Genomic DNA, 71,040 nt, shown 5'->3' with positions numbered 1-71,040 from the left:
AAGTCGAAGAATTGTTGAGTGCATCTGTGATTCTATAATTTGAGTGCATATGTGGTTCTGTATTAGAATTGTTGAGTAGTTAGATCGTTATGATCTATATGGATGTTTTTATCGCATGTCACGGGATAAACAACAAAATACACATAGCAAGCTAAGCACTCTTCCTCTTTTGTGATCACACACAACCCTCCATCCTCTCATCTATATTATACCTCTGTTGCTTATCTTTAATAATACCATTGTGTAAATCTTGAAAAAATGTTCAATGCAGCGGATATATGGTACATCCCTCCAAATAAAGGAAACTTTTTAGAACTTAAAAGCTGGATTTAAACGGGAATTTTTTTTTCCATTTTTATAAAAAAGGAGTATCCAAGTGGGCATTCCTGCTGTCCTGAAATTTTTTTGGTAAATATTGGACTTAATTGAGGATTCGGGAAGGGGTGCACGATGGATGAAGTCAGTGCAATCGTCGACAGTGGATGAGATCGGAATTGAAGGAGTCAAGGAGACGAGTGAGTATATACTCCTCACTCATTCTCGATCTTTGAGTAAATGAAAAAGTATTCCAATGGTCCAGGTTAATAGCAGGGCGAAAAGAGTTTGTCTATAATAATGAAATATAAATCCACGATTAAACTTGCAATTCAACGAAATTCAAGTTTCGGCATTGTCGAATTCGACGTTTATTTTAAAATGACATTAACAATGTTACATGGATAGCAATGATTTTAAAGTAGTTTCAGTTGTGTGACTTTTAATTAATCGGTACATATTATTCAATTCCTGCCAAGTTTGCAACAATAAATATTGCAGAACAAACGAGAGGTGATATTCATTGTTTAAACACACATCATTGAATAAGTCTATGAACGTGGGGCTTTCAACATTCTGCAAACCAAACTTAGGGTTTATTGTAGTAGCATAATAAATATGAATTAATTGAGTAACGAAACACACAAAGAAAATGAAAGGCAACCGAACTACATAGACATTTAAGTACATCTCATTACAATAATTTTATTGTCTATTTTTTCTTAGAAAAAGGAAAAGAAGAAGATAGAAAGACGGTTCCGTGGAAAGCAATTCCTCACCTCAATTTTTGGAATTCTTGTTAGCTTGTCGTCTAGCTCGCCTCTCTCGGGAGCTAAAGGATGGCTTATAACCTCCATTTTGGGATTCAGATTCGGATTCATCCAAATCTCTAAATGTTTTCTGTGCCAATATTGCAAATTAAATTTTAGATTTTTAAAGGAAATTGATAAAAGGGCATGGACATAATTGATGGTTGATGTTGCTCACCTCTCTAATCTCAGAAAAACTTACTGCATAAAAGGTCACAGCTGCAGCTGCAACAATTCCAAGAATAGGCAGAGCTATTTGTATCCCATCCATTCTCTATTTCTATTTCTATTTCTTTCTCAACTCTCAAGTTTCCTCACTCAAGTTATTATTATTATTATGTGATTGTAAATAAAGAGAAGATACTGACAGCGATATTGATAAGATAAGTGTAACTTTACAGTCCCAAAACTATTGGGTCTTTCTTCCGATGATTGAACCGTCCACCGGCAACCTGGTATTACCTATTGACTGATTTTATTATTATTCACAAAAGAACCGTCGTTCTTGTGTACAATATCACAATTCACAAACATTAAATCACACTTGAGAAATTTTTAGGTGAATATTACATGCTAAGGTTGTGTGGGTCTAATTACAAAGAGTAATATCATTTTTATGGAATATTTTTTTGATATTTAATAAAAAAAGGTATAAATTTAAAAAGTAAACGGATTGAATATTTTAAGAATATAAAAATATTTAATTATTTTTCACTATTTATTTGAAAGATCGTTAAGAAAATTAGTTAGGAAGATAAAAAATTATTTTACTAGTTATACTTTTATTTTAAAAATAATAATATTATATCATATTCTATTTGTTTTGAAATGTTTGTCCTTTTAGATAATGAATATGTTTTCGTATTATACTATTACTGTTGTTTTTTGAAATTCATAATATATTATTTTTAAATTTTATTACTGTCTTTCGATATTTTTATAATAAAATAAGAGAAAATATTCATAAATTTATAATAGAGAAATGTTATACTTACAACTTTTTTTTTACAACCTCTTACAACCATATATCATAACCGTTGATTTCTACCAATCAACGGTTGTCATTTATGATGAATTAATAATTAATTAATGAGTTTAATTTGCGAAAATCATAACCGTTGATTGACGGAAATCAACGGTTATGATATATGGTTGTAAAAAAAAGGTTGTAACTATAACCTCTCCCTTTATAATATTTTAAATAGTTTATTATAAAAAATAGTCAAATATAATGTTTATAAGATAAAATCATGTCCTGCTGCTCAAAATGACATCATTTTTGTGTATGAGAAAAAGAATACAATGAGTTTTGAAAATTTTCATATTGTAATAGAAATAAAAAATTTTAAATACTTTATATTTTTTTTAAAAAAAAATCATTTTTGGGTTGCAGGAAAACGTTTTCTTTAGACATATACCTTAACAATTTTTTTTTTTATATATATACATTGCGAAACGTAGGCCTTCAGTGTGACAAAGGTTAAATATCTCCCCAATAATCACTTTATTTTCCATTTGTCTCATAGGAAAAGAATTTTTCCTTATAAGTATTTAACAACTTTCTAAACTTGTGAAAATTCTTAAATGGCGTATTTTGAAAGGGAGTCCTTGTTGAAAAATTCTCTTATATCCGCATAGTTACTTAAAATAATAAATATTAAATTAAAAAGTAAAAACATAACGTTCGGGAAACTTAAAAAGAATTCACTGTTTTATTCTTTAAGTAATTAAGGATTCTTAGAATAATTAAATAGCAGGAGTTATTATTATTCTTTCTAGAAATATGTTAATATATGTAAATTATTAATTATAATATTCACTTAAAAAAAAGCTAATAAAGATTGACGCATTTATTTAATCTCTCGTTCATGAATACTGAATAATATGAATTTGAATCTACAAATCCTTCCTTAATATGTATTATAAAATTTCAAAATAAAATTACTAATGGGTTCGCTTTTTCTGCAGTAAGTTTATTACGACGTCGTTTTGAGCAGAAATCATGATATTTTTGTAATTTTAATTTATTTCAGGGTTAAAATAGTCTTTATATTTATAATTTTTTAAGATTTCAATATCAAAACGACGTCGTTTTAAGAAAAAATGCAGATAACTTATCTGCGACAGAAATATTTTCCCGATTATTAATTTACATAAACTTTACAACAATGATAACTTCCCTTCATTGTAAACTTTACAACAAACGTAAGAACTTTTCATTAAACCTTGTGTATAAACATTCATCTTCAGATAATTAGTACTGATATTCATTTAATGGCTTGTATAATTGGGCGAAAATATAATGCCTTCCATCTCGCACTGCTTCGAGTTTTTCCTAAACTCTAGATTTTCATCTTTTAATATGATTTGCATTAGAAAGATCAAATAGGTATTTGTCATATTTTTTTTCTAAAAGTAATGAAAAGATAATTTTTTTTTTTTAAAATGTACACTGGCTTGCTGAAAAAACTAAAAAGATAAATCAAAAGAGGCTGCTCCCTGGTCCCTAAAGTATCAAGTTGTGGTTCTTGGTATCTCTAAAATTTGTCAAAAGATGTGCGCTATGGCATCCTTTTTAATGAGTGTCATAGTTGCAAACTCATTCATTTTTTATATATTCAATTCTCAGATGAGTTGTCAAAATAAACTTTAATTTTATTTTATTTTTTTCTAACCAGTCCATATTATATTGGGTTATATTACTCTTATGTAATAGGAGATATATTATCTTATTTTGTAGATACAATCATGTTGTGGGCCCCATTATTTATTAAAAAAAAAGAAAAAAAAAGCACGGAAATCGATGGATGTGTAAAAAGTTGTATTATCTCATGCAACATGAGAGTAATATAACCCTATTATATTACATGTCTTACATAATTTATGTTTAAAGTATCATTTTCCTTTATAAAACACCTCCGGCCAATTACAGCGGATGAAGTTGATATATCTGCAACAATTGTTCCATAAATGTAGGTATTTATGTCCTTAGACTATATGTACATGAGAGCTAAGTCTCTATCTCTTTAGGGATGTAGTATCTTTAATGCATGGGCGTCTAAAGAGGTAATAATATATAACAAAGCTCTTAGAATGTTAGGGTGGGGGGGGGGGGGGGGGGGGGGGGGGGGTGGTTGTGATGGGTGGTTTGTATAGATTATAATAGCTCTAAAATTTGGCAGAATAACATCTCATAAAAGTGTGTGATATGATACATCTTCAATTAGAGAAAAAAGATTTCTATATACGGGAGAATATTCTCTAATAATGAAATGAAAAAAAATAAGCCAAGAGAGATTTGTGAATTCACTCAGAGAGTGTCAATTGGTTGGACTTTTTTTTTTAAGAGTTATCTGATTCTAATTATCTTTTGAGGCGAGTTGGCTTTTCTTAGTATTCTCATGAGCTTCGGCTATTTTATCCGTTGTTCGGTTGTGGGACTAATTCAAAATATAGAGTGAGTCAGGGATGAAGATATTTAAACCATTTTTAAAAGTGACATATGAGAATCGAACCGAGACTCCTTTCCACTACTCAACACCCTTACTACCAAATGAGCTAACACCATTTAATAATTGGTTCGACCTTTAATGAGCCTTACACGGCCGGCCATCATAATGGGCAAATATCGACCGGTAAAACAGTACCATTTCTACAACTTCGAGAGAATCAATGAACAAGTCAACGTCCATTTGAGTACATAGATGAAAGATTCCTTTCCTAAGGCCGACAAAAGCATAAGGGAAAAAAATTGTAGATGCAAGAACTAGGAAATTAAATAATCACTTATAGAAAAGAATGAAGTGAATAATTAACATATGACCGCAACTTTGTCTAAATTGTAAAGCAGAAAGCTGAGTTGAAATTGTTCATTTCATAGCAGAAAAGTCAACTTAAAACTCCCTTTTCCATACTATTCTCAATTTGGCATTCAACTCCATTGTTGACAGATTCCGTATCATGCGTTTCAACGAAGAAATGCTGACACTTTTTCCAAACTTAGAGAGAGATTTACTTAGGTTTCATGTTGTTGAAGCATTTATCTTTCCTGTAGTAATTTAAAACACATGAATGTCAAATATAGAAACTTATTCTCTACCTTGAGCAAACATAATGAGTTTTATAATTCTGATGTTGAAGGAGAATTGAAATCTCATGTTGTAGAGATAAAAAGCATGTGAGACCCATGTGTTAGAAAGAATTATATGTAGGACCCATGTCAGCACGAAAATCAAAGGGTGTGTAGAAAAATTGTAATTCTTATGTTAAATGAGAATTATAAAACCCTACTTTAATAGAGCCATTTGATGGCCTTAGGAAAAGTTTGAAAAGGTGGTATTCCAATAAATAATAAATAATAAAAAGGGTGAAGATATAGGTGTTTTGGAATGGCCTCACCAGCCCTATTTTGTGGTCCGATCTTAAAGGCTAATGTAAGGGGTCATCACTTCCCTATTTTCATGAAGTGAGATTTTTAAACCCTCGTTATAAAGGATTACTAACTCCATGCACAACTTATACAATTTTGGAGGTGTGCCGCCTTACGAACAAGAGTGGGGTCCATTAGGCAAAATGTTATAGCTCTCTCCCTTTTATTATTAGGAAATATTTTTTCATGTATATATATCATTATGACAATTATTCCACCATTGAAGGGATATCTTGCATCCTTTATTTTTACGAGCTATTAGTCTGCCAAAATATAAAATCACATCACACCATCCCCACTCTCAACCTTCGCCTAAGATATATACGGGGACTCTCTTAGAGAGCTTTGGTCTATACCACTATCTCTAAAAACATTATTACAACAAGATACTTCATCCTATTAAGAGAAACATTGCTAAACTCCTCAGTTCAAAAAGGTAAAGCAACCATTATATATCTTATTCTGGTCTGACCAGATGGCCCTACCTCACTAGCACAAAGAATTGCTCGGCATGACCATCATCACTTGGCACGTGGAGCACATGACTCCCCTATACATATGTCCCTTCATATTCTGCACGCATGCATGACCCTTTACATCTCATGGGTCGTGCAGCCTCATGCCTTGTAGGGCATACAAGGTTGAAAACAGTTATGACTTTACACTTTACGCACTTTAAGGGAATCTCCAACCTCCTATATAAAGGAATCCTAGCTCCCTCATTATTCATCTTCTCCATTCGCTCTCTATTGTTGTTACTCTACAATATTTCCACCTCAGCCATAATCGTAGCCTTTAAACATCTCCCCTCTTAGCATTCTCAGCTGGTCTGAGGCTAGTACGGTGACACCTCAAAGTTCTGGTCTATATCACTACATATTTTATCTTCGTTAGATCAACATATTTCATCCTTTAGGGAAAGAGATCCAAATATTCATACTCTAATTCAATTCATACCTTTAGCCTATATCCTTAATTTTTTTTTTCAAAAATTTCTATTAATACAAAAAAGATAAAGCAACGATTATATAAAAGATGATATATATTTTATTTTATTTGGTATCCATAAAAGATGATATTTTATTATGTCTACAATTACTAAAGCTAGCCCGTGAAATAATTCTTTTTTCATTCTAATTAAATATTTGTATTTGTATATTAATATTGTATTAATTTTACATAATTATACCAAATGCTTTTAAATTGAACGAAATTGTCCGACTCAACTGAAAATCCGTGAATCAACGCTGTCATCGGTCAGACAATCTAAAATGAGAAATGTATCTCTCCATCTGTGGCAGATAAATCTATTTGCGGTACACATATAAATTAGGATCCGATGGCAGATCCTGATTTATATGTGTCTGTTACCACATATGCAGAAAAATGGAATCCATTTAAAATATCATAAAATTAGAGAATTGATTTAAAAACAGGTGAAAAATTATAAAAATCGGTTTGAACCAGATTTTTCTTTTTGATATGTTCTTTATCTTATCAAAATCATTTTTGGAAGCAAATAAATCCACATTTGAGTTGTTGTTATTTATTTTTTTTCATTAATTTTTTTATTTTACAAGACAATTGATATGATGATTTTTCCTAACTTGAAAACACTTATAAGAAATCATGGATACATGTTGATTTACTTATTTAACAAGTTATTTTATTTTTTATCCTTTACATACATTGCAATGTTATTTTAAGTTTTTCACATTAATTTAAGTTTTGAATTTGATAAATAAATTTTGAAAACATGCAAGTTTGAATTAGCTTTTTTGGCAAAAAAATTCATTTATTATTATTAAAATAAAAAATTGTGAAAACATAGTTGTTTTGAACCAATTTACAAATCTATTACACTTAATTTCACTCCATATAGGCGAAACTAGTCTCACCCCATGCAAATAAAACACCTATAGGAGTTTCGCTCCACTCAGGCGAAAAACTAGTCTCGCCCTATGCAAAAACAGATGTAAGAGTTTCGCTCCACCCAAACAAAACTAATCTCACCCCACCTGGACTAGACTCTGTTCACCAAAGTCTGAGCTCCCTTTTACCACTGGCAATGATCTGATTACACTTTTGGTACGCGGAATTCTCTCGCATTTCTGAGAAATTAAATTTTTCTAAATTTTATATTTTCGAATATTATCATGAACTGAATGTAAAAATCATATTTTTAAAAATCGAGATTCTCGGACAAAACTACCAAACGCTTAGGATTCCCATTTCATCGTCAGTCTTCAAAAGCCATTTGAAAGTGATTAAGCCCATCTCGTCTTTCAACTTAGTGCTTACTGCTTTGATTGGACGCAAAAATGAAAACACCAGAGCATTGCTGATTGTGTTTGTCTTTTTGGTTTCTAGTTTTGTCTTCAATCAACTCTTCAACCAAAAAAAAAACCCAAAGAAAAAACGAAAAACGAAAACATTTTGATTGTCTGTCCTTTTGTTAGAGTTTTCCAATTTGTCTTTGAGATTCCTTGTTTTGAATTCCAGTCTAGTTTCTTGTTTTTGAGATTTGAAAACACAGAAAGTCCCAAACCAAAAAATCTAAAAGGAAAAAGAAGAAAAACTAACATATTTTTGATTTTGATTATAGGTTGCGTATTGTTTCGTTTGATTTTCTTTGCTTTTTAGATTTTTGCTGTTTTCCAGCTCATAAGCACCAAAAATCCAAAAAAGGAAACAGATAGAAGTTGTTTCATAATATTGTTTTCCTTTTGGTTACTTATAACTTTTGGCCACTAGTCAGATTTAGGGTCCGTTTGGATGAGCTTTTTTTTTTTTTCAAAAGTTACTTTTTTTCAAGAAAAAAAGCACTTTCTTATTTTTAGTTCACTTGGATGTCTGCTTTTAAAAAAAGCAGAAGTTACAAAAAAAATCAAAAACTTACTTTTTCCAGAAGCTAAAAATTTTAACTTCCCAGAAAAGCAGAAGTCAAAAGTCAAATATTTTTTTGAAAAACTAAATATTTTTATAAAAATATAAATAGCTCTAACTTTTATAAAAAGCACTTCTAAAATAAGGAAGAGATAAAAGCTACTTTTTTTTTAAATTCTAAACAAACGGGCTCTTAGATATGTTTTGGTGTATACAGTCTCGTCTCGTCCAAGTGGAGCAAGATTAGTTTCGTCTAAGTGGGATGAAACTCTTATAGGTGTTTCGCTTGCTTAGAGTGAGACTAGTTTTGTCTGGCTGGGGCAAAACTGAATATAACATATTTATAAATTGGTTCAAAATAACTATTTTTTCATAATTTTTTATTTAAATAATAATAAATGAATTTTTTTGCCTAACTTTTTTATTTCAAAAGAAATAGTAAAGATATTTTAAAGAATACTTTAACAAACCTTTTAAATACAAAATAAATAAATGCAAATAAACTTATGATATTTTAAAGTACAATACATAAGTTTATTTAACCTTTTAATAATTATATGAGTTAATTATTTTCCTTTTTCCAAATATTTGTATGCACTTTTAATTTAAATTTATATACATAATTTAATACTTTCATATAAGTTGTGTGGACAGAATAGAAAAATGTCATTTATATTTATTTTATCATATTATGATAGCATTTTTTGTAAGAAAAATTTAAGTGATTTCTAGTCTTTGTCTGCATTATTTTATATTTTTATTTAATCTTAACTGTATTTAATAACATTCAAATAAAAAAAATAATTTTTTGATACAATTAGAACATGCATGAACCATGTTATAGTAATTAGTATCTTAAAATTTTGACGATCAACTGTCTAGAACTATTGTATTATTCATTTTAATTATATGTAATAAATTATAATAGCTGATACTTAATATTCATCAATATGTGATGTAGTTTAATTATTCTCAAAGTAATTTTTTTTCAAGTTATATTTAATAATCATCATTGTTATTACTTATTAGTACTTGTGAATTCAGATTTAAGGCATAGGGTTAAATGCTCGTTTAACACTACATAAGAGTATTCATCAACTGATATAAACCGATTTAAACCATGGAGACCGAACCGAAAAATCGATAACCGAATAAACCAAAAATCGAAAATCGAAAAAAAAAACCCGCAAATTTTAATTGGATTTAATCGATTTTTAGATTAGTTGATGAAAATCGATCTAATCCAAACCTATACAATATATTAATTCCCCTCTATCTACTTGGCTTTTCCCCAATTATAATCCAAAAATTTCTAAACCCATCAATTAAACCCAAGAAAAAATCTAGTCACATCTCATTAATAAAATTTTATCTGTGTAGAGCTTCATATCTTATTGCCAAAAAAAAAAACTATATTATCGTTTACTGATACTTTTGTATTTCAAATTTTTTTTTTACAAAGCCAATATATATAAAAGATGTTATTTGCACAATAATCTTTAAACAAATTTTAGGATTTTAAAAAAATTAAAAATCGATCCAATGCAAACTGAAAAAATTGAATTGAATCGGATCGAATTTGAAAAAAATTTCAAACCGAATAGATAATTGCACGATCAAACTGAAGGAATTGGATCAAATGATTTTTACTTTCAAAACTACTCCAATCCAGACCACAAACAACCCTAACACTATATTAGGGGTGTTCGCGGTCTGGATTGGATCAATTTTGGAAGCAAAAATTATCTGATCCAATTCCTTCGGTTTGATCATATAATCATCCATTCGATTTGGATTGTTTTTCAAATCCGATTCAATCCAATCGGTTTGGATTGGATCGGTTTTCGGTTTTTTAAAATCCTAAAATTTGTTTCATGATTATTGTGCAAATAACATCTTTTGTATATATTGGCTTTGTAAAAAAAGATTGAAATACAAAAGCATCATTAAACGATAATATAGTTTTTTTTTTGACAATGAGATATAAAGCTCTACATAAATGAAATTTTGTTGATAAGATGTGACTAGATTTTTTCTTAGGTTTAGTTGATGGGTTAATGAGTATTGAGTTTAGAAATTTTTGGACTATGATTGAGAAAAGAATTAAGTAGGTAGAACGGAATTAATATATTGGATCAGTTTTTATAAACCAATCTGAAAACTGATCCAATCCAATTAAAATTTACAATTTTTTTTTCAATTTTTAATTTATTCAATTATTTATTTTTCAATTCGATTACCGCAGTTTGAATTGATTTGTATCGATTCATAAACACATCTACGCTAGATAGCAACAGAACAGAGCAGAACTTGTGGTATTGAATTATTGATTAGTTCAAAGAAAAGACAACAGTCGTCATGTTTGCATAGATGGAAGGGCGGTTTGGTCGGTTGTCTGTGGCCGTCACTTTGAGACCAAAAAGTCATTACTTTTCTCATCTTATTTTTGAATCAGCAATAAACCCTCACTTATGTATATATCTTAAATTTTATAACAGTATTTCTAGAAGACAATAAATGATTTTTTTAAAAAAAATATTTCAAAAAGGTAATCATATATTTTTCTTTTATGGTTTACAAAAATATTCTTTCTATTTCATAATATAAGTTATTTAAATTTTTTTTTTTTTAATTTATCACTTAAAAAGTTAAAACTTTAATTATTTTTTAATAATATTTTATTCTTATATCTTAATATTTTTAAAAAAGATTAAAAATTAATAAAATATAAATAATTTACTGAAATGCAATCATACTTTTTAGTTCAAAAGTATTTAATGCCCTTTTTTAAATGACTTTCGTAAGTTAACATATAGTTTAAAAAAGAAGTACCAAGGTACTAGATTTGATTTAGTAGTGAACAGTTTTGATAAGTTGTATTATATTGTGTATTTAATTCTTACTTATATTAAAAAAAAAAATACCAGCTTTTAGAAGGTTCATGAAATATATTGCTTTGTACAGTTAAGCTAATAAATTTTTAATCAAATATGAAATTTCTAAAAGTTAAAACTCAAGTATTTGTTTTTTATTAACTTGAAAAAAGTATTCGTTATATATCCGTTAATCAAATACCCATCAACTCATACTTAAAAAAATACCCGTTAAATATCAATACAATAAATATCATTTGGACGAAACATTAAGCAGTTAATTTTACATTTTACTTAAAACTTTTTTTATTTATAATATGGGTTCGCTTTTTATGGAGTCACTGTATATAAGTTATCTGCAGTAAGTTCAATACGATGTCATTTTGGGACGAAAATTATGGTGTTTTTGTAATTTTAATTTATTTCAGGGTTATTACAGTATTTATAATTATAATTTTTAATCTTTCAATTCCAAAACGACGTCATTTTGAGAGTAAATGCAGATAACTTATCTGCAGTAACTGTAGAAATATTTTTCTGTTATAATATAGACCTAGTTTATATGAGTCATTGATACACGTGGATCAAAGATTAAAGTTAGGTGTAAGATTATTCATTCTTACACTAATATAAGTTAATCAAGTCAGAGTATGTCCCTTCTTTAATGTATAGTAGCTGAGCATTCATCACATTTATTGATGTATCAATCGTGAACAATCACCTCAATAAATCCTCATACTCATTATTATAGAAGAAGGTTAAGGGTTTATCACCCTACTTATATCGAGAAGAAAACTCTTGTAAAAGGGTCAACTTAGCTTGTGAAAAAACCTTCAAAGAGAAGACATCCAGAGAATAATGCTGTAATCTCCAACAAGAAGAAGAGAATAACGTTGTAATCACCGTAGCTGGTGAAGTTTTAGTGTATATCTAATGTAAATAGGGAAGTTTAAATAATTTGTAATCCTACTATTTATAAAGGGAGATTTTTTTAACTAGGTCATGTAATTTTTACTTCTCTGCATTAGAGAAGATTTTTCACATTAAAATTTGATGTATTTTACTCTTCATATCTCGTTTTTGCACTTTTCTTTACTTCTGCAATTTGGTTGACCTAGTCATTTTAGGCCGACCTCCTAGTGCCGAGTTGCAAGTTCAACTTGCTGACCTACGAATTACTTCTACACTGATTAAAGGACCATGTCTCAACAAATTATGCCCCGAATAAAATTAGTATAAACTCCTTGATATTTTACAAATTATCGTGCAGTTTATATATATATATATATATATATATATATATATATATATATATATCATTCGGTATCCGATCGCCAATTGATACTAACTAATATGGATTTGAGTCGAGTAGGATTACGATAAAAAAAAAAAAAAATTCTTTCAAGTTTTATCATAATTGCATACCGTGAATTCGAAGTCAAATTGTTATCTTTTTTTCTCTTGAATATTAATGCTCTACCCTGACATTTATTAGATAAGCCAAGATAAAGTTACTGAAAAATATTAATATTTATTTGATTTTTAATATCTAAATGACATATTTTAAAACAGACGAAGTATTTAAAAAACTAATCAAAACTTTGGAAAAGAAAATATAATGCTAAAACACATAAAGAGAGGTTCTTAGGTCTCATTTTTTCAAAAATGGTTTTGATACTGCATTTAGGTATTATTTGACTTAGGATGTGCATATTTAGATTAATTATTTTTTTAAAGAAAAAATGTGTATCATTTCAAAGGACATAAAGTTGTGTCATTTTAAATGAGAAAAAGAGATAAATCATGGAAGAAAGAGTGAGGGAAAAAGTTTTAAAGATGTAGATCTCATCTCTTTGTGAGAGTGAAAGGATGTAAGGTGTGTCATTTAAAATGACACATCTTTTCCTTTTTTTTTTAATTCCATAAAAGGTGGGTTGTCTATATTGTTCGAATTGAGGAACTCAAAAAAATAATTTCTAAATTTATTTATATACAAAAATTAGTTCCTAAATTCATAAAACTATTATCAAGTTTATTTTTCTTTTATCTCCTTAAACTACTAATTTTTTAAAATTCATAAAATGATTGTCCACCATTTTTTATATATTTACATTTATTTTACTCTAAGGATAAAAATGTTTAGTCAGAGACTAGAAAATTGATTTTGGAGCTATGCGCTCTCTTATATATTTATGAAGGAGATATTTTTAACATAAGCAGATCACCGTTCACAAGAATAATGACGTAGCCAAGGAGATAATGATATATGTGCACAATGACAGCAAGTAATGAGAAAGTAAGTACCGTATATATATATAAACTTTACTTTTTATTTATAGAAGTTATATCTGGTTAATAAAATTTCAAACTTTTAGTACTTTTTTGGGACCTAATACTTGGTTCATTTCAGTAGCACTAGGATTAGTATCTATTAAAAATTCTTTCCTCTATTTTATTAGTTTCCTTTCTACTATTATCCTTCTTAGTCTTTCTAGAATATGAGCACATAACAAGATTTATCTGGTAACAGTTGAAACTCTCGTTCAAAGAAAGGAAACGCGACCTTGAAAAAAACTAATGTTCGGTTATTTTCAGTCAAAATTGCTTATATTTCTAAAATCATGTTAGATCATAAGCAATTTTTTTTAACTTTTATGTTAAATTAATTTTTTTTAATAAATTTACCTTTTTAAAAAAAAATCAAAAAGTTTACAAACCTTTTCATTATAAATTCACTTATGGTTATTTTCGGATCTACTTGTTACGGTTGTTGTAGCCTTAGCCTATTAGTGGTGACTCATCACCACGAGCTTCCCCCTGGACCCGTATGACATAAATAAACTTGTAAAATGAAATTATCTAGAAATAATTTTACAAACTTTGACCCAAATATACTTCCTTACTGAATCAAATGTTTTCCTTTATTAAAAAACCTAAAATTGATTAATTTACCCTTTGTTTCCAAAAAATATTGATGAATTTATTTTGTATCAACAATTATGAAATCACTTTCAAACAAATCATTTTATCATAGAGATAAGTTATATTTATCTTCTCTTTTTGGACATTACAGGGAATCGAACCGCACACCTAATACATCCTAAACACACCCAACACCACTAGGCTATCCTTAGTGGTGCATATTTATCTTCTCTTACTATCAACTTTGTTATCGTTGGATCAAAATTAATTCAAATGTTATAAAATAACATTAAGTGAGAGTTATTGATTTATTTTGATCCAACAATAATATGATTGATTGTAAGAGGTGATAAGAAAAAAAGTTGGTAATTATATATAGCCTCCCCTTTATCATAAACTAACTTTAAAATAAATAAAAAAAGAGAAAATATTTATCATTTTAAAGGATATAATTTTGTGTCATTTTAGATAAAAGAACGTCGTTTTAGAACATATAAAAAATTATTAATTATGCATTAAAACATCGTCATTTCATAAAAAATAATATAAAATTATATCTTTTAAAAGGACAAGCATTTTTTTCATGAAACAATTACAAAATCAAATTTATCTGAAATTAACTTTTATAAACTCAAAACGAGACACAATTTCGGGCTCTTTGATCCATTGGGTTTTTTTTTTTGAGGTTTTAATTTTTCAATCTGATATTTAATTTACGGTGTTTATCAATTGGGATCACTGAGTGACGCGAGGGGGACCCAGCGTCACTGAGTGTCGCGACCTTTCCCCGCGTCTCTCACATTTTTTTTTTCAATTGAGTGATGTCCCCTCCCCTGGGGCACTCATAGGATTGTGCCAAGTGACACAATCTCGTTAATCTTCTTATCGCAAAACTTCAGAAGACCATAATTTTTTACTCGGGTATCAAAATCAGATGATTTTTTTATTTCACATAACTTTTTGAGATCTACGCAATGACATCTCATTTGACATATTTTATCTTCCATTAACATAGTTGAAATTTGCAACAATAATTCCACTTTTTTTAAAAATACTAACTATATTTGTGAGAGACAAAATATATCAAATGAGGTGTCATTGTGTAAATCTTAAAAATTTATGTGAAATAAAAAAAAAATCTGATTTGGATACCCGAATCAAAAATTATGGCTTTCCGAAGTTTTACGATAACGTGACTAATGAGATTGTGCCACTAGGCATAATCCTATGAGTTTTTCAGGGAAATAGAGCGTCACTCAATTGAAAAAAAACAAAATAATAATAATAGAATGTGGGAATGACGCAGGGGGAGTGTCGCGACACTCAGTGCCGCTGGGTCTCCCTCACTTTACTTAATGACCCCCATTGATAAATACCGCGAATCAAATATCAGATTGAATAAAGGATAAAAACCCCAAATGGGTCAAAGAGCCCACAATTTTGTTCCTAAATCCCTCCAATCGGGTTTATTTATTTATTATTTAATTTGTTTTTTGCAATCAGATATTTTTCCACTTTAAAAACTAAAATTGTTGGATTTTTCTTTTTGTGGTACAAAAAATTGACGAAAATAGATTGGCTATAATATTTCTACATTGAATGTAGATAAATTATCTACGTTCGTTTTCAAAATGACATCATTTTAAGTTGAAAAAGTAAAAAATTATAATAAAAAAACTACTATAACTTTAAAATAAATTATAAGGGATACATTATTTTACCTATTATTTTTCTGTTTACCTTTACGTATCAGAATTTTAATAGGAGAGAAAAATGATAAATATAATTGAGATTTTGATCAAATGATATTAGAGAATGGTAGATAAAGTAGGCAAAAAAATAATAAATAAAATAATTTATCTCAAATTATAATTATAAAAATACCTTAATTTTTATATTAAAACGATATCCTTTTTGGGCTCAATCCCATATATTTTTTTATAATTGATTACGATTTGGTAAATAAGTAGAAAAGCGGTGGCTATATGTAAACCAGCGGCGTTCCGACCTGCTTATTGCCGTATTGGCTGTTACGGGTCCCACCACTATTGTCATTCTCTCAGTACTCTCAAATAAAAAGGTATCTTCCTTCTTCTGTTTCTTAACTCTCTCTCTCTCTCTCGTCTCCCAATTTCTCAAATTCCACCAACACTACTCTATTTTCCAATCCTTATTTTCTCAATTATTTCTTCACACACACAAACACTAGTAAACGTTTTCTTCAAGCAAACCAAAGCAATTCAACTTTTTCTGATCAGGTATGATTTCTCTCTCTTTAGCTTTCCCTTTTGCTTATATATGATTGTACATGTGTGTGTTAGTTCAGTGAGATCAGAATCTGTTGTTTATATATGTTGCTCTAATTTATGGTTATGGCTGGTTCTATATGTTGTGCATAGCATAAAACATTTGAGAATATTTCACTCTGATCAGAAATATTGTTGCATCTTCAACGGTTTTTTTTTATCATTATTCTCTTATTGCGATTGATCGATTATGGATTGCGCTTAGTTTCGTGTTCGATCTTCATTTCTACCTTCTATTTGTTTCCTTTTTGGAAAGTTCAACTTCAAATTTTTCTTTACTCTAAAACTTCATCACAATCTTTGCCCTGATTTCATCCACTAGTTTGGTTTTGATCGTCATACCTGATCTGGAGATATCAATCTCTGTAAAAGTATCATCCGTTTCTGTTGAGACGTTTCAATAAAAATTAGAAAGAACAAGTCACTGCTAATCCAAGAAGCTTTTCATTTAATTGATTCTTATGTTTTGGCTTTTAGGCGTTAGGTGGTGATTTTTCTAATATACGTTATGCATACTTTGATTTTGATATCCGTTTAGATCTCATTTAATTAAATTTACTGGTATATGTACTGTATAAATATATTCAAATGGAACTTGATGTACTTTGCCTAACAAAGTAAAAGGTTATTTAATACAAAAACAAAAGAGAGGAAGGACTAGTACTGCTGCCACTTTGTTTTGAATGTTTTCTCAGCTCTGCCAGCTTCACTACTGTTTGCAATTTTCTATTCTTAAAATTCAACATTAGCCCTACTTTTCTTCGTAAAACACGAATATGTCCTTCACTTTTTTCTTTGTCTCTTTTTTTAACTAAGAAGGATTATATTTAAGGAAATTGAATATATTATTAAAACATAAAAAAAAATATGTATTTCCAAAAAAGAATTGTCATAATTTAAATGACTACTTAATATAAATAAATATTTCTCCAATATTTAAGTTAAAAGAAATAATAACTTTTTGTGGTTGAAATTATTAAATAACTACATAATTTATTACATCGTAAAAACAATTAATATTATAATTATAAAAATATTTTTAATAAATTAGTAACATGTATGCATTTTTCTTTTTTTAGCCATTCTCATATTAACATAGTCTACGCATTCATTTTTTACATAACTGATCGAGTATGCAAGTATATTTTGATTTGCATAATGACTGATCTTTTGCATAATAATTGATCGCTCTGATTCTGAATAGCAGATTTTTATTTATGGTTGATATTTACAAAGTTCTATATCAATATTGTAATTTTTTTTATCTGAACAATAGAACAAAATAGCAACACAGTTTTTTTATATAAATATAAGGCTTGCATTGTGATTAACCAACTACAGCGGCAGTCAAAATTTTTGATCTTTTTCTCCCTTGCACATGGGTAATACACTTTTAATTTATTAAATTAAAAACTTAAAAAAATTGCAATTAAAATTCCAAACAAAATTCAAATTGTAACCACGAGAAGTGCGCAGATGATTTGTCATTAATGAAAAGGACGCAAATAACGCGCTTTTACTTTGCTGAATATATATCAATTAAAAAGAAAAAGGAAAAAACTTTGCTGAATATATTTGTTATATAAAGGGGAAAAGTTTGGTGGGGGGTGTGGTAGCTAACATCAAAAGTGGGCTGCTCACACACCTCAGGTAATAAAGTTTATTATGGCAAATTCTCGTTTATCTTTGAATTTTAGATCTTTGGGTCCCATGATGTCTAAGTCATACCAATTTTCCAGATGCAACCTTCTTCCATATGGAAAAATTAAATGGTAAATTTGATTTTTGAAGAAAAGTAGGAAATAGAAAGAATTTTTTTTGAAAATAGGCCCAAAGGTGGGAAGGTGAAAAGAACAGGAGCTATGATATTTGTGTAGTGGGCTGAGAAATGTCTTATGTGTAGGATCGAGCTGTAACACAGCATTTAGGGACCCAGATAGGTGGCATCTTCACAATACCAGTAACCACATCAAGTCTTTTGCAAGGGTTATTAAAATTATTATTGTCAGTACTACTTTTTCCAAGACATGTTTAGGAGAGATTCTTGTGTATTATGGCAATCAGACATAATAAATTAATTATATAACATAAAAATTTATGTAATTTTTCAATATTAATGTACTCAAATTATCCTTTTTTTAGTTTTAAGATTTTTCTATGATCATAAACAAATTATTCCCTTATATTTCAGTACTGCATCTGCGTACCTTTTGTTGTTATTCACCCTTTTCATGAGGTGTCATCCTCATGCCGGTGCACGTTTTGACCAGGGTTTGGTAGCTGTCTCTGGTTATATTTTTATTTTTTCCTAGGGATGAGATCGATGGATATCTATCTAGCTATTATTATTATTATTATCTTATATAAGTGGATTTTAATAATAACTTTTTTGTAAGATTTATTAACAAGATTTGTACCACTCGAATGTCAATTACTTTAAATAATAATAATTTTTGTTGGTGTATATTTTATTTATAATTTACTTATCTCGTCTTTTAGTAGGAATAAAAAATATAATCATCTGTCACTTGAGCTAAGTTCGGTGTCCAATTTATCATCACATATAATGGTAGGATTTAGGAAGATATTATAGAATATAAAACAAAATTTTTGTTCAAGTTGCCATGTCTCCAGTCCCTTTTTAAGAGTTGGAATACCCTGAACCATTTTAATTAGAGGACCAAGAGTCTTAGAGTTGATTATTTATGAAGTTTTGATTATTTATTTTTTAACTTATTCTTCCATTTGACTCGAAGGTCACAAGTTCGAGTTGTGTAATGTGTTAACTGCCTATTATAATATGATATAGTGACCTTATCTGAATGTGCACATAGTGTGAACTTTACAGTATCAATTTACCTTTGTTTATACTTCCATGGTTAGGAATACAAATTATAGGATTTTTTATTGGGCAATACTAGATTATTTCATTGATTTGTGGAGAAAATTTTAACAAGTGACATTTTTCAATAATAAATCTCATGTTTGTAGTGAATTAATTTATTCTGGGTCATATTTTGAAACTACGGTTACACTGAATTTACAAATGAAGGTGGCCTTGATATTTGAAACTAATATTCTCAGGATTCGACTGTTGTATTGCAACATGCAATTACTCCAACATCTGAAACTCAAACCAACAGTAACTATTTTAGAATGGAGCTTATACAATATCTATAGAGTCCCTTAAACACCCGACCTCTCAACTTTTCAAAACAACAAACTTCAGTTGTTAAGCTTGAGATGTAGTTTTTTCTTTTCTTTTCTTTCTTTCTTTCTTTTTTTTTTTGGGTGGGGACGGGTATTGCGTAATGTTCTTATTTGTATGGTATAATAATAATAATGTTCTGGTCGCCCCCCCTTCTCTCTCTTTTTTCTTAATCTATACATGTTCTTTCCATTTCCATACTTCCTTTAATATATTATCTATAGGGATTGTGATTGAGTGCCTTTACATCAATAGCAAAGCCTATCCAACTAAATACATCTACAATCCTGATATTTCTTCTTTTCTTCTAAAGCAGTCAATAGGAGGAAGCAAACATGGAAGAAGAGACAAAAGTCATTTCAGAAGTTTCAGCGACAAAGATAGTTGAGGCGGAGGCTCATAAGGATGATAACATTAAGGTATCATTGTGTGGTTGCATTCGTTATTTAAGAAGTTGCGTACTGTATAAAGTACTAAGTCAGAAGTTCTTTACAAAGTTTCCTTTTAGCATAATTTTCAGTGTTATAACATGGATCAGTTGTGGATATATTTATTGAATCAACATACATTTGTATACACCTATTTTCAGTTAGACTCGACTAATTGTGTGTTTGGAAATGATATTGAATTAAGAGGATGGGAGACGAGGATTGAATTGAAGGACAGAGAAAAGAGAGATATGTCATTGTGCTGGTTTTATTCTATATACTTGTTTCAAAATTTATAAATTTCAAATATAGTTGTATTAGAGATAGAGAAGTCATAAGATTGTTTTAACAATTGTTAATCAATTGAAAGAATATAGATTTCAAGACCATAATAATGCTGCTTAGAGCTTCTATTTCACTTTTTTGATAGGACAATCCAATCCCTGTCGTGATATGTTTCTAGCTTATGATGCTTCATTTAGTTGACTCTTGAATATAGTATTGAAGTCTCTTTTTTTTTTTGTAACTTGATCACTACATGGACTCAATAAATTTACACATTTCATAAAAAGTATAATTTATAACTCACCATCACTTGGTCAGCAGGGACACTTCTGACTTACTTAGGTTGAGATGAACAAGCTGCAGCTTTGGATCAAACTGCTTTTGTTTCCTTATACTTACTAAAGGAAAGTTTTTTTTTTTTTTAGTAAAAAAAGGAAAGCTTGTAACTCTTAATAGATGATTTACATGAAGTCTTTTACCATAAGCCGGAATGCTTAAATGTTGCATTTCTCAAATACATTGGTAGTCAATAAGTGCTTAGTGCGAACCATAATATTTAGTTTTCGTTATAGTTTCTGTTTATTATTATTTTATTTTTTTTATGATTTATTGTAGGAAACAAATGGAGACCTGCCTCAAGTACAAGGCGAAGGAAAGAAAGAAGATGAAGAGAATGCCTTTGATGGGGAATTCATTAAAGTTGAAAAGGAAGAGAATGCCTTAGATGATAAATCCCACAAAGCTGAAAGAAGCTCAGATCCTCCAAACAGAGAATTTCTAGAAGCACAAGAGAAGATACAGGAACTTGAGGTTGAATTACAAAGACTAGCAGAATCTTTAAAGACCTCTGAACATGAAAATGCTCAGCTGAAGGAAGAGATCTCAGTTACAAAAGAGAAATTGGAGGGAAGTGGAAAGAAATATGAAGAGCTTGAACTGAATCACAAGAAATTGCAAGAGCAGATTATTGAAGCTGAGAATAAATATAATCTGCAGCTCAGTACTCTTGAAGAGGCACTACAAAGTCAAGAAGTGAAGCAGAAAGAGCTTCTTCATGTGAAGGAAGCATTTGATGATATGAACCTTGAGCTTGAAAGCTCGAGAAAGAGGATGCAGGAATTGCAGCATGAGCTGAAACTTTCTGCAGATGAGGCACGGAAGTTTGAGGAGCTGCATGAGCAAAGTGGTACACATGCTGAATCTGAGGGAAAGAAGGCCTTAGAATTTGAGAGACTACTTGAAGAAGCCAAATTGAGTGCAAAAGGAATGGAAGATGAGATGGCTTCCCTGAAGGAAGAATTGAAGGGAGTTTATGATAAGATTGCTGAAAATCAAAAGGTTGAAGAAGCACTTAAAGCAACTGCAGCAGAACTCTCTACCATCCAAGAGGAGTTGACACACTCAAAATCCCAGCACTTGGAAATTGAGAATAAACTGTCTTCGAGGGACTCTTTTGTAGATGAGTTGACTGAGGAACTAAACCTCAGAAAGACTTCAGAAACACAGCTAAAGGAAGACATGTCAGCACTTCAAAATCTATTTGCCTCTACAAAGGAAGAACTGCAGGAAAAAATTTCTGAGTTGGAAACTTCAAAGTTCAAGTTTCAGGAGGAGGAAAAATTGAGGGAATCAATTGAAGTTGCATTCATGAGTCAGGAAGCACAAGTTCTCGCCATAAAAGAGGAACTGACTAAACTTAATATTGAAAAAGAAGGCCTTGAAGAAAATGTGGAAGATCTAACCCGTAATGCAAAGCAGCTGAAGGAGTTATGCACTGATTTAGAGGAAAAACTAAAGCTTTCAGACGAAAATTTTCTCAAAACAGATTCTCTTTTATCTCAGGCACTTTCAAACAATGCAGAGCTTGAGCAGAAGGTGAAGTCCTTGGAAGATCTCCATACCGAATCTGGAGCTGTTGCAGCTACTGCTAGTCAAAGAAGTCTTGAGCTTGAGGGACATGTTCAGACTTCAAATGCAGCTGCAGAAGAGGCAAAATCACAACTTAGGAAGCTGGAAACACACTTCATAGCAGCAGAGCAGAGGAATGTGGAGCTTGAGCAACAATTAAATTTAGTACAACTGAAAACCAATGATGCTGAGAGAGAAGTGACTGAATTCTCTGAAAAAATTTCTCATCTCAATGCTAAATTGACAGAAGCTGAGGAAGAAAAGAATCTCCTTGGTCGCCAACTGCAGGAGCACATGGAAAAGGTAATTCAACTTGAATCTGACTTAAATCAATCATCTAGGCAGAGTTCACAATTACAGGAAGAGCTGAAGATAGTCAATGAAAAATGTTCTGAGCATGAAGACCGAGCCAGTATGAACCATCAGCGTAGCCGAGAACTAGAAGATTTAATCCAGAGCTCTCATTCCAAATTGGAAGATGCTGATAAGAAGGTGAGTGAGTTGGAATTGTTACTTGAAGCAGAGAAATACAGAATTCAGGAACTCGAGCAACAAATAAGCTCATTGGAAAAGAGATGCAGTGATTCAGAAGCAGATGCCAATAAATACCTTGACAATGTATCTTATCTGACCTCAGAACTTGAGGCATTTCAAGCACGAGCCTCAAGCCTTGAAATTATACTGCAGGCAGCTAGTGAAAGGGAAAGGAAGTTAGAAGATTCTTTGATTGTAGTTACAGATGAAAAAAAAAGGTTAGAAGATGCTTCAAACAGTTTGAATGAGAAGCTTGCTGAGGCAGAAAACTTGTTGGAAATTGTGCGGGATGATTTAAATATTACACAAGTTAAGTTGCAAAGCACTGAAAGTGATCTTAAGGCTGCTGAATTGAGAGAGAGTGAGTTTATAGAAAAACTTAAAGCTTCTGAAGAAAATCTTGTCATCCGAGGAAGAGATATAGAGCAGACTGCTACGAGAAACTCAGAACTTCAATTGTTACATGAATCTCTGACAAAAGATTCTGAACAGAAACTCCAAGAAGCTCTAGAAAGATTCAACAAGAAGGATTCTGAGGTTCAATCTCTGCTTGAGAAAATTGAGATTTTGGAGAAATATATGGCCGAAGCTGAGGAACAATCAACATCTTTGAAGAATGAATTTGAAGAGAGTTTGATCAAACTGGCTTCTTTGAAAAGTGAAAATGAAGAATTGAGAAGGCAAGTTATAGAGGCAGAGAACAAGAGTTCTCAATCTTTTTCTGAGAATGAATTATTGGTTGGAACAAACATTCAACTGAAAACCAAGATTGATGAACTTCAGGAATCATTGAACTCTGCTCTATCAGAGAAGGAAGCCACTGGTCAAGAACTTGTGTCTCATAAGAACACTCTAGCTGAGTTGAATGATCTACAATCAAAATCCTCTGAAATTCAATGTGCAAATGAAGCTCGCATCCTCGAAGTAGAATCACAATTACAAGCAGCATTGAAGAGACATACTGAGAAGGAATCAGAAACCGAAGAATTGAATGAGAAGCTGAGTACACTAGAAGGCCAAATAAAGTTTTACGAAGAACAGGCACATAAAGCAGCCGGACTAAATGAGGAAAATTCAAAGCTTAAACAGGAAATAGCCATGTATGAATCCAAATTAAGTGATTTACAGTCAAAGCTCACTGCTACACTTGTTGAGAAGGATGAAACAGTTCAAGAGATACTCAACTCTAAGAATGCCATTGAAGAATTAGTGACAAAGCATAGTGCAGAAGCGCAGACATTAAAATCACAGGTACATAAGATATGGGCTATACATACTGATATTCCTTTCTTTTTCCTACCTTCTTCTATTGCTATTTGTGGTAATATAATTTTCTGAAATAAACATTTCGTTTAAAACCATGATAAGTAGAGAGATGATCTCAGAATGAAATGAGATCATCTTGCAGATATCTTCAGTAATAGATGAGAAGAACTTGCTCAATGAGACTAATCAGAATTTAAAGAAGGAACATCTGATATTTGAACTAAATTGTCAATATACTATACATTGAAGGAGTTTGTGTGATTAATCTGATGTTATGCAGGTTGGAAGTATTCAAACTGCTGCTTCTCAAAGAGAAGCAGAATTAAGTTCAAAATTGGAAGAATATGAGCAAAAAGTTCATGATAGAAATGTGCTGAATGAGAAGGTTGTAGAACTTGAGAAAGAGTTGCAACTTGCACAGGCTACTATTGCCAACCAGGTATGCTGATTCACTTCTTACTCGAATATACTATATTCTTTCAAGGTTATAAGATATGTTTAAAAAAAAAAAAACGAGATATTGATGCTGCCTCTGATATTAAATTAATCAATTATTCATTGTAGGTTTAGATCTTGTATTTTTTTTTATCAATCTACGTGATATTGTTTTGCCATTTAAAACATCCTTTTTATTTTTTTTGGTTGCTATTCCTTCAAGATCTCTCAATTTTCTAGTAGGGGCAGAGCTATGTGTTGTCTGAGGGGGCTCCCAACAAAATTAATCTTTCCCACTTTACTTGTAATTTTTTTTATTTTTATTTTTAAAAAAAAAGAGATATTTGAACTTAGTCCTCTTATCAAGGGTGTTCTTTCTCTTTGGCCACCCATATTTAAACGATCTATGTTTGCTGAGATTGATATAAATATATAACTTATATAAGTGATTTGTGTCATACTGATTTCCTTTTCTTTTCTTAAAAAAAAAAAACAATAAAAACAGAAAGGTGCAGAATCTCAGAAGTTGGAACTCGAGGCAGCCCTGAAGAATTCTCTTGAAGAAGTTGAAACTAAGAAAAAGGAAATCTCTGTTCTACAGAAACAAGTAATAGATTTAGAGCAGAAATTGCAACTGACTGGTGATAAAATCTCAGTTAAGGTAATTCTTCTCCCATAAGTTCCCAAGCACTCCTGTTTGTGTCTGAACAGATGGAAACCTTTGCGCATCATGTTAAAGTTTCTCCGTGTCCTTGCATTATTTCCTCGTAAATTTAAAATCAGAAATGACAAGATTTGCCTTCATTTCAATTTTAATTTTATTTAAAGGGTTTGCCACTTTTCCTGCCACTGCAGATGGAAAATTTTGCAGCAAACACATTTACACTAGGATCTGCCAGTGGATCCTAGCATCTAAAAGAAAAAAAAATTCCAAGATCCGCCCACGGATCCTAATGTAAATAAGTCTTGCTGGAAAATTTCTCAAAGCCTTATTTAAATTGATTTTCAGTGTTATGGTTTTGATTTTTCTTCTCTGTCCTTGTCTTCATATAAACTTCGTCGAGGGAGTGGAGGAGGAGCCCAAAGAATAACTTATTGGGTTGATGTTTGGATAAATATTGGGCTTTTTGGTTGAAATATATATAATATTGGAGGATGTTGAAATTTGAACTCTTCACTCAGTCAAATTAGCTATTTTAGCTTTTTGAAGTATCATTTAAAGGTGATCCCAAAAAAAAAGTATCATTGATCTAAAAGTTAAAAAAATCATTTAGTAAAAGTAACTAATGATTTCTTCATCTATAGGTCTAGGATTATTCCATTTTGTTAATAAAATTTCATGTTTGTATTTTCTAATGATGTTCCAGGGTGATGAGGGTGCTGATCAGAAAGATGGGTTGGAAATCAAATCCAGGGACATTGGATCAAGCCTCTCGACTCCATCAAAAAGGAGGAGCAAGAAAAGGTCTGAAGCAACAACTGCTCAAACATCATCGTCGTCCGAGACAAATGTTCCAACTGTTCAGGATTCGCCTGTCATAAATTTCAAGTTCATCTTGGGAGTAGCTCTTGTGTCCATTATCTTTGGCATAATTCTTGGGAAGCGGTACTAGAATCTACAGTATGTTTTTGGGTTTTGTTATTCATCATGGTTTCTCCATTTTATTTTATTTTCACATTTCTTATCGGATTGAAAGCTTTCTTTGCATGCTTTCAAGCTCCAGTCTTCAGGTTGGTCAGGGAACTTGTTTTCATTCCTATCCCTTGCCCGTGTGCAAAAGAAATGGAGTTTGATTAATGTTCTATTTTAACTTTTGGATTTTTTTTATAACTTGAATGCGAGGTGTTTATGATATGGAGCACATTTTTCTTCTCAGTTTGTGTCTGAGTGAAGGAATTCGGGCAGCTAGAAAACTTGTACCTACTACTGTGTATAATATTCTCTCTCTCCTCTCTAATGTGTATAATATTTGAAAAAGGATAATTGTATTTTGCATATTATAAAATATTCAAAAAAAGTTAAAAGAGCCTTACAAAGAAATATATTTCATTATTTCTTATAATATTTTTGCGTCTTTGTAGTAATTATTATTTATGTGAAGTGTTAAGAGTTTATAGGATGGATTATGTACTATTATTTTTATTATGATTGCTATTTTATAATATCTTTTGAATGTACTAAGTAATTATTAATGATATTTTAGTAGGACCTGAAATATCAATGTGGAGATTGATTCGAAACCGAATCAAACACTGAAACTTTTGGTCGTTTGATTTCTAAAATTTGGGAATTGTGAAAAATGATTTGATGACAATTCAACTCGTTGCTTGGACAATCTTCTTCTATCCGAAAATGATTTGATGACAAATCAATTGTGAAAAATGATTTGATGACAATCCACACTGAACATTTTAGCCATCCAATTTTTTTTTTAAATCTCCACTGCTAATGCATATTCTCATAATTATGTAGCAATTATAGGTGGATGTATTGTGCAGCATAGCCTTCATCAGTTCATAGTGACTGGACTACGGTGTAAGTTTTCTGACCAAGATGGCTCAGCAAATTAAATAGTTTTTTTTCTTCTTGTTTTCCGGTTTTGCTTTGCACATGAATCATGACATTAATTTATTCAATTAATGTAAAGGTTGCAATCATCATAACATAAAGGTTGGTGCAATTTGTTTGGCACGAGCCATTTGGTTTAGAAAACAAGGGTTATTTTCTGGATGGCCACGACCCAAGAGTGATTTTTGCCGTCAATTTGAAAGTTGATTTGTTGAATAAGTATCACGTGAATATTAGAATGATTATATTCCAAACAGAACGATAAAATAGAAGTGGGGAAGTTTTTGCTCAAGAATGTTCACTTCTATACCAGGCAAAGAACACAAGTCTTAACTTACATGTAGGGTCACCCTGTCTAGCCCAAGGGGTTCTGTACCCCCGAGTAAAAAAAAAAAAAACTAGGTACGATCAAAACAGCTAAAATACTCAACACCATTATACCAACTTATTTTTTTTTTTAAAAGTTACACTCTCTTTTTCTTAAAAAAATGTCCAAATTATACTGTTATTATATATATATATATATATATATATATATATATATATATATATATATATATGATATGTTTTAGTTAATTTTAATGTAAACGAAACATTTAACAATAATCGACAACTAGGAATAGCCTTGCAATTATATTTTTCCTCTTTTTATGTGTCATCGATTATTTTAAACACTCCTATTAGAATAAAAATTTTATTACGAGACTTCAATTAAATTTTTTAGTTTTCTTAAAAATATTAAAATTAATATTAAAAGTTCAAAACTAATTGTCTATATTGTTGAGAATCATAAAAAATAGAAAACTCGTTAATATTAAAATAAAATAAAGTACAGTATAAATATAATTTAACGATGATGGTTTTTTCGAAATGTAAGAGAGAAATAAATTTTTTCGAAATAAAATTAAAAAAAGATATTTTAAGTACCTCACAATAAAATCAAGTCAAAAATTTATAAAAAAAAAAAAAAAAAAAAACAAGAAAAGCTATCATACAAAGTAATAATAATCAAATGGTCATCATCAATTTGTGAGTATTATAATAATAGAAAAGATGTTGGATAGTTAAAAAAACGAGACGTATCATTGTCTGCCTGTCCTACTCACAAAACAAAGGACAAAATTGGATGATTAAATTAAAGGATTTTTGGCACACCCAAAGTCCCAAGCATCAAAGATGACGTGATTATGAAACTAATCTTGTTTAATTAATCCCTAACAATCTAGTGATCACCATCATCAATAACATGGTATAATAATAATGTGGCTCAATTACGTGATATAAAACGATGGTAACGACATATCCAAAACAAAACGGAGCACCCAAAGAGGATAATAACACCCAAACTTTTTCTGGGCTACAAAGTCATCACCCTTTCTGTCTCCTTCTTTATTTTACTCTCTCATTTTTTATTTTCTATCTCTAAATTTTCTCTCTCACCAAACATTACAATCCTTTCTCTGACACATTTTCCTTGTCTTTCCCTCTCTGTTTTGTCACTTTATCCCCGAAAGTTTCCTCCAAAGCTTTCGATTCTCTCTCTCTCTCGTCTCTCACCGATCATGCTTCAAAGTTTGGTCCCTCGACCTCCTCTCAATTCCAATCCTAACGCCATGAAAACGAAGCGCGCCGACCGCGACCGCGACGACGGCGATTCCCCTCCTGAGGAAGCCTCCTTCAAGCGACCGAACTCCGGCGAGAAGACGGTGGTGGAAAGCGAGGGACGCGAGGAGGAACAAGCCTTCGAACCTGAATCCGAAGGCGAGTCTAGTGGCCTCAAACTCTTAGGGCTTTTGCTCCAATGCGCAGAGTGCGTCGCCATGGACAACCTCAACTTCGCCAACGACCTCTTGCCGGAGATCGCCGAGCTCTCCACGCCGTTCGGCACGTCGCCGGAGCGCGTCGGCGCGTACTTCGCTCAGGCGCTGCAGGCGCGAGTTGTGAGCTCCTGCCTAGGCGCTTACTCGCCGCTCACCACCAAATCGGTTGCCCTAACTCAGTCGCAGCGAATCTTTAACGCGTTCCAATCCTATAACTCGGTCTCGCCGTTGGTGAAGTTCTCGCACTTCACCGCGAACCAGGTAATCTTCCAGGCACTGGATGGCGAGGATCGCGTCCACATCATCGACGTTGACATCATGCAGGGACTTCAATGGCCAGGATTGTTCCACATCCTGGCATCACGCTCGAAGAAGATCCGCTCCATGAGAATCACCGGATTCGGATCCTGCTCTGAGCTGCTCGAGTCAACAGGGAGGAGACTCGCCGACTTCGCGAGTTCGCTCGGTCTTCCGTTCGAGTTCCACCCGGTGGAAGGAAAAATCGGGAGCGTGACGGAGGTGAGTCAACTCGGAGTGAGGCCGAACGAGGCAATTGTCGTGCACTGGATGCACCATTGTTTGTATGACATAACCGGCAGCGATTTGGGGACGTTGAGATTGCTGACTCAGCTGAGGCCAAAGCTGATCACCACCGTCGAACAAGATCTGAGCCACGCTGGGAGCTTCCTCGCGAGGTTCGTGGAGGCCTTGCATTATTACAGCGCGTTGTTCGACGCGCTGGGAGATGGATTGAGTGTGGACAGCCTCGAGAGGCATATGGTGGAGCAGCAGCTGTTGGGCTGCGAGATCAGGAACATCGTGGCCGTTGGTGGGCCCAAGAGGACCGGTGAGGTTAAGGTGGAGAGATGGGGGGATGAGTTGAGACGGGTCGGGTTTCGACCCGTTTCACTCCGGGGCAACCCGGCTGCACAAGCTAGCTTGTTGCTAGGTATGTTCCCTTGGAAAGGGTATACGCTGGTGGAGGAGAATGGTTCCCTTAAGCTTGGGTGGAAGGATCTATCTCTGTTGATAGCCTCTGCTTGGCAACCGTCTGATTTGATTACTTACCACCCTGATTAAAATCACAGTTTACTTAAGCGTGATGATGATCCTAGTTTTGATTTCCTTTGTGGGGGAACAACCCTTGAATTTTCTCTCCCACCTCTGCTGCAACTTAAAAGCCCTGATGTGTTCTGAAAAATCATTGCAAGTTGCAACAATCAACTATGGTTCCTTAAAAAAAATTTATTTTTATAATTGTTTAATTGAATTGGACTCAGAAGCACAAAGCTTATTGTTTGGGTCCTATTACGTGGGAAGCCAAAGGAAGAGGGGGATTGCTTTTGTCTATTATACAATAATAATAATGATTATGGAGAAGAAAACATGAGTCCTTTTTGTTTATGACGTTTCCTTAGACCAATGTTTGTTAGGTTCAATAAAAAAAAGAGAAATAAGAATGAATGACGTCTACTGTTTCCGTGCAAAATTTGCCAACTGTTACAATGAGTTGTGGTTGTGGGTGGCTAGGGAAAGAGAGCAGACTGTGCTGTCTAGTGTCTACAGTCTACACATACATAGAAAATAAAATACTGTCAATTCTCATTACTCTCAGCTCTGGAGTCTGGAGGAGAGCGAGACTTGAGAGGAGAGGTCAGTTCAATTTTCTTGGTGGACCTAACTTCTCTGTTGTCTTCTGTTATTTAATGAATTATTATTACTCATTTTAGCAAAAAATAAAGAGGAGCGGTGCATAAATAATTATTATTCAGAAAATGTTAAATTATATTGAAATTTTAAACGAAATAATAACTCACGAGGACCACAGTCCGTGTACTCTTATTTATGGTGCATGGGTAAGTCCTGAAGTTAAGTAAAAATTAACTTAACAATTTTTTCAGATTGGTTTAGGTTCGATAGGTGGAGTCACTAGGGTGTGTATGACAATCTTCTCAGAATTAATTTTTTTTTAATTTTTGTTCTCGGGAACAGAAATGGATAGGAAACTCGTTTGATAAAATCGGTTTATTTTTTTGTTCTCGGGATGAACCTGTTTAATTGTTGTGTTGGGGAACAGAAAAAAGAATCAAAAAATTTCTGTTTTTTTTGTTCTCGGACACAAAATGAGAAACACTTATCTCTCTTAATCACTCTCCACCTCTACATCATCACCACCACCACCATCATCCCGACACGACTGTCGCCACCATCATCGCCGCTGCAACCGTACCACTAGTGTCGTCATCACCACCACAATGTCACCACCACTATTACCACCACCTCCACCCATCACTACCACCATGCCACCGTCACCACCACCACGACTACCACCGCCGCCACCACTATCACCACCACCATCACCACTACCACCATCATTGCAACCACTGTTGTCACCGCCACCATCGTCATCACACGCCACTGCCACCACCCCTATCGTCATCACTACCACCACCACCACGCCATCACTACCATTGCCGCAACCACTACCGTCACCACCATCGTCGTCGTCGTCGCTGGCGCCACCAACCACCACCACCATCGTCACCACCACCGCCACCATTACACCAACGCCACCACTACCATCACCACGTCATCGCCACCACCGCCACTGTCATCTACCACCACCGCCGCAGCCACTGGCACCACCACCACCACCATGCCACTGCTACCATTATTACCGCCACCAACCACCATAGCCACCACCATTGTCGCAGCCACGACCGTCACCTCCACCCCCACCATCCCCACCATTACCACTGCCATCGTCGCAACCACTGTCATCACAACCACCACCTCTATCTTCACCACGTCACTGTCACCACCACTACCGTGTCGCCGCCGCCGCCACCACAACCACACTATATGGAAAGGAAAGTGATGATCCGAATTTTTTTTATATTTAATAGAATTTTTTTTATTATATTATTTGTTGTGTTATCAAACACAATTCTCATTCTCAGAATAAAAATAGAACATGTTACCAAACATATTTTTTTCTCAGAAACTGTTCCAAGACACAGAAATAGAAAAGAATTATTTCTTTTCAGAAACATTACTCGGAAATATAATGGTTGTCATGCAGCCAAGTTGGGAATTTCGGGTTGTAGGAGTCATAATACTTTTGTTGCCATAACCCCCTTGTTTATTCTTTTTGTGTTTATTCATTAACAAATTTTAGATAAAATTATAAGAATCTCTTCAATCCAAACTTTATTTTTTATTTTATCTTTGCTTGGGAGGATTTTTTTTTTTTATAATATTAGCTTGGAGTATCTGAACAAAAAGTTGATGATTAAATATGCGAATACTTTGTGACTACACCCAGTAACCAATAATAGTTTGTCATTTTTACATCAATCAGATTTGTGTAAAGAAAATCATTACGTCAATCCACCTTAGGTATATATATATATATATATATATATATATATATATATATTCTAATATAACTTATATATATATATATTCTAATATAACTTTAAAAAATTGGTGTGTTTATAATTTTAATTTATTTTAGGATTATAATAATTTTTATTTTTTTTATTTTTTTTATTTTTCAATCAAAACGATATCGTTTTGTTGAATATTAGACAAAAATTTTTAAGAGTAAACATCATTTTTGGTCCCTGGCAATATCTACAAAATCCTTTTTAGTCCCTGGCAATAAAAAAGGACCAAATTGATCCCTAACAGTATGTAAGAAGGGCCACGTTATTGACGGAGGAGTTGACATAAGGACTAACGGCCATTTTTTCATAATTTTAGGGACCAATTTGGTCCTTTTTTATTGTCAGGGACTAAAAAGAATTTCGTAGATATTGCCAGGGACCAAAAAAAGTGTTTACTCTTTTTTTAAAATAACATTAGATATTTTATTTCATATATATATATATATATATATATATATATATATATATATTAATTAGCATAATTTTTTAAAGATACACCAAAACAATCATTTGGTTTTTGATCTTATGTAACAGTTACAATTTGTTTTTAATCTTTTGTAACAGTAATGTACCTAGCGTCTATATAATAAGGGCACATTTCTTTCAATAATAGCAGCTTTCAATAACAGCAGCTCTGATAATATATATTGAAGGAAATGCGTCCTTATTATATAGACGCTCAGTTACTGTTACAAAAGATTAAAACAAATTATAGCTGTTACATAAGATCAAAAAACAAATGATTGTTTTTATCCTTTTTCTAGTGGTGCACCATAAAAGTTACTACTTACAAATTACATGTTATTAATACTTATGTAAATAATTCAGTCAAAGATTAAAAGATGTAAAACCTCTCTCTCTCTCTCTCTCTCTATATAGATATATATATATATATATATATATATATATATATATATATATATTATTTCTTGCCTGTTGGTCATTAAAAATTCATGATACTTTTTGTAGAAATCAATTCGTGCAAAACAGCATTACTGATAATACTTTATTATGAATTCTTTTTGCAATATTAGTTTTTCAATATAAATTTACATGATCTAGCAGTTCTATTCTATGTTTGAATTTTGAAACTCTTGGAATATGATATAATTTTTTATTTTCATCCAATCACGTATTACTGTTCGTATAACAAAAACTTGCATTATTAATATTAATTAAAAAATTAGCAAAAAATGGATAATATTATAAACAGATGTACCATAAAATTATCTTTCTACATTTAAATATCTTATATAAAGATAATAATCAATATCTCATTACTAAAAATAAATGTAATCAAAAAAAATAAAAATAAATAAATAAATGTAAACCCTCGTTTAGGTTGGTAATCTTTTATAACATTGTAATGAACGTGTCTTTTCTATCTTTAAGAAAATAAATTTTAACTCATTTGTAACCTTAGATGGATCGGTCCAAAGAATAGAATGACGTGATTCCAGGCCCAATAAATGAGTTTAACTACCCCGAAAATTGTAGGCTTAGCAGGAACAAGAAACAAATGACCCTGAACTTTATCCGGAATCGGGATTATCACAAAACCAAAAAAAAAAAAAAAAGACACACACACACACAGACACGCATATAAAGTACAAACTAGGTGATTAAGCTTCTTTTTTTTTTTAAGTTAACTTAATCCTGATTATTTTTTGAGTCATATTGACTTTCCGTGATATGTCACAAATTTAAATTCTTTGAACTGGTTATATGATTAATCCAGAGTGTAGATACTAGCCAACTTTGTCTTATTTTCCTAGCTTGTGTTTTGGCTTTTTCCTATTACCCTGATCTTAAGTTTAATTAGCCAAAACTCAAAGCTCTAAAATACTGCAAATGCACTTTACACCCTGTTTGGTTTTCAAATTATGATGAACCATGTACTCTAAGCCATGTTTAGTTTTGGTTTTGGAAAAGAAAAAAAGTACTTACGGAAATTATCGACAGTACCATTAATTGGGCATTGAGAATTTTTTTTTTTTCGATTAAGGCATTGAGATTTTAATCTTGAATCAAACGATGTAAGTAAAAAATTATTTAATCAGAATCCATTGTAAATTTTTTTTTTTTATAAAACTTATTGCTCCAGATCAAGCAGTTACACAAAGGAAAAGCAAAATCATATGAATTATGAATGAAGCACCGCAAAATATTGATCCAATAATCTGAATCATCAATACAGTACGTCCTGTAATACCAAATACGAGCCACCAAAAATAACTTTCATATGCAAACTGAAAAATGAAAAAAGGAAAGAAAGAAAAATACATCATGTTTCAGAGCAATGGATTCTGTTGCATAGATGTAAACGATATAGTTATTGTAATTCATCATTTCATTGTATGGGAATCCTACGTGAATCATTTCCATTTCAGAATTGCACCGCTCCAAAATGACCTTTGGGAATTGGGATCACCTAGACAAAAAATACGGAATCCATTTTAATCATTTAGAAAATAAAGTTAATTTGTGATTCTTTTAAAATTTTAATTCTTTAAAATTGTGGTCCCACAGAAATTCAAATAGGATCCACATTAATATAAAAAATCACTTTCAGTTAAACCCGACTAGCTGTTGGGCTTCCTCCTTCAATGCTAAGCCCAAGCCCATTTGAAGGGTTTCCTAACCCTAACCCTAATTTCCACCTCCTCTATATATACTCATTGTTGTGGGTGGAGGCTAGGTTAGATTTGAGAGGTCAGATTTGAGAGAAAAAATTGTTTGATTGTTTGAGTAAAGCTTTATGCTTTGCATTTGAGAGATCTCTAGAGAGAGTTTGAGTGAAACATCTCTAGGGTAGTTTGATTATCACCATTGTTGGAGAGGTTGAGTTAACCACCACATTGGTGTATTTGATTATTTGTAACCATTATTTTCATAGTGGATTTTTGATCTGGACTAGGTCCCGGGGGTTTTTACTTCTTCATTCAAGAAGGTTTTCCTACGTTAAAACTGGTTGTGTTCTTCTTCTCTCTCTCTCCTATTTTGATTTTTTCATTTTTGATTGTTCCGCTGCGCTGCCTGACCTGGTGAAGTTCAGGCCGAGGTATTGCCGAGATCCGAGATCAGGATCTTGTTGATTGACTTCCGCACAAAGGCTGCTTAGCCGAGCTTGAGGGAACCGAGTTTTCCCAACAGTGGTATCAGAGCCCGAGTTCGACGGGTTCTGAGGGAGACGAGATGGAGACCAGTGGCATAACTCATGATGGAGATATGTTCAAGTTGACCGCAGATAATTTCACATATTGGAGACCGATGATGGAAGATCATCTCTACTGCAAAGATTTGCATGAGCCCATTATCCTTGATGAGAGACCGGCAGGCAAGACAGATAAGGAGTGGGAGATCCTGAGTCGGAAGGCGGTAGCCACGATCAGGAAATATATTGATAAAAGCCTCTTTGAGCACGTGTCCGAATTCACGAACGCGTATGAGTTATGGACGAAATTAGAGTCCATGATTCAGAAGAAGACTCCCAGGAACAAAGCACACCTGGTTCGCCGACTTGTTAAGCTTGAATACAAGGACGGTATGAGCATGATTGAACACCTGAACACATACAAAGGTATTGTGAATCGGCTGTCAAAGGCTGATATGAAAATTGATGAAGAATTGCAGGCATTGCTGCTGTTGAGCTCGCTGCCAGAAAGCTGGGATACCCTGGTGGTGACCCTGAATAACTCGACTCCGGATGGAAAATTGAAGATGGATGTCGTGACAGACAGCCTCCTGGGCGAAGAATCCAGGAGAAAAGAACGAGGTACTTTGAGTACGTCTGAGGCCAATGTTGCTGAGAACAAAGGAAAATCTGACTCCCGTGGTAGAAGTAAGAGCCGCGGTAGAGGTCGTGACAGACGAGACAAGTCAAGAGGTCGGTCAAAGCCGAAATATGAGTTGAAGTGCTTTTACTGTGGAAAGGCAGGTCATAAGAAGCCAGACTGCTGGACCCTGCAAAATGATGAGAAGAACGGCTCTGTGAAGCCGGATCAGATTATTCCCAAGAAGAGGGAAGACAAGAGCACCACTGCGGTGGCTGCAAATCCTGATGCCGATATATTCCTCCTAGGTGAGGATAACTATTTGAATGTTGCATATGATGACTGCACCTGGATTGTTGACTCTGGTGCCTCCTTCCACGTTACTCCACACAAAGGTTTTTTCTCCTCTTATCGAGGTGGTGATTTTGGAGTCGTGAAGATGGGAAATCAAGTGACCAGCAAGATTGTTGGTGTCGGTGATGTAACTCTGACCACGGATGTCGGATGCCGACTTGTGTTGAAGGATGTGAGGCATGTTCCTGACATGCGTTTGAACCTAATCTCGGTAGGCAAACTTGATGATGCCGGGTTAGTGAACTACTTCGGTAGTGTGAGATGGAAGCTGGCCAAGGGAAACTTGGTCGTGGCCCGAGGTAAGAAGGAAGGCTCCTTGTACGTAATGCAAGGAAAGATCAATGGCTGAGAAGCCAATTCTGTTCGAGATGAACCTAGCTTGGAGCTATGGCACAAGCGCCTCGGCCACATGAGCGAGAAAGGGCTACAGATCCTGAACAAGAAAGGATTACTGACCGGGTTGAAAGGCCAAGCGTTGGAGAGTTGCACGCATTGCCTAGCTGGAAAGCTGCACCGGGTTTCTTTTGTGAGACCGGATCAACCTAGACGACGCAGGTATATTCTTGACCTCGTCCATACTGATGTCTGTTCCATGTCAGAGAAATCTCTTGGAGGAGCTCAGTACTTTGTTTTGTTTATTGATGACCATTCCCGCAAAGTGTGGGTATATTTGTTGAAGTCTAAAGACCAAGTACTCCAATCCTTTAAAGAATTTCATGTTATGGTTGAAAGGGAGACTGGCAAGAAATTGAAGGTGGTCCGATCTGACAATGGTGGTGAGTATTGCGGCCCATTTGATGCATACTGCAGAGCGGCCGGGATTCGACTAGAGAAGACGCCCCCCAAGACACCTCAGCTGAATGGACTGGCTGAGCGGATGAACATAACTATTGAAGAAAAGGTCCGAAGCATGTTATCCAATGCTGGATTGCCGAAATCATTCTGGGGAGAAGCCGTCAAAACTGCTGTTGACTTGATCAACCTCTCACCATCACGGCCACTTGAAGGAGAAATTCCAGAAGAAGTCTGGAAAGGTCGGAAAGCGGCCTACAATCAACTGAAAGTGTTTGGATGCCGAGCTTTCGTGCATATCCCTAAAGATGAAAGGGCCAAACTTGATGCAAAGACTAAATAATGCATTTATCTTGGTTCGCCGAGATGTGAGTTCGGGTTCCGACTTTGGGATCCAATCAATAAGAAGATCGTGAGAAGCCGAGATGTGATCTTTCATGAGCATGAGAACATTCATGACATCTCGAAGCCCAAAGTCTGGGTTACTGTCAGACATGAAGAACCCATCCCTCCTGTCCGAGCTGAAGCAGGGGGGGGAAATCAAGAAATTAATGACCAGCAACAAGCTGAAGATGACCAAGACACTGAGGTCCGAGTTGAAGATGAGATCCGGGACGAAAATGATGAACCGGGTTCTCAATCTGAAGAACAGCCGAGATATCCAACTCGAGAAAGAAGACCCTCTACAAGGTACCCATCTGATGAATACACCGTTGTTGCTGAAGACGGTGAACCTCAGAGTTATGATGAGGCTGTGACGAGCTCAGAGAAAGAAGAATGGAAAAAGGCAATGCAGAACGAGATGAAGTCTCTGCACGAGAATCAGACTTATGAGCTGACCGAGTTGCCAAAAGGAAGAAGAGTTTTGAAAAATAAATGGGTTTACAAGATTAAGAATGAAGAGAACGGGCAAAAGCCGAGATATAAAGCCCGAATTGTAGTGAAAGGCTGCAATCAGAAGAAAGGAGTTGATTTTGAGGAGATTTTTTCTCCTGTGGTGAAAATGACCTCGGTCCGAACCGTGTTAGCCATGGCGGCTTCAATGGACCTCGAGGTAGAACAAATGGACGTGAAGACGGCATTTCTTCACGGTGACTTAGAAGAAGAAATATATATGGAGCAACCTGAAGGATTCCAAGCTCCAGACCAAGAAGACTTGGTATGTCGGTTGAAGAAGAGCCTCTATGGCTTGAAGCAAGCACCTCGACAGTGGTACAAGAAATTTGAATCATTCATGACTGATCATAAGTTTGAGAAGACTGAAGCCGAACACTGCGTATTTATGAAGAGGTATGAGGCCGGAGATTTTCTGATTTTGTTGTTATATGTTGACGACATGCTTATTGTAGGGAAAGACAAATCGAGGATAGTCGCCCTGAAAAAGGCGTTGAGCTCGTCCTTCGCAATGAAGGACCTCGGCCCTGCAAAGCAGATTCTCGGAATCAAGATCATCCGAGATAGACAGAAGAAGCTACTGTGGCTAAGTCAAGAGAAGTACATTGAGAAGATATTGAAGAGATTCAGCATGGACAAAGCCAAAACAGTAAGCACCCCCCTAGCCGGACACATAAAGCTGAACCAAAAGCAATGTCCGAGATCTGATGAAGACAAAGATGAGATGATGAAGGTCCCTTACCAATCCGCCGTCGGAAGCTTGATGTATGCAATGGTTTGCACTAGACCCGACTTGGCGTATGCTGTAGGAATGGTAAGCCGGTATTTGTCAAACCCCGGCAAAGAGCACTGGGAAGCAGTGGAGTGGATCTTCAAGTACCTCCGAGGTACGACCGACTTATGTCTCCGATTTGGAGAAGGCAAAGCCGAGTTGCAAGGCTACTCGGATTCTGATTTAGGGGGAGACGCCGACTCGAGGAAGTCGACTACAGGATATTTGATGAGATTTGCCAGAGGAGCTGTCTCTTGGCAATCAAGACTTCAGAAATGTGTTGCACTATCTACAACTGAGGCTGAGTACATTGCCGCTACTGAGGCAAGCAAAGAGATGCTGTGGATGAAGAAGTTCCTCATGGAACTCGGCCATGATCAAGACAAGTACGAGCTGGGTTGTGACAATCAAAGCGCAATCCATCTTGCGAAGAATTCAACCTATCACTCCCGCACTAAGCATATTGATGTGAGGTATCACTGGATCCGGGATGTGGTGGAAGGTGGAGAGCTCGAACTCGTCAAGGTGCACACTGACCAAAATTGGTCCGACATGATAACGAAGCCGGTTCCAGCAAGAAAATTTGAAGACTGCTGTGAAGGAGCCGGATTGATGCTGAGGCCGACGCATTGAAGTCGGAGGGGGAGATTTGTTGGGTTTCCTCCTTCAATGCTAAGCCCAAGCCCATTTGAGGGGTTTCCTAACCCTAACCCTAATTTCCACCTCCTCTATGTATACTCATTGTTGTGGGTGGAGGCTAGGTTAGATTTGAGAGGTCAGATTTGAGAGAACAAATTTGAGAGAAAAAATTGTTTGATTGTTTGAGTAAAGCTTTATGCTCTGCATTTGAGAGATCTCTAGAGAGAGTTTGAGTGAAACATCTCTAGGGTAGTTTGATTATCACCATTGTTGGAGAGGTTGAGTTAACCACCACATTGGTGTATTTGATTATTTGTAACCATTATTTTCATAGTGGATTTCTGATCTGGACTAGGTCCCGTGGATTTTTACTTCTTCATTCAAGAAGGTTTTCCCACGTTAAAACTGGTTGTGTTCTTCTTCTCTCTCTCTCCTATTTTGATTTTTTCATTTTTGATTGTTCCGCTGCGCTGCCTGACCTGGTGAAGTTCAGGCCGAGGTATTGCCGAGATCCGAGATCAGGATCTTGTTGATTGACTTCCGCACAAAGGCTGCTTAGCCGAGCTTGAGGGAACCGAGTTTTCCCAACACTAGCGAGTGTGAGATGAAGGTAATCCTTGTACGCAGCCTATCCAGTCTTACCCTTACTTAATTGCAAAGAAGGTTGTTTCCTGGATTTGAATCCATGACCTTTCAGTCATGAGAGAATAACTTTACCACTACTCTGATTTGCCCCCTTCAAAGAGGACTAATATAGATACTTTTTTTCTTCTAAGGGATTAAGTTGGTTCCGTGTTTTTTATTGAGAATTAAAAGGGTATTTACTAAAAAAAAAAAAAAACATAAAAGGAACTGTGATCCATAAATTGCATTACTAAATATCTTTTAGCTGGAACTAGATCAATAAACTTTTTTAAACAAAATCCCCAAACAGTGGATAATGAAGCTGGCCAATTAAATGAACTGATGAAACCTACTCTATGAATATTAATTGATGTTGATACTGATACATCATCAAGGGGCGGAGTAGGGTTAACAAAAAGTTCTGGCTAATAAGTTGAACTTGAGCAGAACTTGTATGTACGAATACTTGCTTAATTTAATTGAGGTAATATTAAATTACATTATTAATTGAGTAACTGCACATACATTCCCAAATAAATAGGTAATAATTCACGTGCAATTGATATGGTTGAGTCAGTAAAAGTTTAAGATGTTGGAAGGAGTCAAGTTTTGAAGCCATGGACTGTTCAACTGAGCCCAAAATGTATCTTGGGTCCAGTCCGTGACCATTGGCAGCTGTAGCTCTGGCAGCTTGTCCTTCCCCAAGGGCAATTGCAAGGATGTACCACATGTTGTTTTGTTCTCCTTCATAGAAAATTGGTTCCTTGTTTTTTCTTGCTTTGGCACTGACATGGACATATATACCCTCTCTTCAGTTTCAGCTTCAGATTCTTTCTTAAGAATGACATGTTGTTGCAACAAGGGCAGGTGCACGTTTTGTTCTTCATGTGGGCTGCTAAAGGACATGGTGTCCGTTGAGGAAGGAGGGGATGCAGGTGAACAAACCAATTGCTTCATCTCTTCCTCCATTGCTGCCCTTTGTTCCAGCACTTTCAACGAAGTTGCCTTTCGGTATATCTTGCACAACACAATGTCCTGTATACACATACATGTACCGGAATTATTAATGTTTGATTTATTATCTACTAGTACTACTACCATTAATTTATTAACTACTAGTGTAGTACTACCATTAATTTGTAATTTAATGTATACCCGAAATTTAACGACATATTAAATTATCAAGTCTTGAACTCGTGAATGAAACAAGAGATTCATAAAAGACCAAAAGGTACCCCACAACATAATATTCATAGCCTAGCCTTAAAGAAAGTAACCATCACTCTCCCTCTATCTTCATGGAAATGAGAGATATGAAATTTAATTAATGATACACTTCTACCGAGGAAAATTCCTAGCTGGTCCTATTAATGCTCCTAAAATATCCCCTGTAACTAGAGAGAAACTAAAATGTACAAAATAATTAACCACATAATAATTTGAATGAGAAATTAATTAATGGAAATAGTTTTCTCCAACTGTAGGAGATAATTATCTCATGTTAGTGAGATGTAAAAAGACGTGCTTGCAATTTCTTTTCTTTTTTATTTTTCTTTAACTTGTGAGCTCCACATTTCTTGTTAGTGTAGGAAAAAAAACTTCTCTCGTGTTAAATGAGAGAAGTATTACCCATTAATTAATGGGCAGAATCTAAAACTCGGCTCATATTCATAGTTGATATATATTTAGTTATGGTTAAATTGGTCATATCATAGCAGCTCAAAATAACTAAAAGATTGATGCTTATGGTTTTTGATGTTCAAATAATAAAAATATATATGTATATACCTTTGGTAATCGGCAATTGTCAGGTAAACGGTACTCATTCATGACCCAATCGGTCTTGGATCCCCGAGGAGCTCTTCCCTCATAGAAAACAAGGGTCTTCCTTAACCCAATGATGCGCTTGGGATCAGATAAGGTCACAATTTTCCGGTCTGAACCGGTGGCTTTCCAGAACCCTTTTTCAGTGGTGCGGTTAGGCCTTCCTCCACTGCCATGTTTTTTGTCCCTTGGCACGAAGAAGTACCATTCTCTTTCCCCTACTTTTGCCAGACCTATATCATGGAATACACATAAGTATATAATATTGATGAAAAAATGTCTATGAACATAACATAACATAACATATGACATACCAAGTAACACAAAAGATAGACTGAGAGAGAAGAGTAGATAGAAACAGAGTCATTTTTTGTTTAACTAATAATTAATTGATTACCAGGCAAGTCCCAAGGATCATGATGATAGATGTTGAGGAAACCAATGACGTCGTAACGTAGTTTCTTGCCAACAACCATGTTTTTAAGGTAGAAATCGAGGAGTTCTTCTTCAGTTGGGTGAAATCGAAAACCTGGAAGTGCAATTTCCCCATTCATGTTGATGTCTTCCATGGATACTATATTCATCAATATGTATTTGTTTGCTTATGATTACGTACTGTTTAGCTAGCTGAACTAGTTCTGCTACACTTCACCCACTTTTGAGGCTTTTTTTTTTCTTTTTTTCTACTGAGAAACGCAAAGTTATTTGCTACTTATGGAGGAGACACTAGGAAAGGGTTGTTTGTTGAATGAAAAGGCAATGAGAGGTATTTATAAGCAATGGTTGGTTTCGCAATTAGTTAACTTGTGATATTATTTTATTTTATTAATAAGTGAACTTGTGTTGTTATGACTTGGTCATGGATGTAGAGAGGGGCACAAAAGTCTTTGTAAAAAATCTTGAAAGAAAAAGGACTTGTAAATGTATAGTATTGATACTTGTGTGGTAGGACCACGAGAGTAAGGGACCCACGCGTCTTGACAAAAGTATGCATAGACTAACTGATGTAGGGACGAGAAAGAGACGTGAACATGTTATGCCTTCGCCTCCTTTTTCTTTCAATTTTGGACTTTTACCCGGAAATTCCTCTTCTGATTCATGCCCATTCTTTTTGTTTAATAATTATCGCGCGGCCCTGTAAAAATTGCACCGTACAAAAATTACTTTTTCTTGAAAAAAATTACCCTTCTCTTTTTTTCTTCTTTTTTTTTGGTACAATATCCTTCTCTTTTAGTTTTAAGAGGACTCATCACTATTATAGTGCTGTAATAGGAAATGCCCTGAAGTGTCAAAATATATTTAAGTTCACGCATTTTTATTCATTTTTTACCAATTGAACTATTTTAAGTGATAAAATTGTATTCTTTTTAACATGAGCTTTGGAAAATATACATATTTCTACAGCATTGTTATTCCACCCCAATTAAAATAGCATCACGGTCCACGGGAACAATTTTTAAATGGACAGATAACACAGCCAAATGATGATTAAAATACTCAGCCCCAACCTCTTGAAAGTTCCACATTTCTATATATTTGCCTTAATTTTATTGTTGATTGAATCCAAATCAAATAGGAATATTAAATTGACTTCCTTCAAATCACAAACTTGACAAAAGATTAACAAAATGGTTGAAAATATAAAAACAGGGAGCTTCTGTTTTGAAAATAATGTCAAATTTTTGTTTGGTACTATTCCAATTTGCATGATATAACCCATAGTATGGGTTGAAACGAAGTCCAGGTCTGCGTTCCAAATTTTGAGGGAAGACTATTAATGATTCTCCTTTCTTCTGCCATACAAAATGAGCCGGAAACCATCACATATTTTTGCCTGCAAAATAGGAAACATTAGATTCAGTGGTAATCACCAGTTACCAGACTGCAATTGCTAATTATAATGGAAACATAGATTCAGTGCTGATTACCAGGCTGCAACTGCCAATTACAATGGTTCTCTAGACTTATCATTGACATTAATTTTGAAATGTCAAATATTATAATCAACAAATGAAAATTCTATGTAATTACTAGGGGTGATAATTTACTATATGATCAGTTCATGAAACATGAACACAACACAGAATTTTGTGTTTAAGTTTACCCCAAAAAAAAAAAAAATTATGTGTTTAAGTTGACCGGCATTTAAATTCATATTATATTTGTGTTAATAAAAAATAACATGAAAAAATTCGTTATGTGTCAATCCATAAATATAATATTAATTCGTGCTAATTTTTTCTAAATTACTTATGTCGGATTATGTTATATCAATATGTATAATAAACGAGACAAATTATTTTTGGGAAATGCGTTTTTCCTTTAAAAAAACACAAAAATATTTATGTAGATCCATGAATAGTTGCGTAAGATTTTTTATTTTATTTTTATAATGGGCCCATCAAACTATTCTCGGGCAGGAATTTTATTATGTTTCCTATTAAAGGATAAACACATTCCTCTTTATTTTATTTTAACTTTTTTATTTTGTGCTAAGTTTTTTCTAAATATCTGGACCCACATGAATTACGATGATTACAGATTTTTTTATTGTGCTCCAGGAGTATAATAAAATTTGATGGTCCTTTATTACAAAAGGAAATTTTTCTTCTATTTATATCTCTTTCTTCTATTTAAATTTCTTCTCAGTCATTTTTTCTTTCTATTTTTGGAAAATGACCATAAGGTCCCGGTCCACAATAAATGCGCTCTGATGATTACCAACTTTATCTTGTATCTCTTGAAAAAAAATCCGTACTAAAGTTATTTTTGAAATGTATCTCCATCGTAAAACACTTTTCAAAAGAATGGCCATAGTAGAGCAGTCAAACACGTAGGTTTGACTGACGAGATAAGTCCCGCCAGTGAGAAAGACGAGATCAGAAGCCACGTAGGAAGCGCAACCAATCGCGTCAGTCCATGTCACGTGTTTTCCACGTATCCCGCCACCTGCTGTGACATGTACCAGTCCCGCCATGTCAGTTGGCGAGACTAAGCTACGTGTGTGACACATCCGCAGTTCTTGTGACGCGTTCCAGCCACCCCTCGCCACACTCGTGGGGTAACGTCCCGTGCTCAACAAAATAATTGTGGGGTAGCGTCCGGTAGTCAATCTCGCCACTGACACTTACGGTTGATACTTGTCTGGTTATATATAGGGTCTTCCGGTGTTTGCTAGTATTGAAACTTTGGAATTTGGTTTATGTTTGCTATTTTTGTATATGATTTTGACGGACGGTTTCTTTACTTGTAGTAATTTGTTTGTATCACTTGTTGTGTGTAATTAATTTCCAAAAGGTTTTTTGTCACTTGCTGTGTGTGTAATTTCCAAAAGATTTTGTGTCACTTGCTGTAATGCGGATTCAAATGTTGTTTATTTACTTTTTTTAATCTCCACTTGCATTTGATCTTTTTGTGTTATTTGCATATACCCCTGTATTATTACAATGGAACAATATCGGTCTTTTGTATATTATAATGGTTCTAAAATTAACGGTGTAGGCGGGTTGAGATTCGAAGGGGAAAAAAGAGCAATGTATATTGTGCGAGGCTTGTCCATTGAAGATCTACTTCAGAAGATTCGTCAGAAGTTGAAGTTGCAACAAAATCAGGTAATTTCTTCAATAACGGGTAGAGTCCCAAGTGGAAATCGCAAATATGTAGGTTTTGATCTAACTGATGATGAGGACATTGATATTTTTCTTGGAACATTTGTCCAAAACTCTACTACTTCTCAATTTGTTGAGTTATACGTGGATATTGAGACATCAGACGAAATGTCAACACCGACACGTGGGTTAGACCTTAACAGTCAGACACAAATGCTGTCATCATCGGTACCCCAACCCACACAATCAACTATTGCGCATGGAGATGAAAGCGACTATATGGTAGATGTTGAACCTGACAATGAAGAGGAGGAGGAAGATGAAGACACTCTATTGGCAAATGACCATGATCAGAATGATAGTGATGGAGGAGATGATGAACATCATGATAATCCCATAACACAGGAGACAGTTATCCCTGCGTCCAATAATGCGGTTATTCCACCAACATCAGGTTAGCCATTGAACGTGTTGAATGATTAAATTTTTTTTAATCGCTTTAATATTTGCCATATCGTATTTTTTTATTTTTTTGTAGATGTGACACCATTTTGGGATGACATCCCACACTATGAGGCTGTTAATTTGGATTATCCGAACGAAGACATACTGGATGTTGAAGGCTTAGGTCGTGGTCAGTGGACAAGAGGAGACGAAATGTATGTGAAACAAGAGTTCCGGTTGAAGAGCGATGTGCAAGCCGCTATAAAACATTACTGCATGAATGAGCATCAAGAAGCTGTAGTGGTTGAGAGTACTACCACGAAGTTGTCTATGAAATGTCGTAAGCATGAAGAAGGTTGCAATTGGCGAGTAAGGGCAATTAAACCGAAGAATAGCAACAGCTGGGTAGTCACTAAATGGGGTGGAAAACATTCTTGTGTCAGCACAACCCTTTCGCAAGATAACAAACAACTTGATTCACAATTTATATCTGAGGCCATTCTAGGTACTATATACATTGTTGAAGTTTTCGTACTGCGACAATTTATGTGTTTATCATGTGAAGGTGGATATTATTACTAATTACAAATCATATCTATATCTGTATGCAGACATGGTGAAGGCTTCGCCGTCGGTGGCCGTTATCTTGATACAAGAACGAGTTACTGCCCTTTTTGGATATAATGTTTCTTATAGGAAGGCGTGGAAGGGAAAGCAGAAAGCAATTGCTAAGATTTACGGTGATTGGGACGAGTCATACGCGTTCTTGCCAAGATGGTTCGCGCACATGTTGAATTTTTCTCCGGGGTCTGTTTACCATATTCAACATGGATCGTGTGTCATGAATGGACAAGTTATTACTGGGTCTAGGGTTTTTCAACGTGTTTTCTGGACTTTCGGTCAATGTCGGGAGGCGTTTAAATGGTGTAAACCAGTCATACAGGTCGATGGTACGCATTTGTACGGTAAATACAAAGGGACATTATTGATCGCCACAGCGCAAGATGGCAACAATGAGGTATTGCCAATCGCATTTGCGGTCGTTGAAAGTGAAACTAAAGATGCATAGGAATATTTTTTGGCATCCATCCGAATGCATGTAACCAGTAAGACTGGAATAAGCCTTATTTCTGATCGACATAAAAGCATTTTATCAGCAGTGGCCAATCCAGACATTGGATGGCAACCTCCTAATGCATACCATGTGTTTTGCCTTCGTCATGTGGGGAGCAATTTTAATACACGATTCAAGGATCAATACATGAAGGGTTTTCTAAAGAAGCTAGGTTATATATGCAAACTAGTTACATGAAACTGTGTAAATCCTTTGTCGATTGGGTCCTTTATTATATAAATATGTGTTTTTTTTCGCAGGATATGTTGCAAATAAAGACTACTTTGATGCCGCGTATGCCGAGTTCTGCAGCATTAGTCCAGAAGTCGCTGCGTGGATTGAGGCTGTTCAAAAAGAGAAATGGACTCGGAGTTACGACGAGGGTGGACGAAGATATGGTCACATGACAACTAACTTGTCTGAATCAGTCAACAGGGTTTTTAAGGGAGCGAGGAACATGCCAATAACTTCTTTGGTAAAATGCACATATAGTCGACTTGCTCGTTACTTTTTTAAAAGAGGGTTTAAAGCACAGAAAGATGTCGAGATTGGAAAGCATTTCTCAAATGTTATTTCAGAAGCGATGACAAAGAACAATGAGAGGGCAACATCAATGCGTGTTCGGGAGTATAATGTGGCGCGCACCTCATTTGAAGTCGATGACCAAGGGTCTACTTTTTCGGTTAACCTCACTGATCGGAAATGCCAATGTGGTAAGTTTCAAGCATTCAAAATCTCGTGTAGCCATGTTATTGCATCATGTAAGAAGGTAGCCCTTGATGTTGAGCAATACGTGGATCCGGTATTCTCAGTAACCTCCATTATGCATGTCTACTCTTCTCCATTTTTGCCGATTGGTAGTGAAGATGGAATTCCCCCACATCCCGGTCCAAAGCTTGTGCCTGATGTCTCAATGATGCGTGGACAGGGCCGTCCTAAATCCACACGTATTCCCATATCTGTAACAACAACGTACATCCCCCAATATCACTGGCCCTGAAGATGTTGCCTGACATAGCTCACGGAACAGTACTGCAAGTACCGCAGATCCCCAGCTATATGTATTGGTTTCCTCAAAGTCCCCATCTAATAGTTGAATGTATCTACACCCGACAACTGAACTTGACTTGTCACACAGCAAGAAACCTCCAAACAGACGCATCAGATAGGCACGAGTGTACCTAATCTGTCCCTCGTGAGTACCTGAATGCGTGGCCCAATGACCCCAATGATGAGTCAACCAACTCATCTTAAGGTTTCCACCATCCAAATCGTCTTCAAGTGGAGATCTTCCCATATACTGCAGAATTACGTCCTCCCAGTTGGCATGGGGAAAGCCGGAAACTACCCGACCCTCAGTGCGTAAACCCAAAATGGCCTCAACATCCTGTAAAGTGAGTGTCATCTCTCCCACAGGCATGTGGAAAGTGTGAGACTCCGGCCTCCACCTCTCCACCAGTGCAGTAATCAGCCTATGGTCAATCTGCATGTGAGAAACGTAATCGTAAAAATATGCATAAAGGTCGTTATTATTGGTAACATGTAATAAATAAAATAAAATTCATAAATGAAACATACCGGTAATCTTCTCATGCGAGCCGCATGCCAAAAACCTGCACGCACCAAATGCTGCTGCAGGTCCTGGGGGATGTCATCTGGGTTGTGTACATCTCTGTTTCCCCTACCCTCTGAAGCTCGTCTCACTCTCAGAGACTTTAAATGTCCTTCGTTCCACACCACCTGCGATCTATGACATTGCTGCACATCTTCATCTAGTACACCCCACTCTTTCGGACCGGGGTCAATGCGAGGTCCATCACTAGCCATTTAACTAACAACAATTTGTAAAATTTATCAATTATTATAGGGACTACATAATTAAGGTACTATTGCAATTACTATTTAATAAAATATGACTGCAATTGTAATAACAACAGCATATACTAAATAATTACAAGAGTATTTATTACTTTACTATAAAGTTTCATGTCGATTTAATTAACCTTGGCAAATATACAGTCATTAAATTTACGTTTTACAAATTTTCATTGATACTATCTTATTTTTACACACAGGTCACTATGCCATTGCTAAGACAAATTTTATTAATACTAATACAAACATGAATTACTATTAAATCATGCCAATTACATTAATTAAATTACCCTAAAGCATTTTTTGCAACATTGTAATCTTAATAAATTATTTTGTATAAGGGATTTAATAGCATGAATAATATTTAACTAATTCACTAAATGGTAATGGCTATTTATTTACTTTTTTAATAGTTATTAAATCAACTTAATATGTTTTTTCTTAGGTTTTATTCATTAACATGAGATCTGCAATTATATAATTATTAAAACAATTATTACGATTTCAATAATTAATAATTGTAATTATTATAAATATATTCAATCTAAATTACTATTTCAAATTAATGTTTATAATTTTCAATATTAACAACTTAGTTTTCTAACATGGTTTTTATAAAGCATTGTAAATTTCAATATGATTACTATTAATCAGGTCACTAATTAAAATTACAACATAATTATGACATTAATCACTGTTTACCAAAAGCCAAAATTACATTGATTAATGGCCAATCTTACGAATAACCTAGCTTGATGCCTACTAAGGATTCCAAAATTATTTTTCTTAATTAATGCAGAATATTTGAAAAGGGCTTTAATGACATGATTATTATTTAATTATTAAACTAATGATGACTAAGTATGTGCAGGTTTGTTATAATTAATATATTTGATTAATATTAATATTTATCTTATTTATTAATTACGCAAACAAATGGGCCACTATTTACTAATTAAAAAAAAAATCTACTAATTAAAATTGCATTTACTAATAATTATTAAAAGAACCGTTTCATTATTTCCAAAAAAAAAAAAAAAAGAACTGTTTCATTTCATGCCACCACCGTTTGCTCTTCTTCAAATTCAATTGTTCATATATGTTGTAATTTCAGTTCCTTTCATGCCACCACCGTTTTCTCTTCTTCAAATTCAATTGTTCATATATGTTGTAATTTTTGTTTGACAGCGGACTCCATTACAAAACTATGTCCCAAGAGATTTTAAAATCAAAAAGTGAGGCAATTTTTTTAACAGATATATAACAAAACAATTTGAGAACACATGTATCTGTCCGCATCAATACACCACAACATGCAAAAAACAAACATGTGGTCCCCGAAAAAAAAATAACCAGATCATGCCTATAAATAGTTCAAACACAACACCATACAAACAATAACACCATACAAACAACAACATAACACACACATATAAAAATCGAGCCAATAGGTAAAAAAAAATACAATGCCAAAATACCTGTGGTTTCGTGACTAAACGGAAAGATGGGAACGCACACATTTGCTCCGACGGAGGTGCCAACGGACTGGAGAGCGATCTTTGGACTCAAAAATTTGCTTGCTTCACTCTCTGACTTACGAAAATGGAAAGAAACGAGGGAGACAAACGGAGAAGAAGAAGAGGGAGGGAACAAGAGGGAGGAGGGAGAGAGGCACCGGTTCGGGAAGAGATAAGAAATGAACGGTTGTAAAGGAATGCCGCCAACCAGTGTTACAAGACTTTGGCCACGTGGCTTAGTCTCGCCAACTGACATGGCGGGACTGGTACATGTCACAGCAGGTGGCGGGATACGTGGAAAACACGTGACATGGACTGACGCGATTGGTTGGGCTTCCTACGTGGCTTCTGATCTCGTCTTTCACACTGACAGGACTTATCTCGTCAGTCAAACCTATGTGTTTGACTGCTCTAGATTGGCCATTCTTTTGCAATGTGTTTTAGGATGGAGATACATTTCAAAATTAATGTTAGTACGGATTTTTTGCCTGTATCTCTTTCTCATATTAATAAAAGGTAAAATTATTTCTGCAGTCGCTTTACGTACAGCAATGATAGGTATATAGTTATGATTTTCCATATTTAATATTTTAATCTTTTGTATGGTTATAATTCTCCACATTTAATGCTTTCAAGTATATATATGACAAGTATTTGATTGATGCACGTACAACGACTGCAGAAATGTAAATCCCTTAATAAATAAGACAATGAAACTTTTTTCTTCTAAAATTAGTTTTTTTTTTTTTTTTTTGTAATCTTCTAAAATTAGTTTATCTTGTAAGTTTGTTACACAATTTAACTCCTGACTCATAGCAAATCTTTAAGAACTCAGTTGCCAACTGAGCTACTCTGGGAGTGATCAAATATTTTTTTTGATGCAACTAAAGTTGGGTTAGAATAATGCGTCATGTGCGTATATGTCATTTTTAGGCTTTAGACCTTTATTGTTTTTATTTCAGTAGTGTTTTCATAAATTTATATTTTTTAATTAATTATATTTTAGGAATAATTGACACTATACAAAATACAAAAGTGTGTTTGAGTTTTCAATTATGTTGGTTGAATATTATATTATTTTAATATTTACAATTGAAAATAAATAGTTTTTTTGTTTAATCCCCATTTTTTGTTTAGTTTTCTTTTCATACATTCGGCACCATTTGATTATCTGCAAACACAATTATAAGCCAACGATATAGATTTCACTTTTAAATTCTTTTTTGTCATGTAAACTTTCAAATTTTAAATTATAACCAATTCTCAGAAATTAACGAAGTACTTTTTCCCCTTGCAAAGGTACATGTGCACTTTTCTATTTATTTCATGACAAAAGCTTATTTCAAATTAGCAGAGTCAATGGTGTTTACCCCTTTTTTTCTCCATAAAAAAGACATTACAATTGTCCATGTTAACAGCGTCAAATTATTATTAGATTGATAATAAAGACATCATTTATCAAATTTAAAATTAATATTGAGCTGACATTATTCTAATTAAAATGAATGAGACCAAAATCAAACTTCAATAAAAAAAAATTTTATTTAAAAAAGCGAGTTTTATGAGCATAAGTACGTGGAGGAGTAAAAATAAAGTTTATTATGTTTTATTAAATTATCTTAACTGTTTAAAGAAAATCACTTAAGGATCGAACCAAGGCTCTTTTATTTCCACTTACTTAACTCTTATGCTATCAACTGAGCTATAAGTTAATGGATGTTATTTTATCATATTAAAAATGGGGTTTACTAGTCTCCTTTTACAGAAAAATTCTCTCTCGAGCTGCACTCACAAACCAGCAATGAGACCCACCAAAAAAAAAAAAAGTTAAACGGATCCCATATCATTTTTCAATATGCAGGGAAAAAATGGTGTCACCTTTAACAAAAGAATAATAAAACCCATTAAAATATTCAAAATAAATCACCTTTGTTATGAAATTGAACTTTAGGAAAGGCACATAGCTTTTTTTATTAATTACTACTTATTTTATGAGGAAATAATGATATCATGCTAATTTGTTGGTGAAGTCAAAATTGTTTCTATTACTCAAGTCTTTAAATTAGAGTGACCACATCATAAGGAATACAAATTTCTGGTTTTGTTCAAAAGATTTGATTGTCAATTCAAAGCATCTCCGCGTTTGCAACATTATTTTCATGTATTCTAGCATTGGTTTGAAACCCCATTCGTCTTCTTTCTCTCAAAAACCCAAAAAACTAAAAATAATGAAAATAAGGGATTCTTTTCTTAGTGGATATCATATTAGCTTTGACTTGGAAGTCTTCTGCGAAGACCTCAAGAAGTCATTCTCTCTTTAGAGTAATGATGATAAGCCTCATCGATATCAAACACCCATACACCTCTCGAAGGTTATATAGTAATAATAGCTATTACCAAATCAAAGTCTTACAAAATTGTTTTGTCACACATAACATATGTGAAAGCAACTTCCTATGCGCTTTCCTCGAATTTTCTCGATTCTTTGGCTCAATGAATATGCATGGTTCCTTTTTCTTATTTTGCCAATAAGATAAATTTTAAATTTGTCATATTCAAGGCGCAAGAGATGATTGAATTCAAATTAAAAAACTACTTAAGTGACAGTACTTAGACTATATACTGTACTAGTCATATCTGCTTAAAAGAAATTACAACCGAAAGCCCGAAACATATCATTTGAATCTGCCACTCAATTTTATACTGGAAGCATACAAGTACGACCTGAGATTCGGGGAAAGGAAATTTCGTAGGAATTTATTTTAGAAATAGGTTATTTTATCTATTTTTTTTTATGCATATCTTATCTATCACTCTCTAACACCGTTAAATCATAATCTCAAGAGAATTTTTTTTGTCGATAAAAGTCAGTTGAGATTTTGATATAATAATATTAAAGAGTGATAGATAATATAAACATGAAAAAAAAAAGATAAAATAACTTATCCCTTTATTTCAAATCCACTCTTACAATTCAGTTTTTTCTGATGTGTTCTCCCAATCGTCGCTTTTTTTTTTCTTTTTGAGAAATCAATCGCTGCATCTCTAATGTCAATATGTCATCGATATGTTTTATTATAGAGTAAAGACCCAAATTGGTCCCTGACAAAAAATGCGGTGGCCAATTTAGTCCCTAAGAAAAATAAACTCAAAAAATAGTCCCCAACAATGTCAAGCAGAACCCACGTTAGTCCTTCTGTCAATTCAAAATTGACGGTGTGAGTGACGGTGCTGATGTGTCACGTTAAGTGACATGCGGTTGCCCACGTGGAGATGAAGGACGACGTCGTTTTGTTCCAAACTCAGCCACCTGGACAACCCTCTTTTGTAAAACCCAATTTTGCCCCTCACCTAATCGTTGGACACTTTACCTTTTCCCCCTCTTCTAACATCGACACTTCATTGTTGAGAAGGAAGGAAGAAGACCGTCGAGTAAACCCTGGTGCTTGCGTTTAGAATATTGCCAACTTTTTCCAGAATCGAAGGGAACCAGTGGAAGAAAGAAGGGCCAAATTTGGGAACTTTGTGAGGCTGAGCATTCCGTTGAAAAGGTATGAGTATTTAAATGTTGAAACCTTTTTATATTGTTGTTTGTCATCCTTTGTTTAATGCTTGTGGTCCCTATGTTGTTCCCCTTTGTTTAATGCACGAAGTGGAACATTGTGGTTCATGTTTCCATATACGGTTTTGTTTTAAAACAAAGTAACAACCGAGTGGTGTGGTCCCTGTCATGGTTGACCCATTTAAAAACCTTATGTTACTCGTTGGAATACATGTCACCATCCATAAAAAATCTTGTTTTTTTTTTGCTAACTATTTTTTAACACTTTCAAAGTCTGTGGCTTCATGGTTTAATGATATGATTGGTTTTTTTTTTGACAGATGTCCGAATACATAGTGATTGTTTATCATCACGGTGGTATGTTTGTCAGAGATGAAGATGAAGTTATGAACTATTTATATGGAAGGGTGGACTCATTGCCAGAGATGGACATTGACAGTTGAAGTTGATGTTGAAGTTGGCCAGTCAAGGACAGTTGAAGAGATCCTCATGAGCATGAGTCAGGGCTGCCTTCCACCAGAGACAAGCAGCCAGCATGCACCAAATGCAGCTGAACCAAGAGGCAGCAGCCCACCACCATGCAATCCTGCTGAGACAGTGACCAGTGAGACAGCAGCTGCAGCTAGCAGTGGCACCAGAGCAAGATTCATGAGCTTCATGACTACACCAGGATTCAAGCCACCTAGGCCAGCCCCACATAACTGAATTGGAATTGTAATCACTGACATTAGGCCAGTTCGAATGTCTCAGTTGGCATTTTTTTGTTATTAGGCCAGTAGCTTGGAATTGTAATTAGGCCAATTTTTTTGGTTTACTTTGGTTTTGACCCTGCTTAGATTATTCACCTATGGCTTTTTTTGGTATGCCTCTGGTTATGGCCATATTAAGTATGAACACTTTGTTTTTTGGGAAGACAGATTGTTCATACTTAATGGTTTATTATGTCAGTGCCAATTGTAAGTACACAGTCATGATATCAATGGAATATGTTTTTTGGATTACTAAATCTCTTATGTCATTACTAGTTTTCATTGCTGTCATTGATGTGAAATGAATGGAAGATTATGTCAGTTTGGTTTACTATCTCTATTCACTGTCATGATTGTTTTCTATACTGTCAGGTAATACTAATTTTTGTTTCTGTCATTCCCATCTCTTTGGCAAATTGCTTGTCGTGTTTATATTTTGTATGCTGTGTCATTTTGGGGTCATGTGTAAACATACCTGAATTTTGGGGTCATTACCAAATTGCTTGGCAAATTGGTCCCATTTATACCTTATAAGTCCCCCACAATTGTTATCGATGACCATTTTAGTCCCTGTTATTATTTATACTTGCACAAATAGGTCCCTAACAAATTCATCGGGGCCCAAATTAGTCCCTGCATGACATGACAGTAAACACCAAAGGGGCACCAAAAGCTGTTACCACAGAAGCTCAATCCTTGTTGTTACTGGCATTCCCTCAATCCACAGAAGCTCATACAGTCTTTTGACCTTTTAATTGGCATTTCAAGATAACTTAATACTTAGCAGGTTGTGCTTTATGAACGTTCAAGGACATTAACCATTTTAAAAGTGTACATTTCAATTAGGGTTTCTAGGTAAGCAAATACAGATTGGAATGTGCTTATCTACATTGCATTACAGATAAGCAAATACAGATTACAGAGAACTTCATACTCTACATTAACCACTTTAAAGAGACTCATACATGCTTATCTGTAAGTTAAGACTTTTAAGCAAATACAGACTTTTTAATCTGTAACATACATACTGCAGATAAGCAAATACAGATTAAAAATGAACATTTCACTCCACCCTACTAAAAATGAACATTGCCATGTCTTCAATTAGGGTTTCTAGGTGTCTTGGAGCAGCTCTCCTTCTTCCACTTCTGGACCTAAACGAACTACCTCAGCTCCCCCTTCCAGAAGACATAATCATGGCATAAACCTAAAGATCAACCCTAAATCGAACAGTATACACCCACCTTCCCTAAACCGAACATTAATTTTCCCCAAAATCATGTGTTCAACCTTCTATTCGATGCCATGCTTTCTGGTTTTAGTTGAACCCTAACAAACAAACGCGATGTTTCTTCGATGAAAGAGAACTTTGTGTCCAACGTGGCTGAGCTTCAACAAACGACGTCGTCCAAGCACTCCACGTGGGCAACCACATGTCACTTAACGTGACACATCAGCACCGTCACTCACTCCGTCAATTTTCATTTGACAGAAGGACTAATGTGGGTCCTGTTTGACATTGTTGGGGACTATTTTTTGAGTTTATTTTTCTTAGGGACTAAATTGGCCACCGCATTTTTTGTCAGGGACCAATTTGGGTCTTTACTCTTTATTATATGGACGTATTACTTCTACCTGGGCAATGGGTTCCACTACACGTAAATAAAAGTTTTCTTATATTATATTCTAATAATTTTCTATAAAATTCATCTCTAAATTTTACAGGGTACGTTATGTAATATTATTAAAAAAAATATTTTTTTTAAAAATAATAATAATAATATATAAGTGGCGTCTTGTGCCTAACATAGGCGCTAAAAAGGAATTGGCGCAAAGTGCCATTAAGATAATATATATATATGAGAAAAATATTTATCCTTTTAAAGGATATAAATTTATATTATTTTAGATCTTAATCGTGATTTTCATCAATCAACGATTAGGATTTATTGGATCAAACTTACACAATTCTCATACAAATTACTCACACAATCGCTAAGTTAAAAACCCCATTTTATATCCATCTTTTAAAAAATAATAATGATGATAACAATAACAAAATAAGTGTTTATAGAATAAAAACACTATATCTCGTTACAATTGCATAGTTCAATGTCTTTTAAAAAAAAAATACTATTTGATCTTAATGAATAAACATTAGAAAAAAAATAACTAAAATCCTGACTAGATAAGTAGTTGTACACACACATTTAACTCTTTGTGCATGATGAACAACTCTCTCTCCTGCTCATTTTTTCTACCTTATACTGACTTAATTTCATTAGAAAATAAATGGTGGTAGAATCAAACTTATAATCGCATGGTCACAAAACTTTATTACCATGAAAATTACAATTTCACCTAAAATGTGTCTAACATATTTGTTTTTCTAACATATGATTTTCTAACATATTTGTTGGAAAATGAGTCTATGAGAAATAAATGGATCTGCAGTGAAACTATTGACAAATATGAAACGAGGCTTGTTGAAAATGGCTATAGGCAATAGGAAGGTCTTGATTACTTTGACACTTATTCAACTGTTACACGAATTACTTCAATAATGACGTTAATTGCATGGGAAGTATTAAATGAGATTGAGATACATCAAATGGATGTAAATATGACCTTCTTGAATGAAGATTTAAAATAATAATTTTATTTGGAATAACTCGAAGGGTTTGTTGTCCTAAGTCAAATAACGAACAAGATATTGTCTTTAAATGGCAATATGCCTTGAGACAAGCATTGAAACAATGGCATTTGAAGTTCGATAGTGTGATGACATCAAACGATTCCAAAATTAATGAATGTGATAAATGTATTTATGTGAAGAATACTTTGGTTTGCCATTGTATGTCTATGTTGATGATATGCTGACTATGGTTAGCGACATGAATATGGATAAGGCTATTAAATGTATGCTTACCAGTAAGTTTGACACGTAAGTCATTAGTGTCGGAGATGTTATTCTTGGGATTAAAAACCATGAAACATCTGAAGGATTAACATTATTGCAGTCTTATTATATCAACAAGATACTTGAATTTTGACCGATAAAAATTCGATAATCTAGGTGTCATGTTGGGAAAGACTCCGATAGATATTAATTTGTAAATTGGATAAGAATATTGGCCAAGCTAAGGAACATGTTGAGTATGCTAGTATATATACTAGGGAGCTTAATGTGTGTCATAACCCAAATGGGAATCATTAAAAAGAAGTGATATGTATCTTAGGTCACTTGAAGCATACTCAAGACTATGCTTTGCATTACTCAAAGTATCTTGTGGTATTGGAAGGATATTGTGATGCAAATTGAATCATAGACTTTAGTGACACTAAATCCACAAGTGGATATATGTGTACACACTTGGTGTGGGTGTTGTGTCTTGAAAATCATCCAAGCAAACATGTATTACAAGGTTGACCATAAAATATAATTTACTGCGTTGGATAGAGTCTATGGGGTTGCCGAGCGGCTATGTAACTTCCTTGAGAGTATTTCAAATTTGTTGAAACTAGTGTTTGCTATGTGCATCCACTATGATAGTAAGGAAGCAGTCAAAATAACAATAAATGTTATGTATAATGGTAAGTCTCGACATATATGTCGAAGACATGATACCATAAGGGAACTACTTTAATGGAATAATCACCATTGACTATGTGAAGTCAAAGGAGAATATTGTAGATCCGCTAACAGAAGGTGTAACTAGAAAGTTGATGTATAATTTGTTGAAAGAAATGGGTTTAAAGGCCATTAAATGTTGATTATCATGGACACTTTACCTTACTGAGTGAAGATCCCACGAACTAGGTTAAAAAAGACAACAGTCATGATTGACAGTTTAAGCACTACATGTTTTTCAAAACTCACACTCATTCCTAATCGAAGTAGTGCAATATAGAAAGGGTAAGCAATTAGGCTTTTATAGATTTTTGAATATGATGTGTTCAATAAGTGTATGATTAGATACATCACAAGAAATCACCTATATGAGTGTGAAGTGAGGGTCACTCCTATGAGAATATCTATGGCCATACTCTTTAATGCAATCGCAAAACCAGGGGGTGTCCAGTGCAGCTATAGACACAATAAAGAGGACCAACTTCGTTCGAGAAATGATTATGTTTCCCTATTGTCTAGGTTTACACCCAAAGATCGACAGTTCAAGGCATCGCGTCCACTGATTGACCAAGTAAACTGGGTAGGTCACCTATGGAAAGTGTAAAAACTATCGATCCTGGTGCAATTGTTTCTCGTTGAGCTATCACACACTACACAAATCATCATATGCATTTGGTCAACATGAATGCATTTCTTATTCATGTGGGTGGGGTGGGGGGGTTAGAATTCTTATAGAATTTAAATATGGAAAATAGATTTATCCTGTTGCAGGACCAAATTTTTCATACTACACTAACATCAAAAACAGGGCTGGCTCTTTTTTTTTTCTTTTACAAATTAATGTGTCCCACAAAACTTGTTTCTATCACATGACAAGTATTTGGTCCTGTAACATGACAGATCTATTTCCCTTTAAATATTATGAATAGAAGTTGAATGTGAAAAGATGTGTCTTTTCACTGTCAAATATATAGAACTATTCATTGGTGAACAGATATGACTCTTCACTGCTAATAGACATCATTCATCATGACCAATCATGATTTATGAATATGGAAAGAAATCACAAAAATTGGTGAATTTTTTTTTTATTTATCTCCTCTGCCAAAACAATTTTTGAAATCTTTTGCATTCATTGTGTGCAGTAGTTCAAACAAAAGTTGTGTCCGCTAGTGCTGTTTGTTCGAGAGTGCAATAAAAAAACAGAGGTAATTCATTTTATCCTGGAAGACAATTATCCAAAATCTTGAGCATCATAGAGAGAGAAAAATTATCTTAAGGACAAAATGTCTAATACTAGGCTAAAATATTCCCTTATTGTATTATATATTTTCATACAGTACGCTTTAACTTTGTATTGTTGCATGTTTCAATTTATTGTGTGTATTCATGAAACTACGTGTATTGTTGAAGCAATTTCCCTGACACAGGTTATCCCAACTCAATGATTTTAATATCACTTTTCTAATAGAACCACAAAAGAACTTTATGTAATTAACTTCTAATTTTAGAGAATTTCCTGTATTTTAAACAAATTTTTAACAATACTTCAATCTAACATATAGGTCTACAGGAATATTAAGGAAAATTTAATTATTTTACAAGAAAAAATATTTATCAATTTAAATGACACAGAATTAATATTTTTTACATAGTGGAGGAGAGAGAATGTAGAAAATCACCAATTTTGTACAAAAATGATGTCATTTCATCTAAAATGACAAATACTTTTTCCTATTTTATAATGAGAAATGTTATACTTATAATCTATTTTCATTTATAACCTCTTACAATAATATCTTAACTGTTGATTTTCATTAATCAACGGTTATTATTTTCGCAAATCAAACTCATTAATTAATTATTAATTTTCAATACATAATAATCGTTGATTGATGAAAATCAACGATTAAGATATAATTATAAGATTTTATAAATAAAAATAAATTATAAATATAACCTTCATCGACTTTAATAATATAACGAAAACATGCAATATTTACATAACTATAAATCAGGCGTTAATTGAGCTAGCCTATAGTTTGGAAAGTGATAATCCGAGCGGTTTGTTTCTTTCATGTCATAACCCGAACTAAGGACCCTACAACTTTTTGTAATTTAAGATCTCCAACAAAAACTGTCATGGACGAAAACTAAGCTTAACAGCGAAGGAAATATTATCGTGTATTATGAGAATATTACATTCAATTTTATAAAAATATAACACATAAATTACATAATTATATATGTAGTTGAATTAAATTAAAAATATTATTCAATAAAATCTAAATTAAATTTTATCTACTAAGAGTGTCATAATATGTTAAAAAAATTAATAACACCTTAAGAAAGTAAGCTTTTAGTATTTTAAAAAGAAACATGACTATTTTATATTGATTTAAGAATAATAAGTTTTAGACTAAATTTTTATTGTTGATCAATTCATATCTAATTATTTTAATCTATTATTCAAGTGAATAATTAAATTCAAATAGAAACAATGTAAGATTAAAAATATAATTTACATTAATGTAAAAGGATTATGCTCATTTTAAATATTAAGGATGTAAAATATAAAATTATAAATTGTTGATGATTAAATCAAGAATTTATAATTTTAATGTACATTAATGTCCATCACTTTCAATTAAAAAAAAAATAAGACTATATTCTATGTATAATGTCACTTTCAATATGACAGCCCGTAGTTAATTGGTGCAAAAAATGGTAATTGACTGACTTCCATTATCTGGTATATATTTACATCAAATTGAGAAATAGTCAAACCGTTTTTTTTTCAATTAGTCTATTTTGTTGGGAAAAGTTTAAATTTTTCTTATCATTTTATTTTGAATCACTTACTTTTTTATTTTATTTTTAATTATTTACATCTCTATATTTTTTTCATCCAATCGTAACTCTATTATAAACTAAATTAATCTATCTATTTTACCTACATAATAAGAAGAGAATAGACTGAGGATAAAAAAATATACAAAGAAAAAGATCAAATATATATTGAAAACTTACAACATTTATAGAAAAAACTAAGAATAAAAAATAGGATCAAATATGAATAAATCAAAAAGAAAAAATAGATTAAGGGAAAAAATAAAATAAAGACCAAATATGTTGAAAAATTATAATAGTAATAGAAAGTATATAAAAGAAAAGAAAAGAAAATATAATGAAGAAAAAAGAAAGAAATAGAAAAAAAATAAGAACAAATATGTGTAAATAAAAAAAAGAAAAGAAAATAGAGTGAAAACAAAAAAGATAAAATAAAGATACAATAAAATATATTGAAAATTTAGAACAGTGAAAAAAAAAGACTACAATTAAAATAGCATAAATAAAAAATAAAATAGATTGAAGACAAAAAGAAATTATTGTTGTGAGTTTCCAACATATTTGGTTTTATTTTTTTTTTCTTCTATTTTTTGTCTTTTTGATTTACATGTGTTTGGCTTTTTTCTTTCTTTCTCTGTTTTTTACTTTTAGTCTTTTATATCACTGTTAAAAAAAATGGAAGAAAAAATAAGATAAAAAAATAAAAGAAAAAAATATCAATGTTGTAAATTTCCAACATATTTAGTCTTTTTTTTTTATTATTTTCCCCAATCTATTTTCTTCTTTTTATTTAGACATATAGTCTTACTCTTTTCTTCTATTTTTTTTTCTTCAATCTATTTTCTTTTCTTTTTTATTTAGACTATTATTATTTTATTTTTTTACTTTTAGTCTTTTTTGTTGTTAGTGTAAGTTTTCAACATATTTGACATTTTTTTTGTCTTCGTAGTCTATTTTATTCTTTTTGATTTAGATATATATATTTTCCTTCTATTGTTATTTTTTTTAGTATTCTCTATAAATGTTGTAAGTTTTCAACATATTTGATCCTATTTTTTATTTTATTTTTTCTCCTCTATCTATTTTATTTTTCTAAAGGTAAAATAGGCAGATTAATTTAATTTTTAACAATGTTAAGGATGAGTTTAGATGAAAAAAATCATAGGAATTTAAGTGATTAGCAAAAATCTATGGATGTAAGTGTAAGTTATTCAAAGTAAAACTATTAAGGGAATTTTTGAACTTTTCCATATTTTGTTCAACTAAATCATCGTTGTTAGATATCCATAAATTGTGTTGACACAGTTTCAAAGAATAAAATGAGTAACCAAATGGTGGTAGCTTAGTTGGCGCATGAAAGTTAAGTAGGTGAGGATGAGAGTATGTGTTTGAATCTCCCCAGTACCACCTTTGGGAGGGGTTTAAAGCCTTAATCCTGGACACGCCCCGAATCGGATTAGTTGCGAAGCAATGAACCGATTGGAATATTTCCAAAAAAAAAAAAAAAGAATAAAATGAGTACTTCATAAAATTTAGTAAAAGATTAATAGTTTTTTTTTTTTTGAAGGTTACAAGGAATTGAACACAACACCCTACACTACACACACTCTTAACACACACACCCCACACTACTAGGCTAACCCTAGTGGTGCAAAGATTAATAGTTTATATATAGTATTAAGTATTCTGATGTAATAAGTCTCACGATAAAATTAATGATAACAATTTATATATCTGTTATAGTTCACTTCACTCTCTTTTTCTTTCATTAATTAACAGTTAATAATTGAACTTCCATTAGTTTTGGCTATCTGGTGTAATCCTGAATCCGCTTGTTTTTCCGGTTCTAGTTTTTACTCTCTCTCTCTCTCTCTCTCTCTTCTTGGTAAACATTGTAGTTTTTACTTTACTTTTCATACATGTACACAAAAAACGATTCACTCATCTTATGATATGATCTATTTGATTCTTATTATCCCATAGCTAACAAAAAAAGAAAGAAAGAGCGAGTAATAAAAAAAAACTTATACAAAATAAAAAAGAAACTTATGGAATGAGCAAATCTCTATGCAATATTAATCTTGTTTACAATCTAAAATAACTTTAATAATCTATATCGACGTATCTTTTATCTATTTTATATTATTGTAAGGGGATTTCCCACTTTGTCATCTAATTTCTTTATTATTTTTAAAATCTACCGTGTTATTGTTAATTACTCACTTGAAATTTTAAAGATAAATATAAATAGAATAATTGTAAACACTTATTACTATTACTTATTGAAAAGTATTAGGATAAATACAAAAAAAAATAAGAAAATTATAAATATTACCTTTTTTCTTCAAATTGTCTTTTGAGTGTGACTCAAATTTCTAGTGTATACTTGTAATTTAATTCAGGCATTCATTTTTTTCTTTTATCTTGATTAAAAATAAAAATAAATTAACAAGCAAAGTCAATTAATGCGCCAGTAATAATAATTGTCTTATATGTGAAGAGAATAATACCATTATGATTTTCAGATTGAGAACGACGCCAGTTTTGGACAACCAGAACAAAAATTCCTCTCAGATATTGTTTTGTTTTGCATAATTATTTTATAGAATTCAAGTACAGTGTTATTAGTAAACTGATAATGCTGGGCTCTCCACAAGAATAGGTCAACCCTCTCCATGATTCAGCTATTGGAAACGCGCTTTTCCTTTTACAGATTTATGATTTAAAATTTGAAAAAAATATTTGTCTTTTTAAAAAGATAATTATTTTAATTAAAATTATCAGAAAAATATTTATGCAGTTACTGCATATAAGTTATCTACATTTACTCTCAAAACGACGTCGTTTTGGTGTTGAAATATTAAAAAATTATAATTATAAAGATTATTATAACCTTGAAATAAATTAAAATTACAAAAATACCTTGATTTCCGTCCCAAAACGACAAAACGACATCGTATTGGGCCCAACGCATATAACTTATTTACATTAATGGCAGAAAAATGAATCCTAAAATTATTAGGGAAAATTTCAAAAAAAAACCCTATAAGTTTCCTCAAAATCTCTTAACCACTTCTTCAAAAATTTTAATCATTTATCACCCTACTTAAAATTTCTTTATTACTTACCCCCTAAAAAACTTTCATTTTTTTTTACCACAATTTCTGTTTATCTCATTATAAAGTATAATAATTTTAATTAAAATAACACAATTTTATATTCTTCAAAAGAACAAATACTAATCTCTTAAATCTTATTCTTTAAATCTTTATGATTGATGAGATAATTACGGGGCAATGACTAGCGCCATCTTTGTGCACCGTAAACGACTCGACAGTTGGTTTATGCGTGCGTTTCATCGCAATTCTGTCGTGCCGTTTAACCGATGGAGTGGCACGGAAGCTGAGCTGCATTGTGCAGAATATAATATATAGAACGCACAGTTTCGAACACAAAAACTCAATTTTGATTCAGTTAGTTAAAGGAGTTCGGGGTTGCGTCAATCATTTTGCAAGTTCACACAAATTAATCTATCCAAATTGAGTCGATTTATTGGTTGCAGCTCTCTTAATCGTATGTGTCTTTTTTAGGAAACATCCGATAAAATCAGATGTTACATATGCAACAAATACACGCACGCATTTCAGACTGATAATTGTTATGTTGTTGCTGTTTTGGTCACCTATGAAGCACCGACACTTCAAAAATCCTGACGTGTCGTGTCCGACACTTTTCGACACTATCAGACACTTTGACATTCTCCGACACTCCAACACACGTTATAAAAATTTTAAAAAAAGTTCAAAGGTTGTGTTGCATTGAGTTTTTAGTTCCAACTATTAGATTCGTTAGATTACGATTACTATTTTATTAAGTTTAATATAAATATTTGGGATATCTTATGTTTTTTTGTAAAAATTATGAATATTATAAGTTTAGATTCATTTTTTTGTTAAATTATTGAATATTAAATATAGTATACACTACATAAATTAAAAATATTATTTAATATCAAAAACGTGTCCTAACATGTCAAAATCTAACATTTTTTAGAATTAACGTATCGAAATGTCGTGTCGTATCGTGTCACGTGTCTCGTGTCGGTATCGGTGCTACATAGTTGGTCACATTCAAATGTTGGTGAATCAGAGTATAAGTCACCTTCCTTAAGGACCAAAGTATGATGGGCTTCATGGTTGGTGTTGGTGTTAAATGGAGATACCGTTGTGTTGATGGACTTGTAAGAGTTCAAGCTCAAAAGCCTATTTATATTCGAAGGGCTCATGTGTCAGCAAAGAGACCTAATTAAATAACGCAACTTGGAGGCCCATATTGGAAGGACGTCAAGCGTATCGGCCCTATATCCTTTAGATGAATTTCTGAGCTGCATGTTTGGATATAACAAATTGAAGTTTATTGTAAAAATACTATATATATCGTCCCACGAAACCACTTAAAATCAAATAAAATTAAATGTAAGTTAAAAGGTTGAAGTGTAATTCATACTCCATTAACACAATGCATAAAAAGGGAAATTTTTTGGTTGGCTAGAACTTACAAAGAGAGTTTTAAAGTTTTGATGTTTAGTGGTGTGGGGTGTGTGTGTTAGGAGTGTGTGTAGTGTAAGGTGTTGTGTTCAATTTCTTGTAACCTCCAAAAAAAAGTTTTGATGTTTAAAACAAAGAGACAAGTTTTTGGCTGGTTATAATGAAGGTATTAAGATTTATTGAGTAATGATAACGTGAATGTATTTCGATTAATACGGATAAAAAACTTTTAGGAGGTATTTGGTATAATTTTTTGGTTGAAATGTTAGGAAAGTGGGGTGATGGATTTTTTTACTATGTTTGGTATGAGTAAAAGTAAAAAAATCTCAGTATACTTTTTTCTTCATCATTCTCGTTTTTTAATTACACACGGAAAACAAAAATCTCATTCCACCCATAATATTATTATTTTTCTCAAGAAACACATTTCACATTTTTGAGACAAAAATGACCTTATACAATATATCAGCAGATATGTAAAAATGGCTAACTTTGTCATTTCGATTCAGATTCTCATCAATATTTTACAATCAATCAAACATAGCATTAGTAAAATTAACTCAACTTTTCCAGAAATTTTTTAGCTTATCAAACACATTTTCGTAATTTACCCGGAAAAAAAAAATTCCCACCATATTTCGAGAAATCTTTTTTTCCTGGTAAAAAAATATCTACTCTACCAAATGCCCCTTAAGACTTAAGTCTGATGTTGATATTGAAATACTTCAGCCTGCCTACTTTTTCCTTTTACTATACAGATGTTTACACTACCAATATAAGCAAAAAGAGCAACGTTATTTTTACAACCTAAAAGTTTTACAACTTATTTTTTTATAGTTGATTTTCGTCAATCCAACTATTATAATTTATTGGATCACATTTATGAATTAATTATTAATTTTCAATAAATTATAACTGTTAAATTGACCAAAATCAACAGTGAAAAAATGAATTGTACGAGATTGTAAAATTTTTAGGTTGTAAGAATAACGCTCCTCAAATAAAAAATAATTTTTTTTCTTTTGATAAATAACAATTAAGGATGAGTGTGAATTTTATTTACTACAATGAATAAATGTTACATAATAGATTTTTCGCACAAAATAATCGCCAGCATTTTATTCTTTTTCAGGGGCGTACATCAACAATATTATACACGTAAAGATAACATTCGTAATTCAGAAATAAGTTAAAAAAAAAAATTATCGAAAAGAAAAAAGAAAAAAAGAATATATATAATAACGCAGTTGAGTAGTTACAAATGAGAATGCATTTCAAATTTAGTAAGATACTCAATGATTCCTCGGTATTATGAGTTACTCTGAAAGTCATAGTATGAGTAAATTGAAGCCTATATGTCTATATGTATAAGTGGGTTATTCAGAACTTGAGCAGTGGCGTGGTCATGAATCATGACCAGGTTCCATCATCGCACTGGGAACAACCCTCTTGTGCAATGTCTGTTATCTGAACGCCAGAGTCATATACCACCCCACTTTTCCAATCAGCAGGTAGGACCTTCTGTGCCCAAATCCATTTACCATCATACCCTGCTGTTACCACTAACCGGAATTGCAATGCACCTTGGGGTACCCTGCTTGTGTCCCACACAGCCCCATGGTTTCTGCTCATGAAACTCCAGTTTGAAGATCCAACCTAATAGTAGTTAGCCACAAAGCCAATGGTTAACAAAATTTTATTCAATCAATAACAAATAGAGGTGAATGAAATTGTTTTTTAATGTTTTGTGTAGCAAACATAATGTAACCCACCTGAGCTACATCAACACCTACTATCTCAGTTTGACCCCCTTGATACAAAAATTTGATTGCTAAGTAATCTGGTTTTTTGCTTGATTCTTCTACACGGACGGCCAAATTCTGATTTTTGTAATCACAAGGTACCCTGCTCCATTAAATACACGCAAATACAATCAGTATTCAGTAACACTTGATTGATAAACCTATGAATAGGGTGCACTATATACATTGTTGGTTGGGTACAAACACATTCGGTTTTAATTATCATAACACACCTGTTTATGCATAATAAATTAAAAACTTATGAAAATAATTATAAAAGAGTGTAAATGAATAAAACTTATGAATAATTACTTCCACCGAGCTAAACCATACTAAAATTTGCATTGGCTTTGTATCTGTTGGTTGCACAGTGGCACTGTCACGAAGCATATGATATTATACATTACATTATTATATTAATATATGTGCCACATACATGATTGTCTGAGGTATTCATAATATTAAATGTTGCAATGTTCTTTTTTGACGGTGGGCCGGTGCACTGCCCGGTAGGTGGGGAGTGGGGACAAACCAAAACCACTGGCATAGTAAAAAAGCACACCCCCCCAAAAAAAAAAAAAAAAAAATTGCTAACAAAAAAAAATTGCAGCTAAAAAAGTGATCTAAGCCTACCTCTTATATTCAATGTCAACAATGCCAAGCTTCAAAATTTGTTGGCCCATACCCTTCTGAGCCATGGCGGCGAAGGCTCTGCTGCTGAGGACAAAGTCAGTTTGATTATTGTCATTAAGATCAGTCAATATCACTCTTGTACCTGCTTTTGTGCATAGAGTTGGGTTCTTGCATCTTATCTGCAGACAAATTATCAATTAATTACATAAAAATGTTCATAACATTAACAAAATAGAATTTAGCTGGACATAATAATAATTAGTATATATATGCACCTGAAAACATGCACCACAACCGGCTCCATCTTTGAATAGGGAAGACACACCAGCTGCAAGGTGTCCACCACTTAAGCCCAGTGCCAAAGAGCCATACCCACATGCCCCCGCTGCGTATATCAAATTCATATATATATATATATAACAAATTAATAAGGTCATTATAATGAATGATTGAAACGAATTAATGTTAATAATGAATGATTGATTGTTACATGAAAGAGCAGAAGCTTTGGAGAAATAAGCAGCCTTGGATTGGTGCAGGCAGCGATCGCAAGCAGAAGCAGATGAAGCAAGAAGGAAGATGAAGAAGCAAAGAAATAAAGCCATGTATGTAATTATGTATGTTGTTTGGTTTGATGTTACCTTAAATGTGGTTGCAGAAAACAAGGGAAGAAAATGAGGTATATATAGCAATAGCGGGTTACGGGAATATATAGATCACAGTCAGTAAGCATTTCCAAAAAGGCTCAACAATTAGATAAGAACGAAAGGGACACGTAATCAGTGAACGCGGCTGCACAAAGAAAACTATTACGGGGTCACTTTCTGACTTCACTCACCGACTCTGAATTTCTATGCGCCAATCCCAAACCAGCTGTGTGCTGACTATGAGAACGTGTTTCTTTCTTATAACTGTGGGTGTGTGACCGTGTGGGACTCCGAGACCATTCTTGTGCTTTTTCCCAAATCTGTGGTGAGTGCCAGCTTAGTAATACTGTTACCTAAGATTACAAGGTTATTATGATGTTTTGGTGCTAAAACTTTTTCCCACTTTCGGATGTTTCTGTTCTGTCCCACTTCCCTTTCCTTTACCCTCAATGTCCTGCTACTAAAGTAAAGTAAACTGAGCTTGGAAGATACAGGAAGGGGAAAAAAAAAAAAGATTTATTGACAAAGCTGAAAAATTAAAATGCCAATTAGCTTTTGTCACTTATAAGTTATAAATGCATATTGACTATGACTTAAAATGGCGCATTGTGAGGGGAACAACATTTAGGTCTCTCTCGTTTCTACTACAGCTGTACCATCATTCTGATTTCTGAGGTGTGAACCATCAAGATACCAATTGGTATTTAAAAAACGGAATAAAATTGAAAACAAAAAAATAAAACAGAAAACGAGGTGATTTGGCATGTTGGTTGATTTTTTAAAGTTGCTTCCGCGTATGGTTTCCCAATACAAAAAGGAAAGAAGCTTTAAGATAGCTAGTGGGGATGGGGAAATGATTGCTTGCTTGCTTCTTAACAAGTGGGAAATGAAGAACAAAGTTTACAACTCATCTATATGTGTCAACAAAGAATACAACCAAACTCAATCATCTCTCTGATTCGCTACGATGTGCTTCAAAAATCACTATGTGATCTTCTTGTTTTAATTTCACTATTGTCCCCCGCTATTTTCTTGCGAAAATAACTGAAAACACATTGTAGGGGAAAATCATCTCCCCCTCCTCTAATTCTTGACGGACGGACACCTTAAGCTATTCGTATCTTTTCTTGATCGTCAGTAGCTCTGGTAAACGAAACAGGGCCTTCAGGGGCTTGACGCTGGATCTAAGTTTTTTAAAATTGGTTGAGGCAGACTTATATTTATGAAAATAAAAACGGTAAATATTTTCACGGCCACTTTAGATAAAATTATCTACCGTTATCATTTATAATTATGTTCTCCTGAGAAAATATAGTTATAACATTAAAGTTGTTTTTTTTCTTTCCTCAATTACTCTTAAGAACTTGTTTGCTTACTGGGAAAGAGAAAAAAAAAACTTTAATATTATAACTATGTTTTTTCTGGAAAAGCATAATTATAAATGGTAACTGTAGATAAGCTATAGAAATATTTTTTTCTTAATAAAAAATTCTTATGCTCCAATTTTAAAAGTCTGGTCTTAAAGCCTTTTGATTGGTCTAGTATATTAATTTTTATTTTTATTTTATATTTTTTACACTACTCATAATAATTTTCTCTCTCCTGAACTCATTCCATCTAATCTTATTGGTTAAACAGATTTTTTAAAAGATTTTATTCTATATTATGCTGTTTGTATTTACATTGAATTTATGAATCTTTGTAAAATTATTAATGCTGTTAATCGTATATTTTGTTTGATTAAATTTTTGTTATTTTTTTTAATAGACAAAATCAGATTTTTATTTTTTATAAATAAATTAGACCACGGACTGATTATTATATTCATAATAAATAATAGACTAGACTAAACTGACATATTTAAACAAACTTAATTTTTTAAGATCAAAGATAAGCCTAGCTCGGTCCTTTAGCACCCAAAACATCAATGCCAATGTTATCAAAAAA

At 33.3% G+C, this 71,040-nt stretch overlaps 8 protein-coding genes across 10 annotated transcripts; 4 read left to right on the top strand and 4 right to left on the bottom strand.

Moving 5' to 3' along the window:
- Nucleotides 1-852: 852 nt before the first annotated feature.
- On the bottom strand, nt 853-1,465 carry LOC133306180 (uncharacterized). The gene is made up of 2 exons (XM_061506461.1): nt 1,303-1,465; nt 853-1,215 (listed from the first exon to the last, which is right to left on the bottom strand). The coding sequence occupies exons 1-2, from the start codon at nt 1,393-1,395 to the stop codon at nt 1,096-1,098; spliced, it is 213 nt and encodes a 70-aa protein (XP_061362445.1). The 5' UTR covers nt 1,396-1,465; the 3' UTR covers nt 853-1,095.
- Nucleotides 1,466-16,358: 14,893 nt separating this feature from the next.
- Nucleotides 16,359-26,628, top strand: LOC133306163 (uncharacterized). Of its 3 annotated transcripts, XM_061506438.1 has the most exons (7): nt 16,359-16,492; nt 20,065-20,167; nt 21,077-23,726; nt 23,814-24,154; nt 24,450-24,608; nt 25,110-25,265; nt 25,972-26,628. In XM_061506438.1, the coding sequence occupies exons 2-7, from the start codon at nt 20,084-20,086 to the stop codon at nt 26,215-26,217; spliced, it is 3,636 nt and encodes a 1,211-aa protein (XP_061362422.1). In that variant the 5' UTR covers nt 16,359-16,492; nt 20,065-20,083; the 3' UTR covers nt 26,218-26,628. The 3 variants fall into 3 exon arrangements, with proteins under 3 accessions (XP_061362422.1, XP_061362420.1, XP_061362421.1); XM_061506436.1 differs by having other exon boundaries at nt 21,077-24,154; XM_061506437.1 differs by having other exon boundaries at nt 16,370-16,492; nt 20,062-20,167; nt 21,077-24,154.
- A 1,887-nt stretch (nt 26,629-28,515) lies between these two features.
- On the top strand, nt 28,516-30,366 carry LOC133306169 (scarecrow-like protein 23). The gene has a single exon (XM_061506448.1). It carries the CDS (start codon nt 28,736-28,738, stop codon nt 30,071-30,073), a length of 1,338 nt encoding a protein of 445 aa, XP_061362432.1. The 5' UTR covers nt 28,516-28,735; the 3' UTR covers nt 30,074-30,366.
- Nucleotides 30,367-40,582: 10,216 nt separating this feature from the next.
- LOC133306166 (NAC domain-containing protein 6) lies at nt 40,583-42,851 on the bottom strand. Its single transcript, XM_061506443.1, has 3 exons — nt 42,512-42,851; nt 42,079-42,347; nt 40,583-41,325 (listed from the first exon to the last, which is right to left on the bottom strand). Exons 1-3 carry the CDS (start codon nt 42,696-42,698, stop codon nt 40,864-40,866), a joined length of 918 nt encoding a protein of 305 aa, XP_061362427.1. The 5' UTR covers nt 42,699-42,851; the 3' UTR covers nt 40,583-40,863.
- A 2,796-nt stretch (nt 42,852-45,647) lies between these two features.
- On the top strand, nt 45,648-47,235 carry LOC133306157 (uncharacterized). The gene is made up of 3 exons (XM_061506430.1): nt 45,648-46,176; nt 46,261-46,671; nt 46,778-47,235. Exons 1-3 carry the CDS (start codon nt 45,648-45,650, stop codon nt 47,233-47,235), a joined length of 1,398 nt encoding a protein of 465 aa, XP_061362414.1.
- Nucleotides 47,236-47,259: 24 nt separating this feature from the next.
- LOC133306156 (uncharacterized) lies at nt 47,260-48,280 on the top strand. Its single transcript, XM_061506428.1, has 2 exons — nt 47,260-47,452; nt 47,541-48,280. Exons 1-2 carry the CDS (start codon nt 47,260-47,262, stop codon nt 48,278-48,280), a joined length of 933 nt encoding a protein of 310 aa, XP_061362412.1.
- A 19-nt stretch (nt 48,281-48,299) lies between these two features.
- Nucleotides 48,300-49,107, bottom strand: LOC133306155 (protein MAIN-LIKE 2-like). Its single transcript, XM_061506427.1, has 3 exons — nt 48,859-49,107; nt 48,417-48,763; nt 48,300-48,312 (listed from the first exon to the last, which is right to left on the bottom strand). Exons 1-3 carry the CDS (start codon nt 49,105-49,107, stop codon nt 48,300-48,302), a joined length of 609 nt encoding a protein of 202 aa, XP_061362411.1.
- Nucleotides 49,108-67,172: 18,065 nt separating this feature from the next.
- LOC133306172 (expansin-like A2) lies at nt 67,173-69,081 on the bottom strand. The gene is made up of 5 exons (XM_061506452.1): nt 68,937-69,081; nt 68,722-68,831; nt 68,447-68,625; nt 67,784-67,916; nt 67,173-67,667 (listed from the first exon to the last, which is right to left on the bottom strand). The coding sequence occupies exons 1-5, from the start codon at nt 69,049-69,051 to the stop codon at nt 67,422-67,424; spliced, it is 783 nt and encodes a 260-aa protein (XP_061362436.1). The 5' UTR covers nt 69,052-69,081; the 3' UTR covers nt 67,173-67,421.
- Between the last annotated feature and the right edge of the window lie 1,959 nt (nt 69,082-71,040).

Source organism: Gastrolobium bilobum, unplaced genomic scaffold (genome assembly GCF_033153095.1).
Source record: "Gastrolobium bilobum isolate Gb01-03AN ecotype WA unplaced genomic scaffold, APGP_CSIRO_Gbil_v1 utg57853, whole genome shotgun sequence".
NCBI classification, from domain to species: Eukaryota; Viridiplantae; Streptophyta; class Magnoliopsida; order Fabales; family Fabaceae; genus Gastrolobium; species Gastrolobium bilobum.
The sequence above is the reverse complement of the archived record's forward strand: the minus strand, read 5'-3'. Positions and strand labels throughout refer to the sequence as shown.

What these genes read in the sequence shown, in the direction of transcription:
- LOC133306180 (XM_061506461.1), bottom strand. Translation starts at nt 1,395, where the DNA reads ATGGATGGGATACAAATAGCTCTGCCTATTCTTGGAATTGTTGCAGCT. An exon ending in GTTTTTCTGAGATTAGAGAG is followed by an intron (nt 1,216 to 1,302) that starts GTGAGCAACATC and finishes ATATTGGCACAG; the next exon opens with AAAACATTTAGAGATTTGGA.
- LOC133306163 (XM_061506436.1), top strand. Translation starts at nt 20,084, where the DNA reads ATGGAAGAAGAGACAAAAGTCATTTCAGAAGTTTCAGCGACAAAGATA. An exon ending in ATAAGGATGATAACATTAAG is followed by an intron (nt 20,168 to 21,076) that starts GTATCATTGTGT and finishes GATTTATTGTAG; the next exon opens with GAAACAAATGGAGACCTGCC. An exon ending in GTGATAAAATCTCAGTTAAG is followed by an intron (nt 25,266 to 25,971) that starts GTAATTCTTCTC and finishes ATGATGTTCCAG; the next exon opens with GGTGATGAGGGTGCTGATCA.
- LOC133306169 (XM_061506448.1), top strand. Translation starts at nt 28,736, where the DNA reads ATGCTTCAAAGTTTGGTCCCTCGACCTCCTCTCAATTCCAATCCTAAC.
- LOC133306166 (XM_061506443.1), bottom strand. Translation starts at nt 42,698, where the DNA reads ATGAATATAGTATCCATGGAAGACATCAACATGAATGGGGAAATTGCA. An exon ending in TGATCCTTGGGACTTGCCTG is followed by an intron (nt 42,348 to 42,511) that starts GTAATCAATTAA and finishes TCCATGATATAG; the next exon opens with GTCTGGCAAAAGTAGGGGAA. An exon ending in ACAATTGCCGATTACCAAAG is followed by an intron (nt 41,326 to 42,078) that starts GTATATACATAT and finishes ATGTGTATACAG; the next exon opens with GACATTGTGTTGTGCAAGAT.
- LOC133306157 (XM_061506430.1), top strand. Translation starts at nt 45,648, where the DNA reads ATGTATATTGTGCGAGGCTTGTCCATTGAAGATCTACTTCAGAAGATT. An exon ending in GGTTATTCCACCAACATCAG is followed by an intron (nt 46,177 to 46,260) that starts GTTAGCCATTGA and finishes ATTTTTTTGTAG; the next exon opens with ATGTGACACCATTTTGGGAT. An exon ending in TATATCTGAGGCCATTCTAG is followed by an intron (nt 46,672 to 46,777) that starts GTACTATATACA and finishes ATCTGTATGCAG; the next exon opens with ACATGGTGAAGGCTTCGCCG.
- LOC133306156 (XM_061506428.1), top strand. Translation starts at nt 47,260, where the DNA reads ATGCATGTAACCAGTAAGACTGGAATAAGCCTTATTTCTGATCGACAT. An exon ending in GGGTTTTCTAAAGAAGCTAG is followed by an intron (nt 47,453 to 47,540) that starts GTTATATATGCA and finishes TTTTTTTCGCAG; the next exon opens with GATATGTTGCAAATAAAGAC.
- LOC133306155 (XM_061506427.1), bottom strand. Translation starts at nt 49,107, where the DNA reads ATGGCTAGTGATGGACCTCGCATTGACCCCGGTCCGAAAGAGTGGGGT. An exon ending in CTCGCATGAGAAGATTACCG is followed by an intron (nt 48,764 to 48,858) that starts GTATGTTTCATT and finishes TCTCACATGCAG; the next exon opens with ATTGACCATAGGCTGATTAC.
- LOC133306172 (XM_061506452.1), bottom strand. Translation starts at nt 69,051, where the DNA reads ATGGCTTTATTTCTTTGCTTCTTCATCTTCCTTCTTGCTTCATCTGCT. An exon ending in GTTGTGGTGCATGTTTTCAG is followed by an intron (nt 68,626 to 68,721) that starts GTGCATATATAT and finishes ATTTGTCTGCAG; the next exon opens with ATAAGATGCAAGAACCCAAC. An exon ending in GTTGACATTGAATATAAGAG is followed by an intron (nt 67,917 to 68,446) that starts GTAGGCTTAGAT and finishes TTAATGGAGCAG; the next exon opens with GGTACCTTGTGATTACAAAA.